The sequence below is a fragment of the Nuphar pumila genome, chromosome 13 (assembly GCF_984573655.1).
Source record: "Nuphar pumila chromosome 13, dmNupPumi1.hap1.1, whole genome shotgun sequence".
NCBI lineage: Eukaryota > Viridiplantae > Streptophyta > Magnoliopsida > Nymphaeales > Nymphaeaceae > Nuphar > Nuphar pumila.
Window position 1 is genome coordinate 14,173,988 of NC_143261.1, and position 72,089 is coordinate 14,246,076.

A 72,089-nucleotide genomic window follows, 5' to 3' on the forward strand; every position below is an offset into this window, starting at 1 on the left:
GACATTGGTACTCCTCTTTTGTGCCCACCTACCTTGCTCTGTGACAACATGTCTGCTCTTCACACCTCGGTCAAGCCTGTCTTTCACTCCTGCATGAAGCATGTCAAACTCGACTATCACTTCATTCGAGAAAAAGTTGCCCTTGGAGATCACCAAGTTTATTCCTACTAACCATCAACTTGCGGATCTCTTCACTAAAGCTTTATCTAAGGCTCGGTTTCAAGTTCTGCGAGACAAACTTGGCATGCGATCTAAACCCCTGCCATGTTTGAGGGGGAATGAAAAGAGTAATTCTGAAGACTTACCATGCTCGTCTATCTCTCAAATGAGCACCACGATAGACTTGGATAACGGCAACAACGCAAGGTACGAATTTTCAGCTACTCAAGTCACGATAATAAAAATAGAATCGTAAAGGATAGAAATTATCCTAACAGAAATGGGAGATTGGTTAATGACGATAATCTCCACCATTTGTATAAATTGGAAAACATAAAGGAAACACACCACGAGATAATCTCCACCATTTGTATAAATTGGAAAACATAAAGGAAACACACCACGAGTGATTGTGTGTGTGATCGTGGATGTAGGATTGATCAATCTGAACCACGTTAAAAAATCTTGTTTTGTTTTTAATCTTCACATAAATAATGCTCTCTACCGGGGGTAGCTAAGCTTACCTTCAACGCTCTAAATATTTATTGTAACTTGTCTTTAGGGCTGTCAATGCAATTTGTTTTAGGCAGTAAGCTGTCACAAGGACACGCTGTTTGGATTCCTGTGTCTAAGGACACACCATAAGACATTTTTAATGCATTGTATATTTGTCCATTTAAAAATAATAAAGTATATTTGGCCTACCACTACACCACAGAATTCTTGGGATAAAAAAATTTACCAAAAAACATGCGTAAATATTTTATGTTGAAAAAGTTAAACGAACTTATAGAACGTTGAACAAGCCTAGGTTCGAGACCAAGATAACCCGTTTAAATAAAGTGAGACAAAATTGAGCTTTATTTTATTAAATACATAAGCTCAAGCCAAGCTTGAGGTTTTTGTCCAACACTAGGTGAAGCTTTACTTCTTGGAATCAGAATGAATGAAATTTTATGGGGGGGACTTATAAGTAGAGCATTTAGAGGCAATATGATGAATAAATGCTGTGACATGATTTACAGCAATCACCTTGACTAAAAAACAGATGAGAAAAAGAATATCCATTGGAACGCAAGACGATGAATTCTGATTTGAGAAACATCAATTATGCTTATCATCAATACAGGAGTTTGGTTTGATCAGTCCAAACAGGATACAATGAAACAGATTTACAATTGAAAGATCTCAATCAGAGAATATTGGCTCATCATGAAGTACCTTTAGTCTTCCTATCTTCTGATTACCAGCTTGAGTGCTAACCAACCTTCTGTTATCACTTCGTATCATACATTTGAAACAGCACGTACACAGACTTGTGCAAAACTGATCTGGGCATGACTCACGGCGTCCAAATGGAACACTTTGATCACAAAAATCAGCTGAATCTTCACTTTTCCGCATTCCAATCGGGTCCAACTATTAGACCAGAATCAACTATGGTAACCTTCTTCCGGGGCTTCCCACTGTAGGCACCTGCTCCACCCTCTATAGCATAGACTGTGTCCATGCCATCAATAACTTTTCCAAATACAACATGCTCACCATCAAGCCTAACAGAAGTTGGAACATATTTTTTGGAAGGCAAAGATGAACATTCATTACAAAAGGTGACGAACAGTCAGAGTACAAGAAAGAAGCAAATCAAAACAACAAGACAAAAATAAGAAAAAGGCAAATCTCCCAACGCTCCCAGTACAGACAAGATCAACATCACGCAGTAAGCAATGACTTCTACATGCACAGCATAAAGAGAGTTAAAGAAGTTGCGTACCAGTAAGTTTTCACTGTGGTTATGAAAAACTGTGAACCATTTGAATCAGGCCCTGAATTCACCATTGACACAATGCCTGAACAGAAAAAAGTTGTCAAAATTTGCTCAAGGGTACTTTGCAATACAGCTATAGTGAAGAAGAAAAATGGCATAATTCACTTGCAGTTTAAACTTTGCTAATCACGTTAAAAAGGTTATCCATTACTAGATACTGAGAAAAATGAAAGATGGCAACACAACAATATAATTTTACCATTGGTTAAAAAAGCTGACCCATGAAATGATGACAATTAATTGTTCAACAAGGAATGTCGCATTCTTTCTCCTGACCAGGGCAACTATTTCATGGCAACAATGGGACAACCTCATGCAGGTAAAACTAGAGCTTAGATCAGGTCAAACCCCTTCATGTGCTTGACCTGGCTAGACAAACACAGTCATACTGCTCCAGATAAAACAAAAAATAATTGCATATCCCATTGTAGTTGGGTATATTTGGTATAAACCGATTTAGACAGGTTTCTTATCGAAATAAAAAAATGGTCCATATTGCACTAAAATTTACAACAAAAAAGAGCAAACTTCTCTATTGAAACAATTTGATCCAAGACATTTTTTTAGGAAACTATTGATGGTACCAAACATGTGCATGTGTATGCAGTTGCACATGAGTGTGCATGCATGTGTGCATGCGTCCTTTTCTTTTTCTGTGTTCTAGAGAACAGGTGATCAGTGTGAACTTGAGGCAAAAAGTGAACGCAGTCAATTTCCAATCTGAAAAAGGAAGCTTTTAGCAATAACAAAGGTAAAAAACTTTTTTCTCAAGTCATTTTCTTGATCTTCCAATATATATGTATTTTTCTTCACTCCACACTCGCACCCATCCACCCGCAAGCTAGGGCACAGTCCCAGGTAGGATTCAAACATTGGACCTGTTGGTCAGTGATGGCACTGCCCCCCAACAGCTATCACACGATTCAAAATTTAAACTTCATACAGGTTAGTTCATTACATTTTTCTGCCCGTTCCACTTCACCATTTTCGGTTTTCAAAGCTATTTTTACCTGGTCAATTTGTTTGCCACAGTAACATGTGAAATCCAGAGAGGATATTTTTGCAATTCTTCTTCTTCTAGCTGGCACTTTGAGGCCCAGAGGGCCTCATCTCAAGGCGAGGTGCGCTTTTAACAACACTATTGTTGATCAGTCATCTTTATGATATTCGGCAAAAGAATGATGAGGATGCCTAAGACTTCATAAACAAGTGGAGATCAGTATATCATCACATGAGGGGCCCAATTTGAGAATCCCATACCATCACCTTTATTATGAACAACTTCAACCAACCACTGAAGGGACTCTTAGCCACTCAGAAGTATGAAATGTTTATAGAACTCGCCGATGCAACCAGTTGGATGGAGTCCAACCACAAATGAGGGATGTATGATGGTTTGTTGGTCCAAGTCGAGAACCAAGAGGATCCTAGGACCAAAAAGTTTGATTCCAAGAATCAAATCAGTATTGTCAATCCTGAGAAGTGCAAGGGACAGTCCAAGTCCTCCCAAAACCAGAACCAACAAAAGCCTCAGGGACAATACAGATCACAAGGGGATCATAAGCAGGCACTTTCTAGTTTCAATTGGAACCCCAACTGGATGCGAGATCGTAAGTTCACTCGGTTTTGGTAGTCCTTGACAGAGGTCATGGAATCATTATTGCAGGCTCGACAGATTACCAGAAGTTCTTAACCCTTTTACAATTAACGGAAAAGACCCTACCAAGTTAAAAGATAAAACAATGAAGTGACAATGACAAGCAAACTTTAAGGAAAACTAGTTAGCAGTTCAGCAAAATATATTTCTTACATGCATTTGGGCTTTGTTATAACCAGCTACCATTGAAAAATCATAAAAATAAAGAACAAAATCTAGATTTTTTTTCCTTTTCACAGATATGCATCTCCAGTTGGCTTAGCACAAGGACAGAAAATATTCCTTTCTGATATAAGGCACTAAAAGAAACTCCCTTGTACCCAAATAAAAGGAATTTATTTTGATAAAGACATCCAGAAACCATGAAAAAATAACATAACTATAAAAAATTATAAATATGTATTTATCATCAATTACATTATAGATTTGCATCCAGACAAAAACCAATGTGATGGTCAAGAGTTGCAAACCTGGACTGGAATGTTTTATCTTGAAATTTTCATCAGGAAAAGTGCCTCCATAGATAGATTCATTGCCTCGCCCATCTCCATAAATAGTATCCCCACCTTGTAACATAAACCCAGGAATTATACGATGAAATGGTGTTCCCTTATAATGTAGATTTTTCCCACTTGTTCCTTTTCCCTTTTCACCTAGAAGAGAAGCAATACCATAGAAAAATTACGTAGGTCACAAATTTCCAAAAAACATAATGAGAACAGGCTAAACAACATTGGATAATATGTGAAATTTTTTAGATAATTCCTGTTGGAGTTCTTTTTGAAACAGAAAATTAGTAAAAAAAAAAAGATATGATCAAATACATTTTGTTAACCTGAAAAAACAAAGTAAAATTGAAGCAAACAGAAACCAAAATACCTGTGCAAAGAGCCCTGAAATTTTCTGCAAAATAAAATATTTATGTTAGGAAGCAATATATAATTAAAATGTCAATGAGGCAAAATGGGGAAACTAAACAGTGAATAGATAAGACATACATCAACTTGTATAAGATTTTTCCTGCATGAAAATAGAAGGTTTCAAGCGACAGGAGGATAAAATGATGTAAATGGTAATATTTGAATCTATCAATAAGAAATGTGGAATACCAAACCAAGAGTAGTAGTGGAAAATGAACCAAAAGAATTTATATGTTTCTTTGTATAAGATGAACAAATACTCCCTCCCTCCATGTAAACAAAAAAGACAATTTTATTATATCTTCAAAACAATGAAAGGAACCTATGCAAAGAAAAGACACTTCTATTATATCCTCAAAACAATGAAAAGAACCTATTACACTAAGTACAAAATTAATTGTTAAATATAGCATGGAAATTTTTTCCTAGTTTTCCATTTCCAAGAAAATATATACTTCAAAAATTGCTACATATAGATGAAATCAATTTCTATTTTTCGTGAGATTATTGTAAAAATTTAAGCGACTATCTACCAATTCTTTTCTTATCAAATCACTTGTAAGAAAATCACAATGAAACATGAAAATACCAGATTTTACCAAAAATCTCAATGTTTTACACACATTTACCAAGCCTTACAAGGCATTGCTTGGCCAATCCTATTTAAAGATTGCATTCACGAATCATACATGGGTACATGCCTGCATACATACATACATATATATATTCATTCAAAATATGTGTTTTTTATAAAAAAAACTCTGGAAACTTGTATAACTGTCCTTGAGCAATGAGGTTTCCCATTAGGTATAACTGAATGATTCTTCTTGATAATCATCTAAGAAAACATTTTGAGACACTACGAGTTATGATGTTAAAATGATGAGCATGCATACCTAGAACAAAACTATATGTCTCAATCACGAGTTAGAACCAATCAGTGGCAACTTCCACCACATTGAGAAGGCTGGGCATAAAAAATAACCAAGAAATTCCAATGATCATAAGCTAATGAAGTCCTAGATGAAAATGGTTAAGGATTGAACTGTTTCAACTTTCAATCTATGAGAAAAAAGTTAATGTTTGATCAGAGGAAGTGCTTGATTAAAGAAAAAAAATGCATGTATGATTAGAGTAAGGACCCAAAGAACATACCAACAGTTATGGGTACCACCTGGCCGTACAAGCCTATGACAATTCTACCTACAAAGGATGAAAAAGAAAAGTCAGGCAAGATTTAGGGCATCCAATCTAGGGAAAAAGGAAACCAAACAAGACAGAATCATGATAAAAATACTGGTGAAAACCACAGGTATTGAAAAAAAAAGGATGATTGAAGTAGAACTCCATGATGTAGTTAAGACAACTAGCAAAAAAAGAAAAAGAAAAAGATATAAGCTAAAAAATAGAATGTAAAAGTATTAGAATCAAGACTGATCAACTGAAGTTTCAGTAGGGGTGGCAAAACCTGACCCGACCCGCCAACCCGCCTCTTAGGCGGGTTCGGGTTGGGCTTAAGCCAACCCGTTTAATAAATGGGTCGACCCGCCTAACCCGTTTATTAAACGGGTCGGGTTCGGGTTGGGGGTATGCCAACCCACCAACCCGGCTGACCCGTTTAATAAACGGGTTAGGCGGTCGGGTCGACCCGCCAACCCACCAACCAGTCTGCCAACCCGTCAACCTGCCAACCTGACCTGAGAACCCGTTTACCCGACCCAACCCATTTATTAAATGGGTTTGCGGGTCGTGTCGGGTTACCTGTTTATTAAACGGGCTGGGTTCGTGTTTGCCACAGCCGACCCGTTTAATAAACGGGTCGGGTTCGGGTTGAGGTATGCTGACCCGCCAACCCGTCGGGTCGACCCGCCAACCCGACACGATTGCCACCCCTAAGTTTCAGTAATGGTAATTGTTCTGCAATAATCATGCAACAGTTCATAAGATTTACCTCCCTTTAAATGATTGATCAATCCTGAACCAATAAATAGTATCTTCTATCAATATTAGACAACGAAACTCACTTCTTCAAGATAATTTTGATATGAAATCAACCTTGAAAGGTAAAAATAGAATATATGATCAGACAAATTTTACTGCCACCATTGTGTATCCTATTTGATAGCATCTCCCACGTCTTGTGATTCTGTTTCTTACATATATACATATAATCATGTACATGATAACTATTAACAACAATGTTCACTATCTTTCAAGTATGTACATGTATATATAGCATCTTGAGGATCAAGGACTTCTATATTCTGATGCAGCCTCAAGTTTCTCTTTTGTTCAATGCATCATTTACTTTTGCTGCTTTTTCTTATGTACATAAGTGGACTAAAATCTAGTTGAGATGAATGAATTTCCAGCCCTACTTATACTTGATGAATGAAATGAAAAACATCGGCAAAACAGCCAATCAAAGATCACAGTGAAGCCTATCTAGATAAAACTTCACCACTCCAAACCAAAACCAGAAGGGTTCAAGCATCTCTATGTAGTGTTTCCAGTTTGAACTGAATGTATGACACATACTATTACCTTAAAAAAAAATTGAGTTTTCCTTCTCCAACTTTCTCACATGGATCTCACCAACCATACTTCAAGGTTTACTTGATTGATTTTCTTAGTGTTAATGTATATTCTAATTATGCCAAATTCCAAGTCTTTGTGCACCTCAATGAAATACTATCACTAATCATAAAGGAATTTAGGATATTCTTTCTAGTTTCTACAATTGTTCCTGGAAAATTTTAAGAAAGCTGCAATCACCCTAAGCCAGCCTCGAGATATCAATCCTAAATCTCCTAGGATTCTCATTTCGAGATGGTGGGTTTTCCATGTATCGTGGTTTGCATTGCTGGGAAAGAAACTCTAGGATTTTAATGCTAGATGCAAGGAGCATATAGTCCATCTTAGGTTTTGGCATTCCTTGCATAATTGCCTCCCAACAAATGTCAGGTGTTAAGTTGTATCATATATATATATATATCATTGCAACAGGTAATACCCACTAGGGGTATTTCGGTCTTTTCACTGTATAGACTGCGCCCACTAGGGGCACTACTGTATCTGTATATTTTTTGTTTTATTTTTTTTTTCTGTTTTGTAAATTCCTGTGCTCCCAACAGTATATTGGCTCTCCTTTGTGTATATATAGGGATGTTTCCCCTTAGATGGATATTGCTTTCTCAAGCACACAATCTCTCAATAATATTCATTATTTTTACTTGTGCTTCAAGCCCATAAGTGGCTTATGTGTATGAATTTTGTATTAACCCATAAGTGGTGCTCTTGTAAGCCCATAAGAGGCATCCATTTGTATTTTTTGCTCTTTCATTACATGGTATCAGAGCCTTGGTGCTCCTTGATTGCTCTTTGTATTTGAAGATAGCATGGTGGACTGTGAAGATCGTAGGATCATCAGTTCGTTGCTTCGGGAAGCATGCCATCAACAATCTCTCTCTCTCTCTCTCTCTCTCTCTCTCTCTCTCTCTCTCTCTCTCTCTCTCTCTCTCTCTCTCTCTCATGATCGACAAAGAAGTTGTAACCATTATTCCCATCAAATTCGATGGGACCAACTATAACATGTGAGCCACCGTGGTGAAAAAAATAATAGGAAAAGAATTGTAGCATTTGGTTGATGGTCTTGCTCCGAAAGTTCAACCTACTCTTACCAAAGTTGTGGTGGGAGAAGATGTAACATCAAAAGAGGAGACCTTTAAAGGAAATGAGAGATAAAGCTCTCTTGGATTACATAAATAGCTATAAAGCATGGGAATTAGGCCATGCTAAAGTGCTCTCACCCTTCATGGGAAGCATGTGTGTAAAGCCATGTGAGAACATCTTAGAATTTGAAAGAGCAGATGAGGCTTGGACTTTTATCAAGCAAATGTATACCCAAAGATATGCCACTCACAAATGAGAAATACGTAACAAGATCCATAAATGCACACAAAGTGACAAAAGTGTGAGCGAGTACTATGGATTCTTAAAAAGACTTTGGGATCAAATGGCTAAATTAGAACCTATTTGGGACACATCCAATGATGCTCATCTAAGAAAGAAAGAAACCTTAGAAGAGCAATTTTTTCAATTTATGCAAGGTTTAAGACCCGAATTTGAACATGTGAGGGTCACCATTACTCATTGTGAAAAGATGAGCCTCAACATTACTCATCGTGAAAAGATGAGCCTCAACCTCTTCATCGAGTTTTGGTTGATGTATGGAAGAGACTAGGTTGAAGACCATGACCGAGTCCAAAGAATCCAAAGATAATGTGTTGGCGGTCCAAACACCTGATGCCAACACTAACACTTACAAGTCTCCTCACTTCACAAGACCTAACTTTTGAAGGCAACGTAATAATAAAGAAAGAAAGATCATATGCCATAATTGTGGAAAACCGGGACACATTAAGCCTTATTGCCTCGAATTTAAATGAAAGGATGAACGAAGAGCGGCAAGCGTAGATGCATTGTATGAGGATAAGAATAGAACCAATGGAAATTCCAAATCCATTTGAACCATGTCATTGTCCCAATTAGTGGAGGCCCTACAACCGCTTCTCAAAGGTTCATATTCTTTCGTCACGGGAGCCGCGATATCCTCTTCTGTTCTAAGTAAAATTTCTTAGCTCTTGGACTCCGATACTTCTTTCCATATTACCCCCATGATCATTTACTTTCTGAATGTAGAAATAATTCAAGTAAATCTAATATTTTCACTATCGATGGCTCTTCTCTTGATATAAAAGAGTTTGGTGACTTTAAAAATTCTTAAGTCTTTTTTATACCAAAAAATAGATTTGTCCCCAAACTCAATTTAAATCTTCTTTCCGTTTCTTAAATTGCCGATCATGGTTGTAGAATCTCCTTTTCATCGAACCAATGTTTGGTGCACAATCTTCAGTCAACATGTGATGCAGGGCAGGATGGACCCAGACCCATATTGCATGACCCGTGACCCGGATCCAGATGCGGCTTTTAAAAGCCTCATCTAGGGTTGCGTGCAAGGGACACAAAAATTTTGAAGAGGAGCAGCAGCTTTTGACGTTTCCTGTTTTGTTTTCTTCCAGCCGACCCTTTCCTTTTTGCTTTTCTCTTTCAGTATTTCAGTTAATTGCTTGAGTCCTTTTTTTAGTTTTATATTCTATATTGTCCCCTAAAGTTTCCAGTGAATAAAAACATGCCCCATCGTTTCGGTGGGCCTTTCACTTTTTCTTTCATTTTCTGAGCATTGCACGAACACGAGAGTCGTGTTTTCGACATTCATCATCAAGGAACGAGCAAGCCGACACCTTCACTGCATCAAAGTGATATCAGAGCCTGCGCCACATCCTTCATCAGCGATATGGTTTCAGAGGTGAGGGGCGATCCGGCGACGACAAATGAGCAGGAGGATGCCGACAACGCAGACCCAATGTTGCTGATGATGGAGATGATGACCAAACTGCAAGAGAACATGTTGTGCGTCAGCCGGGATGTGGCCAGCATGTCAAGGCGCCTAGATGGGTCGAGAATCAGCTTGCGGCCATCGAGTCGACCAAGGAGGCATGTGTGGTGGTTGTGCTGAATACGGGGGCGGGATTGGGTGACGGCATCGATCGTCGCAACCGACGCCGGTCGGTTGGGTTCTGTTGATCGCACCCCTGCCCGAGCGTGGGACCTTCTTGTCATCCCAATTCGGTAGCTGGTGGCACCCAGGCGAACTCGGCACCCCTGGCAGGTACCCCACTGCACCCGGGTGCGCCCCAACCCAGGCTTCGATTTCCTGTGGGTCTGCCGCAGGTCGGGTCTAGTCCACAGGACCCCAGCAGCACGCAAAACCCTGCTGCAGGCCCCGGCACAACGACCCGACCCGGGAAGGAGCTTGTCCTTCCCCCTGGTCCCGCGCGCAGAGGCCTTACGACAACAAACAGCGGGTGGAAGCTGGTGGACCCGTGTGGATGGGTCCGAACCCGAGAGGGTCCGGACCGAAACATTTTTCAGCGGGACCCAGGCCCAGGTCTCGGGGACCACCCTTTGGGTCCCTGGGAGGGTGTCCGGGTTCCGAACCCCCTTACCCGACCAACCCAATTGGGTTTGGTTCACGGTTCGTCACGAATCAGACCCAACCCATTATTTTTTAACCCCAAAATGGATCCAATACCGACCCAAACTTGTATCGGACCCGAACGGAGCTTCAATTTGATTTTGAGCCGAGTCAAAACCAGACCCATAATCATATGGATCGTGGATCGAGTTCAAACCAAGCCCTTTATCCCCACAACTCAATCCACCCTATCCAAATCTGGGTCCGACGAATAGTTTAGGGATAGACCCGACCCACAAACAATCGGGTGAATCAACCCAATACTATACCAATCAGACCCAATACCTGAACCTGAACCAACCCTTTAACCCAATTCTGATCCAGAATCCAATACCGTATCCGACCCAATACCACTATCCTAACCCAACCGATAACCCAAACTCATACTATCCAGTTCCTACCCACCTAGAGTTCGAGACCCGACCAACCCTTCCACCTATCGCAGGACCACCTGTCATACCGGTGCCACAACACCGGCCGCAAATAGCGCCCCCTCACGGGCAAGCTAGATAGAGACAGATTCCTATGCAGATTTAGCAGGGACCGACGCGACCAAAGCGCCGACCACAGGTCGTCGAAGTTCGTCAGCATCAATTACCAGGAGAGCAGTATCGTGGTGAAGGAGATAGATCGTGATGGATGATGATGCCTTCTGAAACGAGTATCCTGCAGGCATGGTGGAGGCTCGTCAGCATAGAACACTAGAGCGCCCCTCCACGTACGGGTTGAAGCTGGAACTTCCAGAGTTCGCAAGTCGGTTCGATGCGGAGCAGTTCTTAGACTGGTCTTATATCGTCCAGTTCTTCTTCGACTACCACGATGTCGCTGAGCACCGTCGTGTCTCCCTAGCCTCTACTCGATTAAGAAGCCTAGCGCAGACATGGTGGGTTGAGCTGCAGAGGTCGAGGGAGCGGCAGGGACTAGAGCGTGTACAAACTTGGGAGTGGATGCAACAGTTAATGCAGTCTAAGTTCATGCCTTCAGATCACACTGAGAGAGCCTACAAAAAATACCTTACCTTACGTCAAGGCACCAGTACTGTGGCGGAGTACACTGCTGAGTTCCATCGTCTATCCCTGCGAGTGCAGATCGAGGAGACCGCCCACCAGCAGTCATTAGATCAGGCAAGTAGTTATGCCATGGATATGGAGGAGAAATTGAAAAAGAGGCAAGAACATAGGACACCCTGTAATGATTAGTGCAGTCAACTTAAGTCGAGTTTCCCAATCCCCTAGGAAAGAAGACTTTAAGTCCACCCCTAGAGTCGACCCTAGCAAACCCGATCAGTTTGGACCCGCATACCACACCCGATCCAAAGGTAAGCCCAGTGAGTCCACCGTTCGTTGTTTTAGGTGTCAAGAGTTAGGTCATATTGCATCGAAGTGTCCCACCATGAGTAAGAACACCCATCTAGCAGAGGGCATTGTTGAGTCTGCGTCCGATAGTGAGAGCGAGGGTGAGTCGCCTGTTGAAGGAGATGATGAGATGAAAGTCATAGAGTTCGATGGCAGCATCGAAAAATTGTTAACCATCCGTCATGTTTGGACCACATCCCGAGAGTCGGCACCGACAAAATGGTTGCAGAATAATATTTTTAGAACTCGGTGCAACTATAAGGGGCGCGTGTGTGATGTTATCATTGATATCGGAGCGTGCGAGAATATGGTGCCCGAGAGTATTGTGTCCACTTTGAACTTAAAAAAGGGAAAATTGTCTCAACCCTATAAAATGGCATGGTTCAAGAAAGGGAACGAGGTACCCATCACCCTGCGTTGCCTAGTCCGATTCTCCATGGGGGAGCATTACCACGATGAAGTGTGGTGTGATGTAGCCCCTATGAGTGTGTGTCACATCCTATTAGGACGTCCCTGACAGTTTGACCGTAAAACCATCCATAATGGTCGTAGGAACACGTACACATTTCTCTTTAAGGGTCATAAGATAGTTCTCCTTCCTACCAAGGAGACCGGGTTTCCCCGGCTAGCAGGCCTATCTGACCGATCCTCCCTCCTTGAGCTGCCCGAAACTTGGCACCTTTCTCCTACATTTAATGTGTCTGATCTATACGCTTACTGTGGAGACAACAAGTCGTCAGAGCCGACTTCTTTCCCACCAGGGGAGAATGATGCAGGGCAGGATGGACCCAGACCCATACTACATGACCCATGACCCGAATCCAAATGAGGCTTTTAAAAGCCTCATCTAGGGTTGCGTGCAGGGGACACAAAAATTTTGAAGAGCAACAACTTTTGACGTTTCCTGTTTTGTTTTCTTCCAACCGACCCTTTCCTTTTTGCTTCTCTTTCGGTATTCCAGTTAATTGCTTGAGTCCTTTTTTTTAGTTTTATATTCTATATTGTCCCTTGAAGTTTCCAGTGAATAAAAACACGCCCCATCGTTTCGGTGGGCCTTTCACTTTTTCTTTCATTTTCTGAGCATTGCACAAACACGAGAGTCGTGTTTTCGACAGTCATCGTCAAGGAACGAGCAAGCTAACACTTCCACTGCATCAACATGTCATACATATAATATATATATATATATATATATATATATATATATATTAATAAAATAATAATATAATATATAAATAATTTTTTTATTTCTTTCATTTTTCTTTCTTTTCTTTTATTCTTCTTTTTTATATTCTAGTTCACTTTGAACTAGTTGGTCAAGATCTAGTTAGATCTTGACCATATTTATAGTCGTTGGACCTAGTCCAACTGCTACAAATAGAGTCGTTGGACTAGTCCAACAACTCTTAGGAAGAGCTCTTCCCATCTCACTCTCCACTTGTATAAATAGGAGTGATCCCCTCTCATGTAATGCAATGTTTTTTAAGCATCTCTTGTTAAGAAATAAATATTTATAATTTTAGTGTGTTATTTCATTTTTACCCTTTTATGGGTTGTGCTTGAAGTGTCTCCAATAGACACCCTTTTTTAAGGCTTCTCGTGCATTTGTGGAAGACCAACATTTCATTGCATGGCATCAGAGCCTTGAAGGACCTTCGATCTTCAAGATTCATGCCTCATTTTTCGTGCTCCACTTGCAAAGAGTGTTTTATCCAGAGTTACCGAAAACGCGCATGGACTAGGAGAAGCGCGCTTCTCCGAGACACGCTTCGAAAGCAAGAAATGCGGTGCTTCTGAAATGCATGGGGAAGCGCATGTAAAATGTAGGAAGTGTGTCCCCCCTTTAAAAGGGAATGCGTCCCCCCTTTAAAGGGAAACACATGCTTTTTAAAATGTCTAGTTTGCCCTTTTTAAAAAAGAATTTAACACATGAAAACCAAGAAATTTAAAGAAAATATTTTCTGAATAAGGGCAAAATAGATATTTTAAAAAAATCATGAAAACACAAAAAAAAACGAAAGGGCTTAGGGTTTTTGTTTTTCACCCGACTCCTCTCTCTCTCTCTCTCTCTCTCTCTCTCTCTCTCTCGTTTTCGGCCACCGGCGACCTCCTCCTCCATTGACGTCCGACGATCGGTGACCTCCTCCACCGACATCTGACAATGTCTCTGTTCATGTACGCTCTCTTCTCTCTCTATTTTGATTCTCTCTCCTCTCATCCACTGACGTCCGAGTCGTGGACCGATCGTTGGACAGGGTAAGTTTAACGAGAGCCACTCTTGCCGGCAGGGAGCCCCCTTGCTGCCTGACGACACAGATGGTGGGGTGGGCAATGTTAAGCCCTAAACCCATTTGGGGTTCGAACTTGCAACGTCCCAACACAATGTGACGTGCACTAACTGCTCCTGCCAGACAAGCAGAGCCCCCATTGGTTTGGATACTGATTACACATTTAGTTTTGGGTTAGACCGAGTGTTCATATTATGGAGAAGCCATTGGGTCAGGTATATGTGTCGGTCATGTGCAAATAGGTTCACATGGATGGCGGTAGATATAGGGACGTGGCAATTTTTATGGAGTTCTCCATTGAGAGTATTATCGAAGGGGATATGGAATAGGTGTAAAAAATGAATATCCTTGCAATGTAGGACCAGATTGAAGGGGAAACTATCCCTTGGCAGATTACAAGAACATCAATGTTCTTGAGCATTTTACAAATAAAACAAGTTGCTATAAGATTAATGCACACACCATTTGTCAAGTAGGTGAATGTCCATGTGTTGTTTTATTTGCTTTACTTTGATTGGTTTGATACCAATCCAACTACTAAACATGACATGTTGCTTGTGTCTACACAATCAACTTATTTTTTTATTTTTTTATCTGAGTGCAGTTATTTTGTTTTTTTTTAACTAATTTAATTTTATGAGAGAGGGCCTAAGTATCATTTTTTCCTTATTGAAAAGATGCATATTTTGTAAAACCAAAAAATAAGAGAGCATAAATAGAAGGCTTCTTAGCCACTATAAGTCTAATGGACTTATTTGCAAGATTATGGCTTCTGTTAAATTCCAGAAAGAAAAACTATGTTTCTTCCTTTCTAACAAGATTTATGATGATATTATATAAGATACTTAAACTAAAATTTCTCTGCATTCATATTGAAAGATGGCTCAATTATGGACCTGTTTGCTGTTTTCCTTGGATTATATCTAATCCCTTGAATCTATGGTGTTGTTTTTCATTTTTCCAAATTCTGACTCTTGTATAGATTTCCAATGCTAATGAAAAACTAGAAAGTTGTTATCTTTGACTAAAAATATCAGCAATCACGGATGGGAATAATTAGGCAAAAGCCTAGGGAATTTGGATCATGTTGGTTGTGTTAATGTCTTCGTTACCCCATTCCTTTAGTCTAAAATATCCTAGTAAGTGGGTGGAGGTTTGTCAACAAAATATACATGCATAAATTATAAGGAGTTCTGTCTTTTTTCTTAATGAGCTATTTTTGGATGTTGGCATGCATTTTGGTGTTAGGAAGATATGCGGAGGAGCTGTTGTACACAATTAATTGGATTAACACATTGTGTTTTCTATGAAGTGAAAGAAAAAAGTCAAGTTCATCATGCATGTGGTCTCATTGTTACGAAGCCCACGAATGCTTCGAGTTTAATTTTTTATTTTTGGTGTTTAAGATATCTACCGATTGTTTATTTTTGGTGTTTAAAATATAGAATCATAGATATTTCATGGTTTCACCTCCTTAAATGATGTTTATTTTTTTGTTTTAGTAATTGGTAAATTATGAGAGTAATGATTTGTGTTCTTCACTCTCCATTCTTGGGTGTTAATAATAGCTTTTTTAAAATGTTTTAGATTGATTCTTATACTTTTATGATGCAGGTATATTTGCATGTTCTTTGCTTCACTAATGACCATTACAAACTACGATCATGACAATTATAATGACGATGATGATTATTTTTGCAATTTAGAGCATGAATCGTCTAGTAGTGTTGGGAATGACAATGTAATAAAGGGCAAAGGGTCTTCTAATTGTTCATTTCAGTTTGAGGCCAGAAAAGAAAATTGTTTGATGAGGAAGATGAAGAAGAATATGACTTAGATGACTACTATTCTGAAGATGACCCAAATGACGAACCACTTAGCATGCATAAAACAACAATGCTATGGCGCCATGTATTGAAACAAAAGAAGAGTGGGCAAGGAAAGCAAAGTGAAACTCAGGTTTTTAGGTGTAGACCTGCAAAAATATTTATCATGGGTCATGTACTCGAGTTTTTGCACATATCATGGGAGCTCCAAAGGGACAAAGTGTTGGGATTGTCTTTTGTACTACAGTTGCAAAAAATGCAGAATTGACAAGAAAAATTAAGAGGCAAGTTCGACGAGTAGAGGTTTCATCAAGTGCATTTGAATTGAGGAGATCAAGAATTGATAAACCGAAGCCTATTAGTATGACTAAATCTTCTAGTGGAAGCCGAAACAGAGTTGATATTCGCAATACCTTTAAAAGATAGAAAGAGACGATGTAGATCATAAAATTATTAGGTTTTTTTGTGCAAATGACATACCTTTCAATGTGTTTCGATCATCGTATTGGGAAGAGATGATATCTGTAGTTAGTAAAATGTCTGGATATAAACCCCCATCATATGAAAAAGCACGAACAACGTTGTTTGACAGTGAAAAAGAGTGTGTTTACAGGGAGTTAAATGAATTTTGAGAAAAGTTTGAGGAGTTTGGAGTTTTCATTGTCTCAAATGGTTGGACAAATATAAAGAACAAACACTTGATAAATATACTTGCATCAAATTGTTTTGGCTCGATGTTCTTGTATGCAAGCGATTTTTTTAATGTACAACAGTCAACTGCAAATACTATTGAGTTTTTGAATACGAGATTTAAACTTGTGAGGCCTTCTAATGTAGTGCAAGTGATTACAGACAATGCATTAAATTGCAAGTTAGCAGGTGAAGAATTCAAACAAACGTATAAGTATATTTTTTGGTCACCTTGTGTTGTGCACACACTTAATTTGATCTTTAAGGATTTGGCACATGAGTTTCATTGGTTGGGAGAAACATATTTACAGAGTAAAGAAATTGTGAAGTATATCACAAATCATTCAAAAGCACTAGCAATTTTTAAAAGCAATGAGAAATTATAGCTAATAAAGATTGCAAAACAAAGTTTGCTTCACATTATACTACTTTGAAGCGCTTGCTTGATGTAAGGGAGAACTTGAGGCTCACAGTCATTTGAGATAGATGGAGCGAGTGGAAGCAATCATGCACTGATGAGACTGAAAAAAAAAGTTGTTACAACAGAAACAACTGTTCTTGATGAAGAATAGTGAGATTATGTTCGTTTAGCATTATTGATTACAAAACCCATCTGCAAGATAGATTAAATTTTGTGATCAGGAAGGCCCTATAATTGGTGAAGTGTATGAAGGTATGGATAACATGTTGGGAGAAATCAAAGACAATCTAAAAGAATAACCAGATTTGTATGAAAAGATTCATAAGATTGTCTCAAATAGATGGGATAGAATAAATGTGCCTCTTTATAGTCTAGCCCACATGCTTACTCTAAAATATTATGAGTCAGAGTATCTTAAGATCTCAGCACTAGGAGGGGTCAAACGAGTTTCTCCTAGTAAAAATTTTATTCTATCTATTTAATAAAGTTTAATGATTTAATTATTTTATTATTTCATTTGCATTTTCTTGTTATAGTTAAACATTTTTTTTCTGCAAAAAATGACAATGATCTCTTAGACAGTGCAATGCTCACGCTTGAAGTCATATCGGCTGGAAATGAAGAGCTCTCTACACTCTATAGGTCACAACTTATGGCTTTTGTATCAAGAAGTGAAAGATTTAGCCGGAATGCAGCAAGAATAGATGCATTTAATCCTACAATGACGGTCCTTAATTGATGACGTTTTTATGGCGGTGATACACCCGAGTTGAGAGCATTGCAATTAAGGTTTTATCTCAACCTATTAGCACATCTTCTGCATAAAGAGTATGGAGCACCCATAGTTATATTCACAATGTTAAAAGAAATAGGCTCAATGAAGATCGTGTTGATACCTTTGTGTATATTCGTTTCAATCTTCTATTGATTGACAGGTATAATTAAAGTGTTGTACTTTTGTTTTGCTATATTATAAAATATTTATCTATCATTGATTATTTGTTAGCAACTTAGCATTCATATTTTGTATTCTTGTTATAAAAAGGTGCAACAATCGCTACAAAGAAAGACCTAGTCGAAAATGGGATATTAATCTGGAACTTCCTATTGTAGAAGAAAATACGTTGAGATTAGAGGACATGCGTTAGAGATTTGGATGATAGTGCACAACAATCAAGCACTATTTCCAAGTCCAAACCCGAAAATGCACAACTAAGAGCTCAATTGCCTCTGATAATCATACGTACAAATGAGGTTGAAGATGATACAAATCAATCCAACAGATCTAGTAAAACTAGTGCAGATATAGTACAAGAGCGACCAACAGTTCCCCAAGGTCGGATTGATCGTTTCTTTAGTAGGAGACCTAGGCAAGGTATGCGTTATATGCATCTTGTGTTTTTTATTTTACTTTATTCTATATATGTATTTTTTATATTTTAGATTAAGGTTTTTGAACATTTTAAATTTTTTAACATATTCATTATAGAAAATGAAGAAAGAAACAAAAGGCATGGTCGTGGAGGGCAAGAAGGATGTGATGATGCAAAAAGTTCTCGATCTATTGCTGACCCAAAGGGGAAGAGAAAGATAACAGATTATTGATTATTGATTGTTGTCAATGAAATAAACTCTTGAATTCATATAGTTGAAGTAGTCCAACTTTGAAACTTTTATGCTACTTTTTTTGTCATGGTCTTTTAATATTTTGTCGCTTTGATGTGTACTTTTGTTTTGAAGCTTGTGTGATGAAGTAAAGTAATGAATTATGTTAATTTTAAGTTTACAGTTTAGAACTTTATAGCTTACAGTTTACAGTTTAGAACTTTATAGCTTAAAATTTTAACTATATCTTTATGTATTATGTAATCTTTGAGTTTATTGATTTCTCATTTTCTATGTTGCAGAGATTACAAAAATCACAACATCAAATAACAAGTCATTTGATTCTTTTGTTGCAAAAGGTATGCTTTTTAATCAAATTTATCAGTTTTCTTAATGCATTATTTAGTGTTTGCATGCATTTGTTAAATAGTTGCAACAAAAATATGAATTATGATTTTTTCTTGATGTATTATTTTTTAAATGCTTGAAAGTTGCAATATGATGCACTTGTTAGATAATTGCAACATGTATTATTTATTGTCATAGATACTCATGTTTTATTTTGTCAATTGTAACATAAATCTTATTTTTTGATAAATTAAAAATATATCATTATATTTTCGCTTCCCACTCGAATCCTATGTCGCTTCTTAGGTCGTTTCCTGTTCGCTTTCGAGACACTTCTTGGTTCGCTTCTAAGTCGTCCCACGCTTCCCGCTTTCTAAAATTTTAGAAGTGCCTCGCTTCCCGCTTTCACTTCCTGTATCGCTTTTCACTCTCGCTTTCTTGACTGGCAACTCTGGTTTTATCCTCTTGTTCGTGACTCAAAGGATCATTTTAAAGAAGGAAAGGACTTTGGAGGAAGCTTGGCTATGGAATTTTGTGTTTGTGCTCTTTCTTCTCCTCCCTTATCTTTTTCTTTCTCTTCTTTCATCTATTCTTTCTTTTTCACACCCTTATAAAAGACGGATGACAATGATAAGATCACCATTATACCAATGAAATTAAATGACACCAACTATGTAATGTGGGCTTCAATAACGAAGCACCACATTTGGGGAAAAGGGTTGTGGGGGTATAGTTGGTGGTTCCGATTCGGAACTAAAACTAATTCTCACAAAAGTTGAAAATAACAAAGAAGTACCTTTCACGGAAGAAGAGAAGAACAAAGCGTTGACAACCTATGAGAAAAAGTGGAAAGAATGGAGAATAGGGCACGCCAAAATTATGTCATGGCTAATTAATAGCGTTGACATAAAAAAATGCTCTAGTCTTGCTAAATTTGAGCATGCTGATAAAGCTTGAAAATACCTTAAAAATATGTATTCCCTGAAAGATATTGCGCATGTGTGCAATTTACAAGACAAAGTCCGAACGATGACTCAAAAGGATAAAACTTTTAGATACAATGAGTTATCCGAACTTTTGGAAGAATTAGCTCTTCTTGAGCCAAAATCTTCTTGAGCCAAAATGGTACTGTTTCGAAGATATCGAGCTTTACCAAAAGCAACTCGATATGAAACATTTTTATCAATTTATAAACGGTTAAAGACTGGAATTTAAGTCGACCAAATCGACTCTTCTACATCGTAGAAAAGTTCCCTCCATCATTGAAACTATAGAGGAAAACAGGCTTAGGAAGAATACTCCAAAAATTGAAGATGACTCCATTCTAGCTATGTCTAGACCGAGTAACTATGTGCGCACTTACAGGCCTCCTCACTTTGGTAGACAAGGTGATGATTTTGACAAAAGAAAAGTCATTTGCATCGGTCGGATCAGAATCAAAAGATCAAGATACACCAGTTTCTATGGCTCAATTGATGAAACTTGTTCAACCTCTTCTCAAGGGAGCATCCTCCTCAATTGAAGTAGTTGTTTCATCGTTCTCTGATCCGAATAACTTTCCTTGGCTCATTGATTTTGTTGCTTCTTTTCATATGACCCCAAATGTCAATAGCTTATCAGAATGTCTTAAAAGTAACTCAAGTATATCAAAAGTTTTCACAGCTAATGGGACCTCTCTAGAAATAGAAGGAATAGAAAATTTTGAAAAACTTCTTAAAACAAAGAAATTTTTTATCCTAGAAGTTAGATATATTCTGAAGCTAAATTTAAATATCTTATATGTTTCTCAAATATCTGATAATGGGTAATATCTCATTCTTTTCTCATGATTGTTCAAGTACAGGATCGTCAGTCAGGAAAGTTGATTGAGAAAGGCCATAGATAATGAGGACTCTATTACATGGATTTTTTTGGGATGGCCTAAGAATGCTTCTTATTATAATGTTCATAAACTAGAGTTGGACTTATGGTACAAAAGACTCGGTCATCCTCATATGTCTAAAATCCAACATTTTCCAAGTTTAGGAAAATTTTATAATTATGAAAGTTTTACTTATAAAGACTATATCCTTGACAAAATGAAAAGATTATCATTTTATGATAAAACTTTTGTTTCCACTAGACCACTTGAATAATACATTCGAATGTTTGGGGACCTGCACCAGTCATTTCAAAAGGTGGATATGCATATTATGTTATTTTTGTTGATGACTATTCTAGGCATACTTGGATTTCCTTAAATACAAATTTGAGTTTTTTTCACATTTTCATACATTTCATAAAATGGTTAAAAATAAATTTCAAAATGATATTTCCATTTTTTTCACTGATTAAAGGGGAGAATTTATGTCTAAAGAATTCAAAGACTATCTCAACTTACATGGCATTATACACCAAAGATCTTGTCCACACACACCATAACAAAATGGCATGGTCAAACGTAAACATCGACATATCATGGAAACCACTAGAACCTTGCTTATAACAAATAAAGTTCCAAAAGATTTTTGGGTGAAAGTTGCCCTAACTGCTACCTATCTTATTAATCGAATGTCATCTTCTTCTTTGAAAAACATAACTCCAATTGAAAAACTTATCAACTTATCTCCTGATTACTCTAGATTAAGAGTCTTTGGATGCAAGTGTTTTGTTTTCACCAACAAGAATGACAAACTCTCTCCCCGTGTGATTCTCTGTGCCTTCTTAGGATATGCCAATAATAAAAAAGGCTATAGGTGTTTTGATTTCCAAAATAGAAAATTATATGTATCAAGAAATGTATCTTTCCTAGAGAAAGTTTTTTTGAATTCAAAAAACCCAAGGAAGTCACTGAATATTCCTTTTTAATAGATTTGACTTTAAAATCCAATGAATGGGATCTTGAATGTGACTTTGACAATGATCAAAGTCCTATTGTTGTTGAACATAATGATAATCCTGAAGAGCAAACACATAGGGACGTTAGTCTAAAATATTCAAGGCGTAGAGGGTTAAATCTTTCATGTGCATTAGAAAAATATTCTGAAGTACCAACCAGAAGGTCGTCCAGAATTTCTAGACCTCTTAAAAATTTTGTGTCATACGAATCCTTTTCACCCGCATACAGGGCAGTTAATGTATTAATACAATCATATGTATAACCATCATCTTATTCTCAAGCCAAAAACCATATAGAATGGGTAGAAGCCATGTGTTGAGAAGCAGTCACCGTACATATGCATATGCATTAAGGGTAGTTTGGTAATTACTTAATAGGACGGGTGCATTATTGTAAATAAGTTGTTTCTATCTAATCTCTCTATTTTAAGTGAGATTAGACCTAATGAGAGTTAATGATTCCTTCTTCCTCTCTTTGCCTCTCTCTCTCTTTCTTCTCTGATTTACTTCAAACCCTAGCCGACTTCAACATGGTATCAGGGATTGTGGTCATGATAGTATATGTAGATGACATTATAGTCACAGGAAGCAGTGAAAAAGACATCTCTGAGACAAAGTCCCATCTTCGGAAACACTTTGTGACTAAGGATCTTGGACCACTCAGATATTTCTTAGGCACAGAGATTGCAAGGAGTAAAGAAGGATTGGTTCTGTCACAGCGAAAATATGTCTTGGACCTGCTGAAGGAGACAGGGATGTTAGGTGTCAAACCTGCAAGGATTCCTATGGATCCCAAGTTTCATCTGGTTGATGAAAAATCAACGTATGTGGACAGTAGCCGTTATCGCTCCTTGGTTGGCAAGCTATTATACGTGACTGTGACTAGACCTGATATATCTTTAGCCGTGAGCAAGATAAGTCAGTTTATGCACAAACCTACAAAGGCTCACTGGGAGGCTGCAATGATGATTCTCAAATATCTAAAGTTCTCCCCTGGTAAAGGACTATGGTTTAAACAAAACCCTTCTTTAGATGTTATTGCCTATTCAGATGCAGATTATGCTCGGTCAGTTGTCGATGGAAAGTCAACAATTGGATTCTGTGTTTGTTGGAGTGAATCTGGTTACTTGGAGAAGAAACAAACTGTTGTTGCCAGGTCGAGCGCTGAGTCAGAGTATCGAGCTATGGCTCAAAATGTTGCAGAGATGATGTGGATTAAATCTGTGTTGACTGATCTCAAAGTGAAAGTCTTATTACCTATGGAGATGATATCTGATAATAGAGCTGCCACTTATATTGCTAATAACCCAATGTTTCATGAACGAACAAAGCATATTGAGGTGGATTGTCACTATGTATGTGACTTGGTCCAGACTTGGGTACATTTGCACCAAGCACATACCTTCAGAGAACCAAATTGTTGATGTCTTCACTAAACCCCTGGCGAGTTCAAATTTTTCAAAATATTGTGACAAGTTGAGCATTATTGATATATATGCTCGGAGTGTTGAGAAGCAGTCATCGTACATATACATATGCATTAAGGGTAGTTTGGTAACTACTTAATAGGTCGGGTGCATTATTGTAGTAAATAAGTTGTTTATGTTTAATCTCTCTATTTAAAGTGAGATTAGACCTAATGAGAGTTAACGATTCTCTCTCTCTCTCTCTTCTCTTCTCTCTTATTTACTTCAAACCCTAGCCAACTTCAACACCATGAAAACAAAATTGGACGCATTAGAAAAGGCTAACACTTGGACCATTCAAGATATTCCTCAAGGAAAGAAACTTATAGGCTGCCAATGAGTCTATAAAGTCAAAACCAAGAGTGATGAAACTCTTGAAAGGTATAAAGCCCGATTAGTGGCCAAAAGGTATACCCAAGAAAATGACATCAATTATGAAGAAACTTTTCCCCAGTTGCTCGTATGACTACTGTAAAAATATTAATAGCCTTGGCCTCCATTAGAAAATGGTTCATATTTCAAATGGATGTCAAAAATGCTTTTCTTAAAGAAAATCTAATTGAAAAAGTATACATGGAAGCCCCACCTGGTATTAGTATCCCTAAGGGTAAAGCTTTTTGTTTAGAAAAAACTCTTTATAGTCTTAAATAGGCACCAAAAGCCTGGTATGATAGATTTAATCATGTTATGATTGATATTGGTTTTCGATCTTGTTTGACTGACAATGCTTTGTTTATTAAGAATTCTAATGCAGGATTATTATTATTCTTCTCTATGTGGATGACATGATCATTAACCGAGGCGACAAACAGGGAGTTGAAAACATTAAAAAGCTTCTTAAAACTCATTTTGAAATGACTGATTTAGGTTTATTGAGATATTTCTTAAGAATTGAAGTACCTTATTCCCCTCAGGGGTATTTGATATCTTAATCTAAATTTGCTTTTGATATTGTTTTAAGTCTGGACTTACAGATGATAAGAAAATAGATACTCAAGTTGTCAACGTTTTGATGATGGAGAACCTCTTTATGATCCTACTCCTTACAGACAGCTTATCGGAGCACTTTCTTATTTTTTTATTACTAGACCAAACATAGCACACGTTGTACACACAGTTGGTCAGTTTCAGCATGCTCCTACCTCTGTTCACATGGGAGTCGTTTTACGTATTATTAGATACATAAAGTCTTCTCTTTCACGAGGCATCTTTTTGTCTGCTTCATCTTCATTAGATTTAATTACCTATATTGATGCTAAGTGGAGAGGTGATCCCAATAATCGACACTCAACCACTGTTTTTTGTGTTTTCTTAAGTGAATCATTAATTTTGTGGCGGTGCAAAAAGCAGCAGAAGGTCTCTCTCGTCCACTGAATCTGAGTACCAAGCCATGACAACCACAACAATGGAAGTAGTTTGGCTCAGACGTCTGCTTGCTGACATAAGAGCTAAAGCAACACAAGCTTCACAAATGTATTGTAATAACAAGAGTGTGATCTATATTGCAAGCAATCGAACATTTCATGAACGCACCAAACATATTGAGATGGACTATCACTATGTCAGAGAGGAATATCTAAATGGGACCATTGATCTGCCATATGTTACATCAGAATATCAATTAGCGGACTTCTTCACCAAACCTCTCGTTGCTCCCAAATTTCACTTCCTCTTAAACAAACTTTCGCTCATTGTACCGTAAGTTTGAGGGAGAGTGTTAAAATGTAACATGTAATACATATATAATATATATATTAATAAAATAATAATATAATATATAAATATATATTTTTATTTCTTTCATTTTTTCTTTCTTTTATTTTATTTTTCTTTTTTATTTTCTAGTTCACTTTGAACTAGTTGGTCAAGATCTAGTTAGATCTTGACCATATTTATAGTCATTGGACCTAGTCCAATGGCTACAAATAGTGACTCTTAGGAGGGGTGATCCCCTCTCATGTAATGCAATGCTTTTTAAGCATATCTTGTGAAGAAATAAATATTTATTATTTTAGTGTGTTCCATTTTTACCCTTTTATGGGTTGCGCTTGAAGTGTCTCCAATAGACACCCTTTTTTAAGGTTTCTCGTGCTTTTGTAGAAGACCACCATTTCATTACAATCTCTACTACATGGATCGATTGATAATTCCTAAAAATAGTTTTAGTTATAATGTACATGATTTGGATATTATGTTGTAGCATCAAAGGCTAGGTCATCCTAGCATATCTAAATTGTCCAACATACTTCATTTAAAAAAAATATTTGTAATGAAATTTTTTATTGCATTGATTATATTCTCGGTAAAATAAAGGTCATTCCCTTTCAAGAGAGAACTTTTTTTGCTACTAAACCACTTGAATTAATATATTTGAATGTATGGGGTCCGACATCAATTTTATCTAAGGGTGGTTATGCTTATTATGTAATCTTTGTTGATGATTATTCTCATTACACTTAGATTTACATTTTTAGGCACAAACATAAAGTACTTGAAAATTTTAAATCCTTTCATTACTTAGTCAAAAATCTATTTGAGTCTAATATAACTATTTTTTACTCTAATTCAAAGAAAGAGTTTATGTCAAATGATTTCAAAAAATATTTGAAACTAAATGAGATTATCCACCAAAGATCTTATGAATATACCGCTCAACAAAATGACTTGGCTGAAAGAAAACATAGGCATATCATAGAAACTACTAAAACCCTGCTCATTTCAAAAAATGTCCCAAAGAAATTTCGGGCTGAAGCTGCCTTTACCGTTGTTTATCTCATAAATTGTATTCCCTCTGTAAAGCTTCAAACCATTACCTCTCTTGAAAAACTTTATAAAACCTCCCCTAATTTTTCTAGACTAAGAACTTTTGGATGTAAATGCTTTGTTCTTACTAATAAAAATGATAAATTGTCTCCTAGTGCAATTCCTTATGTTTTTCTCGGATACAGAGAAACCTAAAAAGGATTTAAATGTTATGATTTTCATAATAATAAACTATATATCTCTTGAAATGTGACCCTTTAGGAAAAAGAAAGTTTTTTTATCAAAATGTGCCTAAGAAATCTAGTAATGACTCCTTGATTGAATTACTTCCTAAAGATAAGGAAGATTCTTTAAGTATTGATAATCTAAATGAAGAACCTCAATTATAGATAGAGACAAGCATCTTATCCTTCAATACAGTAAAAGGGGCAAAGACAGTCGACCCAATGCTTTAGACAAATATTCTAGCCTTAAGTCACAAGAATTTAGTACCTTAGGAGATCCACTAAGGAATCTATACACATAAATTTGTATCCTATGAGTCTTTTTTACCTAAATATAGAGTTTGCCTGGCAAAAATCTTTTCTTATTTTGAACTCAATTCTTATAAGTAAGCCAAAACCCATCTTGAATGGATTGAATCCATGAACATAGAAGTTGATGCTTTAGAAAAATCTAACACATGAAAACTAGTAGAGTTACCTAAAGGGAAAAAGTCCATAGGTTGTAGATGGGTATATAAAGTTAAAACCAAGAGTGACAGATCCCGTGAATGATATAAGGCTAGGTTAGTTGCCAAAGGTTATTCTCAAGAATATGAAATAGACTATGATGAAGCATTTGCACTAGTAGCTAGGATGACCTCTATTAGAACTCTTATAGTTGTTGCTGCCATTAGGAATTGGCTCATCTATCAGATGGATGTCGGGGAATTAAAAGAAGTATATATAGATCCTCCACCAGTATATGAAATTACAACAAGAAATGTTTTTCATTTACGTAAAACTTGGTATGGTTTGATGCACCTAAGGCCTGATATGATAGATTTAGCCCTATTATGATTAAACTTGGTCTTAAGTCTTGTTATACTGACAGTACATGTTTGCTAAGGACTTTGATGTAGGTGTTGTTATTCTTTTGTACGTTGATGATATAATCATTACTGGAGAAGATAAATAGGGAGTTAATTATATCAAAAATATTTTGAAACAAAGTTTTGAAATGACAGATCTAGGGTTCCTTAAATATTTCTTAAGGATTGAGGTAGCATATTTTGCTTGTAGTTATTTTCTAACTCAATTCAAGTTTACCATCGAGATTATTGATTAGTCTGGCATTACAGATAAAAAGATGGTGGATAACTCTTGAAGTTATCAATGCTGTTGCGGAAGAAATGAAGGCACCGAACCCTAGGTAGAAAGAGATAGAGGGGAAGAGAGAGAGAGATGAGAGAGAGAGAGAGATGGCTGCAAGTAATAGAACATCTAATTCAATTAGGGCTAATCTCTATATTAAATAGAGATAGTCCAAGGAACAAAATTACACGCAGGTCCCTCATTAAAGAATATCTTTCAAATAACCTCTAGTTTAGAAAAACTTATTTACTAAAAACATTTTACTAAAAACATCTTAGTCTTAACACTCCCCCTCAAGCTGGAGCATAGATATCAATCATGCTCAGCTTGTCACAACACTTTGAGAAATTTGGTCTCGCCAGGGCTTTGGTAAAAACATCAGCTACTTGATCTTCGGAAGATACATGATCGGTGCAGATATACCCAGCCTGAACCAAGTCGCGAACATAGTGACAGTCAACTTCAATATGTTTAGTCCTTTCATGAAACACTGGATTGTTGGCAATATATGTAGCAGCCCTATTGTCACACATCATCAATATAGGTAGGGATACTTTCTCCTGAAGCTCGGTCAAGACTGACTTTACCCACATAATCTCAGCTGCAGTCTGGGCCATTGCTCGGTATTCAGATTCAGCACTCGACCTGGCTACAACGGTTTGTTTCTTACTCCTCCAGGTAACAAGATTTCCTCCCACAAACACACAAAATCCAGATGTTGACTTCCTATCTTCAACAGATCCTGCATAATCCGCGTCAGTGTAAGCAACAACGTCCAAAGATGGATTTCGTTTAAACAACAGACCTTTACCAGGAGATGCCTTTAAGTACCGAATAACCATCATAGCTGCATCCCAGTGAACTTTTGTAGGTTTGTCCATAAATTGACTGATTTTACTCACAGCTAATGAAATGTCAGGTCTAGTAACAGTCACATATAGTAACTTACCCACCAAGGATCTAAAGCTGGCACTGTCTACATACTCAGACAGTTTTGGGATCCATTGGAATATTAGCTGGCTTGGCTCCTAGCATTCCAGTCTCTTTTAATAAGTCCAACACATACTTTCTTTGAGATATACCCTTTTGCAACCAACCGTGCTTTGTACCGTTCAATTGACCCATCCGAGTTATATTTAATGGTATATACCCATTTGCAGCCAACAATATCTGCATCAGTTGGAGGATCCACCAGATCCCAAGTGCCCCTGGAACATAGGGCATCCATCTCATCCTTCATAGCCTGCATCCATTTGGGGTCGAATAGAGCTTGACTGTGATGAAGCGGAACAGAGGAGGCAGACAAAGCCGAGATAAACTTCTTCATAGAAGCCCCAAGATTAACTTCAGAAACAAACTGAGAAATGGGATGAAGGGTGCACTGTCTTTTCCCTTTTCGCAGAGCAATAGGAAGATCCTCATCAATAGCAGAAACTTCAATATGCTCAGTGATACTTGCCTCAGGAGAAGAAGATAATGGGGGCATGGAGGTAGGTGGTAACCTGTGAGTATACACTATAGGAGGGTTTCTGTATCGAGACTCCCCAGAGGATGGAGCCACAGGCTTTGGAGTGAACGACTCTAAAGGAAAAGGGGGAATTGGCAGAGGAAAAACATCACCCTGACTCTCTTGTAACCTTGGAGTAGTACTCGAAAAATAAGGAATAGACTCAAAGAAGGTAACGTCCGCACTGACATACTCTTTATGAGATATAGGGTCATAGCAACGATATCCTTTTTGGTTTTTAGAAAACACATTTAATAGACTGCGCAGCAAGTTTATCTCGATCAGGACCCAGCTTATGCACAAAACACACACATCCAAAAACTTTAGGGGGGATAGGAAAGAGAGGAGCCTCTGGATGGAGAATTTGAATTGGGATCTGGTCTTCTACAGAACTGGACGGCATGCGATTTATAAGAAACTCGGCTGTCAAAACCGCATCGCCCCAGTATGTAGCAGGCATATTGGATTGAATCATAAGGCACCGAGCAACATTAAGGATTTGTCTATGTTTCCTCTCAGCCACCCCATTTTGCTGGGAGGTATGGGGACATGTAAATTGAGGTTGAATCCCATTACCAGAGTAGAATTGAAGTAAGTCTTTGGATTTGAACTCAAGAGCATTATCGGTGTGAACAATTTTAACACATATGTCAAATTGAGTTTTTATCTCTGCAATTAAAGATTTAAGAATGACAGGACCTTGAGACCGATCTTTTAACAGGAACACCCACGATAGTCTCAAGAAGTCATCAACAATAACTAGATAATAACGACATTGAGACCTATTCGGAATCCTACTCGGACCCCACACATCTACATGAAGAAAATTAAACAATCCTTGACTTGATGGACTCTGACCGGAGGGAAAAGAGCTTCGACAATGTTTTCCCAATTGACATGTTTCACACTGAAAAGAAACTGAGGGAGGTATATGAGGAATGACACGACGAAGTTTTGTCACTGGAAGGTGACCCAAACGATGATGCCACAATAGAGGACTTGAGGATGATGTAACAGCAGAGTGGGCCGAAACCTCCGGTTGGTGAAGGTAATACAGACCACCTTCCTCATAGCCACCACCAATCCTTCTCCCCGTCAGCAAGTCCTGAAAGGTGCATCCCATAGGATCAAAAATCACTCTACAATTCAACTCTTTTGTCATTCGACTGACTGATAATAAATTCTGTGGAAACGAAGGAGCATGAAGAACATGTGACAATTGAAGAGTAGGGGTAATAGACATGTTTCCCTGCCCTACAATTGGGGAAGAGCTACCATCAGCAAGACGTACCCCTTTCTGACCTGTCACAGGTTTTAAACTCAAAAAATTGCTCGAGTTTCCGCACAAGTGACCAGAGGCTCCAGAATCAATGACCCACCTACCACCTTGAGCAGATAGGCCATCACCTGCCAAGCACACAACCTCCGCAACAGAAGACTTTGAATTGGATGATAGTAAAGCAAGGAGCTCGTCATATTCAGCCCTGCTAAGAGTTACACAATCATTGGAGGAATCTGCATCTGATTTAATCACTTGAGCCATAATATAAACTAATGGGCTTGATTCACAAAATGCAGGAGCAACCACACGCGCATACCCACAATCAACAACAAGCCTGACTGTATCAAGTTTTGACTTCACCAATGAAATCTGAGAAACACGACCTTCGACTGTTCAGATCCAAACTCCAAATATAATTTTAAAGAAACTTGACCAAAACCTTTCACCTCAACCAAGGATGACTATACGCTGTAAATCAAGATCACACATCCAACACGACTTAGAGTGTGTTATCATCACACATTCGCCACTACGACAACCAGTAGCAGCACCCAACACACGACTTAGAGTGTGATACCACAGTGCCCAACATAGAATCCCACTTCAAAAGACACGGTTCCCACAAACAGAATATTTTTCAGTACATCAGGGAATCACGCCTCATGACAGCAAAAAAAAATCAATTTCACGACTTCTGCACAACACTTGTACTTATCAACATAGATAAAGGTATTCACGACAGCTGTGTATTTATCAACAAGCCAAAAGGAATTCACGACGGCAACTGCAGGGAGTCAAGCCTGCAATTTCTGCTACAGTAGTGGACAGCAGCCCACACACATGAATATTGAACAGCTGCACACACATATGAGTCAATCACGCATCAGCCAGAACCGACGACCAGCATCTATCCTCCACAGAGACTCCCTCGACAACAACACAACTGATAATTTTCATCACAGTAGATAAAACCAACTTGCTGTTTCCACTGATCACGACAGAAAAAAAAATAAAGATAGATGTTGTAGTCACGCCAGCAGTGCAATCACGACAGTAAATAGATTAACGACAGCCTGAAGAATCGCAGCAATCACGACAACCCTGCTGTAAATCACGACTGCTAACAAACAGAAAGTTCATTTCTTCAAAGGACAACCAACCATACGAAGGTAATCAAATCACGACAGGGGCACGATAGCCATACGAAGGTAAACAATGTTATCAGCTGCTAAATCCAAAAAAAGAATCAACAGATCTCGATCAAGAGAAGGGGGTTACTGCTGCCAGACTTGAAGATCACTCCCACGTTGGTCATTAGATCTGATAACAGATCTGGGCCAGATCTGTCATCAGATCTGAAAAAAAATAAATCCACACCTGGTTCGAGATCGTTGCAGTAGATCACGCTCCTGATGTAGGTCACCCTCCTAGGATCGTAGGCTTTGATACCATGTTGCGGAAGAAATGAAGGCACCGAACCCTAGGTAGAAAGAGATAGAGGGGAAGAGAGAGAAAGAGAGAGACGGCTGCAAGTAATAGAACATCTAATTCAATTAGGGCTAATCTCTATATTAAATAGAGATAGTCCAAGGAGCAAAATTACACCCAGGTCCCTCATTAAAGAATATCTTTCAAATAACCTCTAGTTTAGAAAAACTTATTTACTAAAAACATTTTACTAAAAACATCTTAGTCTCAACAAATGCAAAGATGAAAATCGATTATGGGACACCCTTGGAAGACCCCACTCCTTATCAGGAGATGATTGGGCCCTTACCTATTTAACGATCACCCGACTTGACATTTCTCACGCAGTGCATACAATAAGTCAGTTTCAACATTCTCCTACAATTGTGCATATGAGTGTTGTTATATGCATTATTAAATATTTATAAAATTTTGTCTCTAAATTTTTTTTTCCTCTTCTCCACTTGAATTAATTGCATATATTGATTTTGACTGGAGAGGAGACCCTAATGATAGACGCTCAACTACCGGTTTTTGTATGTTTATAGGTGATTCACTAGTGTCCTGAAAATGCAAAAAACAACAGAATATCTCTCTATCATCAACGAAAGCTGAGTATCACTCCATGGCCACCACGACATCTGAAATCGTGTGGTTGAGAAGATTAATGGAGGTTGTGTTGTAACAACAAAAGCACCATCTACAGAGCTGGCAATCATACATTTCATGAACGTACCAAGCACATCAAGATGGATTACCACGATGTTCGTGAAGAATATCTTAAGAAGATTATTATTCTACCCTATGTAGCATCAGAATTTTAGCTAACTCACTTCTTCACAAAAGCGCTTCCACCTTCCCAGTTTCACTTCTTACTTGACAAACTTTTGGTGATCACAATGTAAGTTTGAGGGGGAGTGTTAAGTTGTATCATATATATGTATATGATCATATATGTATATACATATTCTCCCTGACGCAAAGATCGGCCCCAAAAATGGTCTCACGACTCCTAGGGTGCACGGGAAGCTCTTCAGTATGTTCTATACGCATGAAGATTTCGGCTCTCAAAAGCTCTTTAAAACCCAAAAAACATAAAAGCATGGTTTTTCCCATTTTTAAGTTTGCACCGAATCGTACGATACATGCCATACACCTACGATACACACCTGTCTCGAGATACGGTATCATATCAATCTCTTGCATTGATACGATATGTATCGTAATGTATCGTATGATATGGTATGATACAAATTATATACATATAAATAAATCTATATGTATGATACATATGTTCATATCATTTTAATAGGTAATACCCAATAGGGGTATTTTAGTCTTTTCACTATATATGATGTGCCCACTAGGGGCACTAGTGTCTTTGTACATTTTTTGATTCCTTTATTTTTTCTGTTTTCTAAATTCCTGATTTTATAATAGGAAATATTGTCATGGTACAAATATAGCTGTTGGGATGCTCCCAACAGCTATATTGGCTCTCCTTTGTGTATATATAGGGATGCTTCCCCTTAGATGGGTATTGCTTTCTCGAGCACCTAATCTCTTAATAATATTCATTATTTTTACTTGTGATTCAAGCCCATAAGTGGCTTATGTGTATGAGTTTTGTATTGACCTATAAGTGGTCATTATGTTCTTGTGTTCTTGTAAGCCCATAAGAGGCTATTTGTATTTTTTGCTCTTTAATTACACGAGATTGGACATTTTCTGGATTAGGTCACCTAGAATTGGTCCTCACTCCTCAAATAAGGTCATGACCCCTTTATCCATCTTTGATGCTAAGATTTGGGTAATTTCTCATCACCATTCTTGTCTTTGAAAATTAGTAAACATCATCATCCCTTTTATAAAAATGACTTGCTATACAAATGCAACGATAACATGCACAGCATGAATGCAAGCATACACGCACATGTACACACAGAGAAAAGAGACAAATAACTTCTAAATATCCTAATGTCCTATTTTACCTTCCTAAATTTGTAGCAATTACAAGAAGCTGGCACTAAATTCACAACTTACTCACACTGTAAGTATGATTCTACTAATATTTATCTTTTTTTTTCAATAATGAACACGGAGGGATAAGGTCCCCATACTAATATTTATCTTACCAAAAAAAAAGAAGCAGTATTAATCCTGACCATAATCATCCCAATCTCTAAAATAAGGTCTTTTGCAAAAGAAGATAAAAGGAGATATTTGCCAAGAATCACTTGATTTTATATTAAAAGGAACAAGTGCCTACAAATCACTTAGTTTTATCATCATAAGAAATCCAAATTCACAGCGATGGGCTGTGTCAAAGATGCAGGCATATTAATCAAGTATAGAATTTAAATGAAATAATGGATAATTTCATATCAGAAAATTAAATTCCATCATTGAATTCCAAAAAAAGGGCTTGTGGACGCTTATAAATTTCATGAAAATTAATTTCAATAAGAAAAAAGTGATTCCATTACCAGCATGTTGCCCATCAATATCAACATCCAAGAAAACCCTACGAGTAATCTCAAGCACCTCTTCAGTCTTCTCTTCCTCCTAAAATCAGATGTACAACAGATAAGTAGCACTTGACCTATAAACTCAAAATATGTAACATCCACACTATGCAAGATATAAAAATCCTAAGGAACAGTTCAAGCAACACGTGAACTCCAAAACATATGAACATGAGAATAACTATAAGAACCAAATTATCTTCTAAATTGTAATGATCTGAAACCCCAGTGATTTGTCACTCGATTTGTTGATGTATCTAATATTTAAATACCAAAAAATATGAATTATAGAAAGTAAATTCATCATTTTTTTGTCACTGAGGTATTCTATCAAGCATGACAATCAACTATTTAGTGTGATGTATAAACTTCACTGTCATAAAGAGAGCTTAACCGTGAGACTGTGGCATTGATAAAGTAGAGTTTCAATGTAAAAGCAACATCAGAACCTAAAATAGCAAATATTTGTAATTGGAACGGATAGCATGCTCTATTGTAAAGAAAATTAACATGAGGAATGGGTTCATGCACAAATAAAACAAATAAACTCCATTCCTATCATCATAAGTTCTGATGTTAACCATGTATAACTAAAACTTAAAAAAATTGACCTGGTAGGAAGGTCAACTGGGTTGACTCAGATGAGTCATCAGATCAACCCACTGTCATACCAGATATTTAAACCATAAATTGCAGCATGCCACATATAGATAAGGTTGTATGCATACAGCCAAAGAGTCGAATGCAAAAGATAACAGATGATGAGGATATGAACAGGGAAGTGGCAAGGTTGACGAGAGTCTCCATGAACATGCATCAATTGAAGGAAGTTATGCCTATGTTTTCCTAAAGCAGATAAGATCCAAGCAGATTGTGTAATGTGGCCATGATTCTACCTTTTTTAATTAGCCACTTATAGTATATTTGAAACATCATTTCAGGTAGCGTAACAGACATAAATGGAATGGATAGGCCCGATCACAGACTGAACATTTTCTTTAAAGGACACCTTACTGCCAGAAAAGTAAAATTGCATCCCATCATCTCAATCATCAGAAAGTGCTATTGCACAGCCTCAATCAAGAAGGCTGTACATCCATTGCAGCAATGGCTCCTGGGAATCTTTTTGTTCCAAGATAATTAGACCCCAAATCCAGACTATATTTGTAATGACAAGAAAATGTGACGCTTACGGTGGCTATAGAAGTTCTTGCACCATAGAATTGCATGAGGAAAATAAAAGTGGGACACAAGGTAAAATACGCTGCAATCTGAAAAAATCCGCACAGTATGATCAGAATGTTCATTTCCCAGCTAGACAGGCTGCTTGACAATGCCATCACTACATTGAAATCATGAATAAGAGGCATATCATGACCAAGGTTTACTCTATACAACAGATCTCAGGACCTGGCATAAACTAAAGATTGACCGATCTAAGATTCCAATCTCTTACCCTTGCAAGCATCCCAATTAGTGTTAAAGAAAACATAGAACTGCCTTCTATTGTGGATCTTATTCAATTGTTTAACATATCCACATCTTTTAACCATTCCCAAAGTAAAGACGAAATAAAGCATAACCAACTTCACTTTATGATCAAATTCAACCATAAGTTCATATTGCCAAACTTTATCCCAAAGAATCCAGACTACCCAACAAAATTAACACAAAATACAGTACACCCAGATGGAGAAAAAAAACTCCAAGAATGCTGCAATGAAGAAAACCAAGAACGCCGACAAACTCATTTCATAAATACTTCAGCTATAACAGACGAAGGAAATCAAGAACACCAACAAACCCATTTCATAAAAACTCCAGCTATAGCAGACGAAAGCATTAAAAATCAGAAAAGGAAACCAATGCAAGATCTAATTAAAAGGTAAGAGAAGTGAACCAAACACATAAGGAGAAAGAAAAAGGGGTTACCTTCCGCGGGATTGACAATACAAGAACCAAAATGATGGCGACTACCAAGAGAAACAACAACCCCTTTCTCCTCATTGTAGCATCAAATTGGCACGACCCACTTGGTCATCACGCTTCTTCCTGAATGCTTCTCGTCACAGGAGGAGGGTTCCCAACATTTATGGAGGTCTCACTCTTTTGGATTACTTGTGCCTCTTATGCTCACGTCGGCGAATAAGACCCAAGAAGATTCTCGATCCGAGTCGCTCTGAGAGAGTTTCGTCACGACCGAATTGATAGAGCCAGTAAAGTTTCGCGTAATTTCCGTGTCTTAAAAAAACCGGAAAACCATCGAATAATTTCCGAGTTTTCCACAGCCCAGCACTATCGACGGATCGGGCCTTACCCAAGCCTAACTGGATCTCACCCGATTCTCAGTCCCTACTCCCTAGCGGTGCACATTTTTTTAAAGGCAAGCTGGGGTTACGCAGACCCCTACCAGTTCTATACCATTGGATTTTGAACCTGCAACGTCCCAACATAAGGTGACGTGCACTAGCTGTCCTACCAGACAAGTGAAGCCTCCGTTGGTCTACCGGTGCAAAGTTGCAAACATAAAACGGGTCCTAGAGGTGGGGGTCTGATTTTTAAGCAGCAGGTCCAAAACTGGGTCCATATCCATACTAGAGGCTAGAGCTAAGTAGACTATACATAAACAGGCTGGACTAAGTTTGGATGTAGGCATTATTGAGTCCCACATAATTGGGTCTGGCCTAATTGATAGGCCTACTTTGGGGTATAATGGCTACTAGGCCTGTCAATTGGTCAAGTTTGTATCAGGTTATCCTGACCGACCCAAACCCAATTTTTTGGGTAAGGGCATAAAAAGTGTGAACCCGAATAATATTCGGAAAATGATTGTACCGTACAACAAAAATAATGCATTTTTTTTTAAAAAAACCTTCAATTTTTGAAAAATCGCCCCATGTCCAAAATTGCAAATTTTCGGTTGTAAAAAGATCATTTTAACATTCACCTATGCGAACTTTCCTCTCAAATATTTAAATATGCAATTTTTCTCCCACACATTTTTTAATGTCCTCTCCTACATTTGTGATTGTCTGCCTACATGTGCCTCTTATCTTATTTTTAGTAAAAAAGAGTTGAGAAAAAAAAACACTTCAAAAGTGCAATGTGCCTTTAGCAGTACTTCAAAAGTGTGAATGGGCTTTTAGCAACACTTCAAAAACATCGCTAAAGCCTTTAGTGATGCTTCAAAAGAACATATTTAGAGGGAAAATCATAAAAATACAGTGCCGCATTTGCATATTTAGAAGGAGAATTACATACTTGTGATAAATTTGTATATTCTTATATTTTGGGAGAAAATTTGCAAATGAGTGGGAGAAAATTCAGGTATTTGAAAGAAAAATCGCAAATACAAATGAAAATTCACATATGCAGATATTTGAGAGGAAAGTCCGCACATATGGAGGAAATTCACTATAAGACGGTTAAAATGATCTTTTTAAAGGTGGACATTTGTGATTTTGGACATTGGGCATATTTTTTGAATTTTTTAGGGTTTTTCGAGAAACACATCATTTTTGTAGTACATATACAGTCATTTTTTAATAGTATTTGGGTTGACCCGAACTTAACCCAAGTAATATGTGGGCCAGGTTTGGGTATGATTTTTGCTAGGTACCTGGCCCGATATGAGTGTTTTATATGTACTTTGAGTAAAAGTAAAGTTTTGAAATTATTCAGATTCGGGTTTGGGATTTTTATTTTGTGACTCGACAAAACCAAAACCAAACCTGAACCTGACAATTTGTTATTTGGGCGAGTTTGGGTATACACTGATGGGTCCGGTACCCAACCCCTTGACAGCCCTAGTGGCTACTAAGCATCCTCTATTACAAACCACTCAGCATGAGCAACGAGAAAAAACAACCAAACGGTCTATGTCAGATTAGGATTCTGATAAGAAAAACTGTCACTCAATCCAGATCCGGTAAGCTATTGAAGCTAATCAGATATGCCTTTTAGGACTTTGAATATTAGTCAGGCTCGGATTTGAATTAAAATTATAAAATGTTGGTTGCCGATATTTACTAAAAAAAAAAAGAATGAGTTGTCACTATGGTTCAAAGTTTTGTGGCTTAATGAACCAATAGCAGAATAGGGAGACCTGAATTTGCAAAGTCAAAACACTATAGGCTTTCACTTGGCTGACTTCATCAAGTTTTGCAAGATTGACCTAAGTCGCAGGAATGACTATCCATCTTGGAAAAGTATCCCAATAAACCCGGCCCTCTTTGTTCCCTGACCTGGATTTTGAGATATATACTACCTAGATCCAACAATATGGTTTGGACATGATTTGGACCCAAGACCGAACTCCAAAGGCTTTGCATCCTTAATTTTGGATATGTTCTAGGCAAAGAGTTTTGAGTTGCAGTTGGTGTAGGTTGCCGTAACTGGGCTTGGTTCGAGGTTGCAGGTTGGGACCAAACCACTGCAAGACCCAGTCTTTTGAGCCATGTTTCCTGGAATAGATGGACCCAAGTAGTCTTTAGTCAGTGTTAGGTCGGACTAAGTGAAGTGTGGGTTGTCCAAGTGAAGTGTGGGTTGACTCTAATACCAGTCTTTTGAGTCATGTTGCCTGAAATGTTCTGCAAACATTTCACAGTTCTTCCAATTCAACATCATACAAGGAACCAACTTTTGCACTTATCACTTCCCAACATACATTGAGCACTCAAGATTGGTGTTTTCAGACGATCCAATGCCCTGAAATTGGTAGCCTAGGAACATTAAGCATGCTATGCTTTTCGATTGATATCATCCATGCGTGGCCTATCTGTGTTCAGTGAGCTACTACTGATGGAACTATATTTTTTTATAGGCAAGCTGTAGAACTATATATATATATATAGGGAAACTGTAATATGTAAACTAGCAAAATATCTAAACTAGTATAAACCGAGATGTTCAAAGATTTTTTTGCAAATCTAACCCTGCAGATGCATTCGGCCTGGTCCATTTGCTTGTAATCTACTATTGGATTAAGAAATCTGATTTTCTATGCCTAAATATTTACAAAAAATCTAAGCCGTTGATTTTTGAGCCTTAAAAGATCATTCTTATACATCGTAATCGGATGATCTAAGAGTGTTTCTATAAGACCAAGCATCTAGATCGCATCCGTACGGTAAAATTTTATAAAAATATAAAAAAAAATATGAAAATCTCGGTGCATACCAGTTTTTTGTAATATATATAAGAATGGGGATTTCTAGAAATCATAGTTTTAAGTGTTTTATACTAGATCCAAACCATTAGTTGTGTTTTTCAATGTTTAATCAATAGAAAACATGTTTTTTGATTAATCATCTTTATGCTCAGATGTGTATTTAAAGAGGTACAAAAATCAATGGTTGATATTGTACTAAATTTCCATTTTGTGATCTGGCACATTTGGTTGTTCAGGAACCGATTCAAACACGCACAGAGTTCATATACGAGAAATCGGATGAAGTTCACCATTTGGTCTCTGTGCTGTGAGAATTTTCAGAAGCTGCATTGGTCTGGCTCAGATGCATGTAAGGTGTCATTATGGTATTATACCTAGCCCATGGCCTCCTACAGGTGTGAAAGACTTTGGTATTCAATTGGATTCAGTTAGTAGTGCGGGTAGCTATGCAATAGCCTATGCTCATTCAGAAGAGGAATGGTGCGTTTGTGGTGGCGGGTGCTCAGAGGGATATTTAAGATTTAATCTTCTGAGTTACAGGTGTTGGAAGAAGCTGTTGAACTACTGGAAAATGATGCTGGCAGTATCTCAATCACTTCCAACAATACCAGATGGAGAGCTTGGCTGCCTGATATGGTTGAAGGACGCAGAAGGGTGCATCATCGATATCCCAGTTTGCAGTTTTTATTCTCTGTGTTCTGTTACGGACGGTAACCGGTGTGTAGAGGTGTCTCCTTAATTCTGTTCCCCTTCAAGGGGATCGTGCGTCAACGCCCACCTGACTGGCATGTCTGACAATCTCATGTAATGGGAGGGGCCCCCCAGTTCTGTTATGGAAAAAAAAATTACAGAGCATAATGCAGTTTCCTATGTAATTTGGGGCATGTATATACCACTAGAAATTGGAACCATATTCAGCAAAATTCGAGTAAAAAGATCTAGTATTTAACAGACTGAATTTTCCTTTTGTTTTCCTGAACAAAAATGTGATTGAAATCAATATTTCAATTGCATGGGATTAGTCTTTCAATTTCATCAACCAAACAGGGCTATTTGTTTTTTTTTTATTGAAAAGGTAATTCCTGATAATGCCAAGATATTTTCATCAACAGTTGCTTCCCAGCATCTTCACTTAAAATTTTCGGTTATGAGGACCTCTATGCAATGCATGCAGATTGTCAGATTCTAATGGCTGTTGGTTACATAATTATCAACCATGGCAATGCCAGGCTCCCTTTATGTCGGTTCAATCGTGGTAGGGACTTCATATGGTATTCTACAAAGAGCTAAGTAGCTTCTAAATGAGGGTTTGCAATTCTTCTAGATCATGATAGGATAACACAAAAAAAATGAAATATCAATCTGTAGCATTCTTTCTTTGAAGAAAATATTTTCAAACAATGAATCTCTCTCTCCAAAATTATGGAAGACATTGCTACCTTGTGAAAATTTTCTTTAACGTGTTGTACTGTGTTCAAAATGGGAAAATCACAATACATGTTGATTACGATTCCGTTGTCATCTCCCCTTAAGAAGTTGAATGCATAATGCTGCAGTAAACAACCCAAACGAAGACATTGCCATGATGGTTGAATTCTCAAGTTTCCGGTAATATCCACCCTGAAAATTTTAATGATGGATGAAGAAAGTTGGATTAAAAGAGAAGGTTGGGTAAGCAAAGAAACGTTGTTGTGCACCTGGATCAAGGCAAACAAGATCCCAGCATTTGCAGGTACCAAAGACAGGCTCATCATACCAGCACGCAACTCATTGGTACATACCTGCAATTACATCTCAGTAAGAAGATCTTTTTCATAGATACTGGAACCAAAAAAAGAAAGGTGCAGATGAAAAATAGGACAGATTTACATGCTCCTCAGTCTTGCAAGTGAAGGTACAATTAGGACAAAAGATCCATGGATAATGCAGAAAAGAGTCACTAGGACAGCAATTTCCAGCAAACACGATTGTGAAATTCTACTCAGAACGTCAAACATGGAGCCTTATATTTAACATGATTGTGAAAATTTGTGCAAAACATGCTAAACATGCTAAACAAGGAACTTCATAATCAGTGAATTGTTCCAATAAATCTTACCTGGTAGTCATAAGCTATTACAGAAAAAGAAAAGCTAACCACCACGAAAGCAACAGTCAAGCAGTCCTCTATTCGGACAGAAAGTGCACCGCTGAACACCCATGGAACCACCGTGCTGCCAAACATTCTTGCACCAAGCAGACATGGGTATATCAATTCTATAGACACCTCTCTCCCATCTGCCTGCACTAAGATGAAAGGATGAGCAGCTTGTTTATCTCATTACTGAAACAAGACATGCATACATCTGATTTGCTGCTTCCATAACATGAAGTAAGAAGGGAAAATATCATAACAAAATCAAGGAACTGGCATTCATAGCACCATCAACCTGAAAAGATAATCAGCTGCAAAGGCATTTCACTCAATAGGTTTGCTGTGAAGATCCTATTCTGATGGCAGAAAAGTAATATTTAATAAGCAGTCGTGATTCATCAAAAATGTAGTTTTTTGTTTTCTGTTTTATTTTCTTCCTTTTGTTCATTTTCTTCTTTTTTTTGGCTTATCTTGACAGACAAGTCCAGATTGAACCAGACGTTTTTAATAATCAGAATTCACTTGGGAACTATGTCACAGGGATTCGGCCAGACAGGTGCCGCACCCGCGTTGACGCGATGCAACGCGTGTGCGCGTGCGGCACCCAGTGCGGTCAACCCGACCCTGGTTGCGGTCAACGCAACCAGGGTCATTTTTTGGATTTTAAAAAAAAAATCTGGGCTGCGGAATCAAAAACCCAAACTTTTTCGCGAAAAATGATCAAAAGATGGAAAAAAGAAAACTCACAAAATTCTGAGAGGACCAACAGGAAGATGAAGATGGAGGAGATGAGGGTGATGAGTCCTCCGGAGAGCGTCCTGCTGTAGAAGTCCTCGTTGATCTTCGGGTAGGCGTCGAGATTCCGGAGCTTGTTCATCATCTCCATGGCCCTCCTGGCCACCGGAAAATAGGCAAGCTGGGAATTCCGGCGAGGGAATCTAGGGTTTCCGCTCTCTCCCCACAACCCTCTTCCTCTCCCTCTTTATTTTGCCGACAGAGCTACCGTGAAATACTCTCTTTCTCCTATTTTTTTGTCCTTTTTTACATACGGAACTTCCTTTTTTGGGGGTTTATTTATTATTTGCCTTCTATATGAGGGTTGGCATTTTTCCGAACGGTACGATCCCGTGACGATGTATGACATCCAAAGGTCAAGTCCAAGGACTAATGAGTCATGACCACGGTTGTCATTGGTTGGTGGATCGGATATCCGATTCAGACACAGGAAGGTGTGAGCTCCCAGGTAGCACGCAATGAGGTTCGGATTCGGGTTCGAATTACATCGGGTAGAGGAGACCTTCAAGGCAGCTCAAACTCGTCCCACATAATTGAAAATAAAAAGTATTAAAATGTATTATTTCAATTAAAAAGTTATATACATAGCTCACAGGGGCTATCCTTTTCTGACTAAGGGCTACCATAGTTGTCATTTGACATGGGATGACCATGGTACATACAGGTGGGCAACCGGCCCAGCAGCCTGATGGGCTAAGCCTACCCGGCTCAGGCCCGGTTTGGGTCATGATTTTAGAAACCCCATCTATTATATACGTGAGATGGGCTAGGGCCAGCCCGCGGGCTATCGGGGTCATTTTGGTCCATTTTTTGGATTTAAAAAAAAATTCTGGGCTGCGGTACCCCGGACCCCCTTCTCTCTCTCTCTCTCTCTCTCTCTCTCTCTCTCTCTCTCTCTCTATATATATATATATATATATATATATATATATATATATATATAGCGCCGAACCCCGCACCCAAGGTTTTTGAAAGTGCCACACCCCCGCACCCATGTGACATAGCTTGGGAATTGAAATATCCATTGGCAGTTCAGCCAAGAAATATTGTTTATTTATTTCCACTAAATTGTGTGTGTATGCATGTGCCTCATTTGTGTGTGTGTGTGAGTCCAATTTCTATAGAATATTGGATATTCCATCACCTATAGTGTGGCAACCTATAGTAGTTGGTTTTTGGTATTGCTGATAATAAGTAGATATGATACGCATGTTTCTGTGGTCTCTGATTGTAACCAACATGCTTCCCATTATCTGTTTTAGATGTCCAAGGAAGTTGCCAGAGCATGGCACTTACTGATCAAAATTGCACTTATACGACCCTATAAAATAAAGAAATTAGCATCCTTAAAACATGTGATTTGTAGAAAATTGGGCAAATTAGATAGTTTTAACTTGAGTTCCACAGGTCTGACTGAATTGCCTTTCTACTGGTAAGATAAATAAGCAGTTGGCATAAGAAGCTCACACACACATCAAAGTGCACACACAGTATACATGCACAGATGCATGCATACATATTCACTGTGATGATGGAAATTGGTATACATAATTTCAGAGACTAGATGACAAAGAAACCCATGCAACTAGTTAACATTAGAACTTTGAGAAGAACATAATCAAGAAGTCAATAAAAGGAAAACTGCATGTCTTGCAATACACTTGTGCAAAAAACTTTGACACTTAGGCCTTGTCGATGTTATTTTTCTGGATTATTTTTCCTTCTTTCTTGATTTCTTTTCTATCCCTTTTATCCTCAATTTCCCTTTCTAATCTTTTTACTTTTCTCTACTTCTTTCCTTTCTTTTCCTTTCCTTCATTCCTCATATCTATACCAAGTCTAGACTCTAGACATCAGATATGTGCACTAGCTGCTCCTACCAGACAAGCGGAGCCCCGTTGGTAACTAAAACCATTTTTATTGAGTGAAACTCTTGAAAAGTTAAATTTTGTTAAAATATTACGAATTTTTGGGAACAAATATTTACAATTTTGCAAGAAACTCAATGTTTTCAATATAACTTTATGATAGCTCTTTTTTAGAAAACACTACAAGAAATTCAACATTTTACCCATGCATACACACCCAAATTTGCATGTACATACTGTTTAAAGATATATTGCAAAAGTTACTACTTGCGAAATTGCTACAATCTAAAAACATATTGAAAACTATCGGAAAATAAATACCACTAGAGTTGGTGTCCAGAGAAGCCAAAAGATTGCCATGGAGAAATATACACTTGAATGGGCCCAGGCCAATAGCAATATCCTTTTATCTGCCATGCAAGCATCCAGCATTTTCTTCATAAGAGAAGGATAAAAAAGAAACAAAATGTAAGATGTACAAAAGCATGTGCCCATGCATATGGAAAAATATATATACATGTTCAAGCACATACATTCACATGTGGGTAAGCACATACAGTACTGTCTTAGATGCTTTCACATTTACACCAAAAGTATAGAAGCTTCCTGGATAGAACATTAAGGAGCATATTCCACCTTGTTTACAATAGGGCTGCACACGACCTGAGTTCGAACCGAGTTTCGGCTGGCTCAGCTCGGCTCATTAAGCAAAATCTGTCTGCTCGAGCTCGAGCCAAACTTGGGCAAACTGTGTCCGTGTGATTGGCTCGAACCAAGCTTAGCTCATTTATTTTCTCATACGAGTTTGAGCCGAGCATAAACGGGGTGAGCCCAAGCTAGTTCAGCTTGTTGTAGAGCCGTAGTTTACAATAAAGATCTTTTTGGTAATTCAGGGACATTTTAAACCTAAAGTAGGAAAAATTTTAAGACATTGAAAGTGTAAAAAGCCAAGTTCCGTGAGAAATAAAACTGGACTTTTAACTTTATGAAACTACTTCAACAATATTAATTTCATTGTTTCATTATTCCAATAAATTGTATATGGACACAACGATTTGCAGTTACCATTGAGAATTTGAGATCAAGTGAAGTCAATGTAAACTTGTAATTATTTAATCCTGATCTTGGTCTATGTTCACCCCACCCACTGCTGATATAAATGATGCACATGATTGCCAAAGCAGAAGCAGCAAATGCAGAGAAAACTACAAAATTCTCAGAACTCCATGAAATTAATGAATTTGCCATAACCTGGCTTCCAACTAGTGAAGCAGATTCCACAAAAGTCATCAACCAAAGAGTGTCACTCAACAATTCCTCCTTGAAAGACATCTGGAAAAAGGAAAAAGTATGTACAACAAAAATTAACAATATAAAAAGCATAATTTTCTAATACTAACATTGAATTTGCTGTCGCATTGACACAAACCTTTTTATGTTCAGCCACCATCCACGTCTCAAAACTGCATGAGGATAAAGATGAGGATAATGACAAGAAGATGCTTGATATCCAAACACTTGGATATTTGTTCACACACTTTATGATACCACTAGCAAGTTGGAGAAGGCAAGAAAACATGCATGCGTTTTTTTGACCTCTGCAATATAGGTGAATTCATCAGACTTCTCCCATGAGATTAGCTCAGGTTTTCAGCAAAAAAAAAAAACTCAGAAACTTAAGAATAATAGTCACCATTATTGGACTAGAGAAGAAAACTAGCTTTGGACATGGTCAAAAAATAATTCCATATAAGGAGCTAAAAGGGTATTTGGTTAGTTAGAACAACAGGGAAAGGAAGAACAAGGTAATCTGCTTGACCATGATGAATATCCAAAAGATTCCAACAATCAAATATGGGGCACTGAAATGTTATGTGATGAAATTTCATGCTTTAGAAAATCATAATTTAGTGAATCAAACAAACATGCAAGGCCTTGTCAATGACCTAATAGCAATATGATGATTTTAAAATACAATGCATCAAAGCAAAAAAGGAATATGATTTTAGACCTTTTAAAGGCCTCGAGACATGCACCAAAAATAGCTACAAAAGGCATACACCTCAAGGTGTGGAATGCACCACTTATTAAAAAATTATGATAGCTTGGCATTGGCATTAATCTTTCTAACAGATGGATGTGTCTGCATGTATACATCTGTGGATTCTAGTCGAGCTAACTTGCTTCATAAATTCTTCAAATACCATTATGCTGCTGGTAGTATGTAAAGGTGTAAGTTACAATGTTTCCCCTATATGATAGTAATCTCTTTTCTTGTATGCTTACCAATTTCATGGTACCAGAAGAACAAAAGTGAATTACATTTCTTCCACCCATTTTTATAATCTGTTTAACTACTTACCCATCAAAAGAGAGGCCGAGAAAAGAAGATGGTAGCCACGGAAAAGGTAAAAAACCTGAAACCAAGCAGAAAGCAATCAAGAAACTCCTCTGGAACTGAAAAAACTGAGGTGAGTTGGGCGAGGCACCGATATTTCGAGAGGAGATCAAGAAGAAGAAGGGGAAGACAAGGATTGATGCAGAGGAGGCAGCGAAGAGGAGCACGTAGAGCCAGGGGCTAGGCTCCCACACATCGGGTGGGATGACGACCCCCATTTGGTCGAGATGGTGATCGGTGAAGATTGAAGACTATGGTGGGGACGAAGGGGAGGAGATGGCCACCATGGTTGGAGGAACAACTCTTGGCGGCCAAATCCTTGACGAGAATTCGGACGATTCTGGGTTTATCGCAGATGAGTCCAATGAGTTAGTTTGCTTTCAGATTTCAACGGACGTTTTGCTCACGACGTTACATAAGGCTCAGAGCTTCTAACACCAACTAGGGGTGGGCACCGGGCCGGCCGGGGCCATTTAGAGCTCGGCCAGCCGGGCTTTAAGTGGGACCGGGCCCGGAGATGGCCCTGCCCGTTTACTAACGGGCTGAGTTTTTTGTGCGGTTATTAACGAGCTCGGGTTTGAAGAGCAACCCACCAAGCGGATCCTCGACTCAAATTCATTTCTAAATTATAATAATTAACAAGTTTTCAACTTATCATGCCCCCAATTAATTATCTTTATATATTTCATAAAATTAACCTAACTAATTAAGTAAATAATAATAGTTATCAAGTTACTATGCAATAGTTTTTTTTTTAATTTATATTATAAAAAAATAATAAATAACTTAGGCCCATTGGGCCCGCCCAATCCCAGCTGTCCAGTATCTAGCTGGCCTAGGCATAAAACCTTGGCCCAAACCCGGCCCATAACAGGTGCGGTTGGCTTGGCCCATTAGCCACCTGATCCATTGGCCACACGTAACACCAATTATCTCTTGCATGCTTTGAACCTATGAGTTCTAGGTAGGATGTCTGTGCACGGAAGAAGCAGGGATCCATCCGGACCCGCCCCATTTGGGCAGGAGATAGACAACATGAAACGTGAAATGAACCGGAGATGACGGTGAAAAAAAAACCCATGCTGGGTTAAGGCGGGGATGGACTTGCACTTCCCCTGCCTCGCCTGTTCTCAACCTTCATTTTATTATAAAATGACTAAAATACCTTTAGTTATTTAATAAAATTATATATGTAACTCTTATACATATTCCTCCGGCAGGTTATATGTGCACCCCCGGAACATGCACTGTCCGGAGCGACTGAGCGCCGCGTGGTGCTCAGTCGGGTGTTAGGGGGGCGTCATACACCGCCGTACATCAGTCTGCCGGATATACGGTGCCCTCGTACACCCGACTGAGTGTCACGCGGCGCTCAGTTGGGACCCCGGAACATGCACTATAGTTACAGTGCATCTTCGAGGGTGCACACGCAACACCCTCTCCATATTCCTAATACTAACTTTCTAACCCTAAAGCCTAAAACAACCCTTTCGGCATTTTCAGTTCTCCTTTCTCTCCTACTTGCCATGGGCAACCCTTTCAACCTTCTCTCAAGGCTTCTTGTGCTGCTTTGAATGGCGTGACAACTCGACTGTCTTGGCTATTACCTGCTCGATTGTATCAACATTTTGTGAAACTGGATCAACTAATTACGTGTTTGCATCTATTGGTAATTGCTTAGTTGTTTGTTCATTCTGATGTTGGTTTATGCAATCAGGCCCGTGACTTCCATCCAGAGGAAGGTTAGACAAAAGGTAAGTGTTGACCTTCAGTCTGTAAATAGTTGTATGATTATGTATACTGTTGAGATATATTCTTGGGGTTTTCTTGTTCATGGGGGTGTAGGGATGGCAGTGGACCAGGGGAAAGTGGGCCCTACCCCGCCCCGCCTCGCCCCGTTTGGACCAGGGATGAAGGGTATGAAACGGGGATGGAGGCGGGGACGAAGGTTAAAATCCATCCCCGTCCGGGGGTGGAAGCGAGGATGGACGTGCACTTTTCCCCGCCACGATCCCCGCCTCATCCCCGCCCCGACCACTTTTCCCCGCAATATCCCCGCCCCGCCTCATCCCTATTTAAACCGGGGATGGAGGACATGAAATGGGGACGAAGGCGGGGGTGGAGGATAAAATCCATCCCCGCCAGGGAGGCGGGGCGGGGGTGGAGACCTTGTCCCCCGCCCCGCCCCGCCCCGCCCCACTGCCATCCCTATTGGGGTGGTTAGTCGGTTCAATGGATTTGCAGGATATGGGAGATGAGTGTCGTATGGAGCGCTACATAATCGTCGGCTGGATGTGTAGCCTTATGCAGATATTTGGGATTGCCTCTTTTCACACGTCGGTTGAAGCCATCATTTTGTGAACATCTGCTCAAGAAATTTTGAAGTATACTGGAGAGTTGGAGCAACATGACACTTTTAATGGCGGGTAGGTTTGTCCTCATCAAGTCTGTGCTTGCGTCGTTTCCTTGGATGTCATGCTTTAGATTGCCTTGCTCTGTCATTTTAAAAATGAAAAGGATCATGAATCAGTTTCTCAAAATGATTGTACTGTACAATTAATTTGACATTTTTTTTAAATGGCCCACAATTTTTACTATTCTTCTCATGTTTAAAATTGCAAATATTCAGTTTTAAAAAGTTATGTTTACCCTTAGCACATATAAATTTTCTAAATATATGTGAATTTTCTCTTAAATATGTGATTGTTTTTTGCAGAACAATTTCTATTATCATATTTGCATTTTTCTGATTTAACATTAAAAAGTTGACTTTTTATAGTCGTCAAAAATTTGAGACATGCTTGTAACTTTTCTATTTTGAGAGAGAACTGAAACCCCTTTTAGGATTCTTGTTTTTTAGTTCTAAAATTAGAATAAAAGCATGCTCTGCATACTGAAATTGGTACGGTTGTGCCTTTTTTGTTTGTTCTATATTATTTTCTAGCTATCTGCACTAAAAATAGAGAAAAAAAGATAAATCAAGATATTAGTTTTGCAATGCCACCAAGATCACCTTGATTTGATCAATGGTTGGGGAGAAACGTTCTCTAAAAGATAAATTATTCAGTTGTTCTAGTTTGTCACGCTTGCTTCTATTTCAGATTTATAACTAAAAATCATGCACCCTACAAGGGTTTTTGGCTCTGGCTTAAAATAAAAAATTATAGGCTTGTGTCTTAGCTTTTCAACAACTATAAAAACAAAGAGTTTTTTTACGTTGGATCGAATAGATATAAATAAGAGAATAGCGACTCTTCCGCAGAAAGTATATATATGATTTTTCTCCTAAATATATTCGATTTGTCTCTTACATATGCAATTTTCTCTTATATATGCAATTTTCTTTTATTTATATATGTGAAGTTTTTCCTAAACATGTAATTTTTTCCTAAATATATATAGAGTTGCTCTTATACATGTGATTTTCTCTTAAATATATGTGGAGTTCATATTATATGTGTTATTTTTCTCCTAAATACATATAATTTTCTAAGTTTAACAACGCACATATATTTATAAGAACTTCTGAGGTATATGTGAACTTAGTCAGATACAAGATTTGAGTTTAACTGGATGTTCATACTTATTTTTATGCAAACTTTCTCATTTTATGCACATATTTTATGTGGAGTTTCTCATTTTATATAGACTTCCTCATCCTCACGTATATTTTATGCAAACTTTCTCATCCTCACGTATATTTTATACAAACTTCTTCATCCTCGCATAAATTTATGCAAACTTATTTTATGCAAACTTCTTAATCCTTTATTATATTGAACAATTTATCTTTCATAGGAGGTTTATCTCCAGTCGTTCCTCAAATTAATGTGATTTTGTTGGCGTTAGAAAGCTAACATCTTGATATATCTTTTATTTATTTATTTTTATTTTCATATTTTTTATGCAGGTGGCTAAAAAATATTATAGAATAAATAAAAAAGGTATAACCGCACATGTTCATCTCTTGTTTTAGAAATGTTATCGAGTTGTATCTCATCTCCTTATCATTGTTTTCAGTGAATTAGGTGTCATTAAAAAGGCATTTCTGTTTTGTTTTTTTTTGTATTTTTTCTAGAATCCTTTACTATATAGGTCAAAACGTCGTCTGAAAATAGGTTATTCAGTTATTCTAGTTTACAGAGTATGCTTCTATTCTGATTTTGAAACTTAAAAAATGAAAACTCTAGAGAAATTTTTGGTTCTGACTCAAAATATAAAAGTTATAATCATGTGTATTAGCTTTAAAATGACTATAAAAACACAAGTATTTGATGCCAAATCGGAGAGATACAAATCTAAGAAGAAACACGGTTATGTAAAAAATAATTACATATTTAAGAGAAAGTTCATATATAAAGTTCACAAGTGCAAAGAGTAAAAATATTTTTTTAAATCTAGATATTTACAATTTTAAACATGAGAATAATATTAAAAAATTATAAAACATTTCAGAAAAAGTGTCAAATTAGTCGTACAGATCATTTTTCAAATAATTTTATGTGGCATGACTCCTGCAAATCGGCACATTCACATGTTAGATTGGGACAATGTCTGCATAACTAAGGAAGAGGGTGTCTTAGGCATCAAATCCTTGTGAGACCATAACGATGCTTGTCTCTCCAAGCTTGGTTGGAAGCTATTGCAGAATGTTTCAAATCCCTGGGTTCAACTATCTTCTTCAATCTTTGGTTTGCTTTTTACATTTGGCCCACAAAGGTTCATATGGATGGAAAGGTCTTTGTTATGGTCTCTCTTTGATTAAGAAAAAATTTAGTTGGAAGATTGGGAACGTGCTACAGACCTCCTTCTCGTGGATTTCACCTAAGCCATTAATCAAATATATTGGATGCCCTATCAAAAAATCGGTGTTCAGATTTTTGTTTCCTATTAGGGTTACTGCTATTCTGGATGGCAATTCTGACTATGAATATGACATCCCAGAATCGGTGAAGTTGTTCTTAGCGGCTTCAAATACTCGGTTGCAAGAAGTGATGCTCTGACCAGCTGATACGGAGAGAGGGCCTTCTGCTTTCACAACTAAATCAGTGTGGGAGGTGATTCGTGCTCATCATCCGAAGGTGGACCAGTGAAGGTTCATTCGCTACCCCGGAGCCGCCCTTACCCTGTTGTTCGCTTCCTATGGTCGCCTGCCAAGACCGGCTGCAAGAAATCAGGTTCTCCTTGGTATCTGGCTTCCTAGGAATCTCTTCTTCAGTCACAAACTTTCGTCATTGTGCCCCCCCCCCCCCCCCCCCCCAAAGCTTGAGAGATCTAGCCCTACAGTAACGATCAGAGGACCATCCATCAAAAAAGGCAAGGCAATCGGATAGTTATGAATGATGGCAGAATTTGGAGCACGCTAATAGAGCTCACAAGTAAAGGCCGCTACCAAACATGTGGTCTCTTCTGAGTCCTCAACGTTTACAAAAGAAATGAGCACATATCATCCATGACTCGCAAAAAGCAAAGAGTAACACAATGATAGAACACAACTTTGATAGGAAGGCATGAAATTGGTGACCCTATAACAATCTAGAGGCTGCAAGATGCAAACCTGAAGCTAAAACTTCAAAAAAAGCAGCTTCTCTTACACTAACAGAGAAAACATTACACAGTAATGGCATAGTTTTCTATTAAATTAAGGTCTTTACTTGGCAGCATCTAAATCCACTTGCCAAAAAGTAACAAACCCTCTGAGGCTTCAGACAATAACCGAGATTACTGAATCTGGTTGTCTGGAGAAACAAAGTCTGTATAATCATAATCACATGTATGATAACAATCACTTGTTCCCAGCAGTAACATTCCAAACGTTATTTATATATAACACAAACTGGACCATATACACAATGGCACAATGTCAACACATGCACATATCATATGGATATCAATATGGTTATCCCCCACAAATAATCCTGGGCCTTGAGTATTGAGATACTTGACAGCGTCCTCAAAGTTGAGAAGATTAGCCTGAAGAAGAGGGATCTACCGTTGCATGCTCTGAAAAAACACCACCCAAACGAATAAAGATGTAAGAAAATCTCACTATTGAACAAAACATTGTTACAACTAAACGGGAAAAAAAGAAGGAACTGGAAAGAAAAATTATGTTGGGAATAATATCAAACCACTTGACCTCATAAAATACCCGTCTTTAAGAGTTAAATCATGCTTGGCACCCTTAAGGGAGTTACCTCACAGGTTGAACCTCCACATTGCATACTCCTCACAATCACTTGTCCCACATTTCTCATGGTTTGCTAACTCAATACCTTAGTTGTACTCCTATGGACTAAGAAGGTGTGAGACCCAAAGTATGGCATTGTCCAAATACTGTCACATAGGTGCGGGTGCGGATGCGGCACTTTAAAAAAACTTGGGTGAGGGGAGGGTATATATATATATATATATATATATATATATATATATATATATATATATATATATATATATATATATTAACAGTTTTAGGTTAATACTAATGAAATAAAAACAATTATCATATCATCAATACTTCATGCATAAATTCATGCAATAAATCAAATTAACAATCTACAATTGTTATTCCTCGGTAATAAAAAATAACACCACACTAGTGCGGAGGTGCGGATACATACATGTATCATAGTCACCTGTATCGTTAAAGGTAATTTCTGGGCGAGGGTATTTTTCTGAGAGATTTTCAAAAGATAAATTGCAAGAATATCTCATGAGTTTAAAATTTTTTAAAAATATAAATAACAACAAAAAAACTAAGAAAATAATAAGTTTTGCATTATTTTTCTTTTAAAAATATAAAGAAACATGTTTTAAAGGTTTTAAAATATAAAAGAAACAAAAAAAGGAGGAAATGCAAACTTAAAATTAAAAAAATATCTAAAAAAATATCACGATAAATCTGTTGATATTTTGAAAATATTGCAATATTTTCAAAATATCAGTGATATCGGTGACAGTGGTATGTATGTATGTATGTGTATGTATACGTGTATGTGTGTGCATTTATGTATCTATACATATATTATAGATAAAACTGGACTTGCTGAGGGTTAACCAAATCTATCTTTGGACAAAAATGGACCTCAGTGTGGTTGACTTCACCAGACATAAAAGAAGTTGTATCCAAGTGTCGCATGGGTGCGGGTACTGTGCCCTGTAAGAAGAGTCCGTGCTACATAGTCCAAATAATAAACATGCTAAAAAGTCAGCTCTCCATGTCAAGAGAATAAAACCACGGAGTTTGGTTTTGCATACCTCTTTAAGTTATTAGATTCATGCAATCATGCCCATCATAGCGTAAATATTTCTATCAATTAAATAAAATCTTGAGTTTATGCATCTTATGTGAAAAATGGATCTAAGCAGTTTTCAAATTTTTGTCCATCTCATTATAAATTTCTAAATATATGGTAACTCAAACTTAAACACCCCCCACCCCACATATATTTCTTGACAAGTAATTGTGAAGAAAGAATCAGCATACACTTGATGCTACAACAATGATTACAAGGGCCTAATTGTCAAGTCATCTATACATGCATTTGGTGTATTACCCCAACCCAAGGGAATTCAGAGAGAAGGTACAGTGTTTTCTTTTCTTCTTTTTTCTGTTATAAGGTATTTCTTTGCTTTTCTCTTGGCAAATACTTGCTCTAGTGAAATATTTTAAGATTTCTCATACATTTTATAAATCGGAAGTCTTACATTGAATTTCAAAAGATAAAGGACCCCTTTTGCTGTTGTCTCATGCCCTCAATTACCATGAAAGCTTTTGCAAAGGATTAACATGATAAGAGTGTAACCCAAACTCTTAACAGAAATGAGGCCAAATCCTAATGCTAACAAGCATACTGATACCAAAGAATCCAAATTTCTTTTGGACCAACACTATGGGAAGAAGAAAATGCAGGACAGAGATTGACTACCCTAAAGTAAGACACATGAATAACCACCACCTCAGAAATATATCAATATTCAAAGTCATGTTTAGGAAAAGTCCAGCAACATGGTAATTAGTTGCAAATCACAGTAACTTTAATGTTTTGAACATATAGAGGACAAATAACTCAATACATGCATCAAAATAGGCTATAGTAACACAATGTACTTTTAGATGCAACATTTAGGGAAAAAAAAAGATTGCTTCAGGATGTGCCTTACCAGGTGGACCTCTAGGAGTGCTCCCTTCTATGAACTTTGAAACACCAGAATTACTGCCTCCATCACCGCATGCATGAACATCTTCCAACTTTCTGCAAAGAGAAGAACTTTCTATATATTATATAAAAATCAAGAATGTAAACTCAGTGCAAAGAGAAAAGCTAAAATTGGGTAAGAGAAAGACAGAAACCACATGGATAACGTCTCTTATTATTTGACAAAGATGGAAGAGATAACTACCCTTTTGCTCACTAGAAGGCCCAAGTCTTTGAAACTCTTCCTAATTAAGGAAAAAATTTGAAAAAAAAGGACAACCTTGCTGGTGTTGCCAATGGATTCAGTCGGACCAGGATCCAAGAGAAATAAGATAATAACTTGAGATAAAGTAATATACTCAATTCATTCAAAATTAAATATCAGTTAATCCTTTTTGAAAATGATAATAACTCCTTGATTCATCTAATATCGGCACAGAAACCATATAAATCGATCTTTTCCAAAACCTCCATGTTTCTGGACTGCATTCAAATTACTGTAAACCAAGTACTTTCTTTGTGCCATGATTTTAAGCGGATAACTTTACATATAACTTCCTTCAAATTTATTGAGTTGCAGAGTAGATAGACAGACAGACATGTGCGGGTACGCCGGGTAGATAGAATTTGCTGGAATCAAAAGAGAGGGTGATAATCACAAATATGCCTCACACAGACGACCATTAGAAATTAAAATTGAGAATATTTAGGATGTCCCTTTACAATACCTAAAATTTTTGTTTCATAGTGCAAGTACTTTCTCATATGGAAGGAAAGATGGAATTTGCATTTCTTAAATTTCTTCATTTATCAGTTTTTATCCCTTCCAAGTGCTATTGTTATCCTAATAGTCAACATATAGAAATATATCCATCAGACCAAAGTGAACTAAATATGTCTGGCAAGCATGGGCCTTGGACCCATTAATTCTTGTTTAAGACATCCCAACTCTGGACACTTAACCATGAACTTCAACTCAAACATCTGTTTTGTTTCAAATAGAACATCACTCAATTTTATATAAGGATGCAATTGAAAGGCCTGGTTCTCAAATCCGAGGGAGATCCTTGGAACTGAGATCCGAGGATCTGAGAACAGATCCTTTCCTATCTGTTCTCAAATCCAAGGATCCGGCCAGGTCATTCTCAGATCCATTCTCAAATCTGAGATCTGGCCCTATTTTCCTTTATCAGAGGGTCACCTGTTGGAATAGCATTGTATCTGAGCATGGTACACATGCCACATCAGCAGCTGTCCATGCCATGCCAGATCCTCAGCTCTGAGGTGGTGTGGGGCACGCTGCACGGGCTCCATGTCAAGATCCAAGGAGATTCAAATGGCTGATTTAGTATCGGGGATCTGAGATCCTTGAAATAAAGGAAGCAAGGGAGAGATACAAGGATATCTTGTCCATTTCTCTCTTTTTTTTGTTCAAATCTGATCCAAGGGATTTAAACACATCATTATTCTCTTAAGCTTCTGTAAGGTTCCATTGTAATGAAACTAACAAGGAAAGATGACGTGCGAGAACCTCACAAATCCTATTCATCCGTAATATGCAGAGCCTAAAGAGGGAACATTCAGGAGCTCACCCTTGATCTTCTAAAGTCGCTTGATGACGTGTAGATGGGTTTGAATCTGTTGTCAGTGCAGGACCTGCAGGTGCTGCCGCTTCAGGACCACCACTGCATCCACCATGTTCCTGATCACCCTGCAACAGTAAGAAATGTGGAAACACTGACACTCGTTATATTCCCATTAACAAAAAAGCTAAAAGTGAACGTGCAACATTCTCCTCTGAAAAAAAAAAACATGCAACATTCTTCCAAGAAACATCAGGATTCAGGACTCACCCCTGATACTGCAGCTTTCCACTCGGGAATGTTTTCAGAAAGAAGTGCAATATACTGCTCCATAGCCACCTCCGGATTCATGCTCCCCAGCCTTTGCCAAGAATGCCTTGCACACGTAACCAGTGTCCGCCATCACTCATAGATAGCAGCTCTCTACCCTGTTAGTATGACTAGCAATCAAACTATACCCTGAAATTTAGCGCAAAATAGGCCCCCTAGATACCCCCTGGTTGTCCAACATCATAACTCCATTCACATACAACCAGAAACTTTCTTTTTGGATCAAATGAACATAAATTTGTGAACGTCAAACGAACGACTATCCTTCGCAAACTAGGCCACCACCTAACACACTCATCACCCAGCTCTATGTGTGTGATACCCACTCCAAAGGCTTAACCCAAACTAGCGAAAAAACGGTATGGTTCAATCTTCAATAACGTCAGAGTCACACACAACGCAAGAGCAAGAAGAATGTCAGGAATAACAATCACCATGGACTCCAAAAAGAGTAGAAAAGAAACAACAAAATTATGCGGATTAGCGGTAATGCACTTCGCAAAATTCATCCTTACCTTTTGCTTCTTGTGGTTAGCTATAGAAAACTCTACCTAATCGCATTTCTGATAATTCTATTGTATAACTTAGAAAACTAAAAACGCCAGCAAGAAAAACATCACCGGAGAGCAAAAAGCAAGAGATTAGTACCACTTTGCACGAGCAGCCGGCTTCAATGCTGAAGGCGGCGACTGGTAGCAGGGTCCTTCGGTCGCAGCCTTGTGCAGCCCATACAGCTGCATCTGAACATCGTTGCCCAACTTCGAAAAGATTTCTCCGCCATTGGGAGAAGCAAAGAAGCCCTCTGCAACACTGAAGAGCTTCGCCACCTCGCTTCTCTCAATCCCTTCCCAATCCTCCTCATCACTAACCCCACCACCTCCCTTCTCATCCGCTTCAGACTGTCGCCCTCGACCCTTCTCGATGCTTTCTTCGTGTTCTTCGACCTCCCTCGCTGGTTCGGGATCAAATTCGCAGTCAACGATAGCCTGCTTCTCCGTAGCTTCCTCCTTGCACGCTTCCGACACTGCAACCTCCCCCAATTCGCAAGTTTTCGATCCTATGTTCGAATTTACAGAATTCTCATCACCTTCCTCCGTTTCCATCAACTCTTGAACTTCTCCCTCCTTCCGTCGCTCTTCCACCGCCGAATATTCCGCAGCAATCCCTTCCGAAGGCGAAGAAGGCAACTCAGAGCCGTGATCCCGTACAACTTCCGTCCTCTCCTCCTCCGTCTGCCGGCAAACACCGCCGTCATCGGCCAACTCCCGCCCGAATCCCTCATCCTTCGCCTCTTTCGCGCTCTCCTCCACCGAAACTCTCTCCGATCCTCGAACAACAGCCGTTCCACATCCGAATTCCATCATCCTCTCCGGCACCTCGCGAACCTCCACCGTCTCCGTCGTCTCCCTCACCCTCTCGTACCGAGCTTCGCCTAACCTCAACCCCTTCTTCTCCTCCCTCGCCAATCCACACTCGAACCCTTTTACCTCAACGCTCTCACCTCCTCCGCGCCCGACCGGAATCCCTCTCCGGTCGCCGGAGAACCCAACCGAGGCGGATTCATCGTCGGCGGTTGTCGTGGGCTTCCGTGGATCCTTCTCCGAATCAGAAGCCGCGGAGACGAGCTTCGCGAGAAGCAAGGCGAAGACGAGAGATAAGAAAGCGGTTAGGAAGATCTCCTGCAATACCTCCATGGCTTCCGCTTCCCTTCTCTTTATCTCTCTTTCTATCTATACGAGAAGGGAGAGTCGTGAGAATGGAAGGAAGGATGAGGTCAGGTGAGAATTGCAGAGGAGCAAAGCATATTCTTTTGCATCTGCGAGAGGAAAGAACATGAGAGAGAAAAAGACAGACACCGTGCCTTTTGATTGGGGTGTCAACGGGCCAGGTTTATCCGGACCCGACTCGAACCAAACCCTATAGGGTCCGGGTATGGTGATAAATAAGAAGACCCGAACCGGATCCGGATTCGAATGTCCGATTAATATATGGACCCGGGTATAGTTAATGAAATTTTATACCCGACCGAGTTTCGTTTAAGACTCACAAATTTTAATGTAAAAATGATACAAATTATGGTTTCACCTGGTTTGCTTCATGTAGTTCTTATCGGGTCTGGGTATGATTTTTTTTATAGAGAACCCGATTAGACCCAAGCCCGGACCCGATACCATACTTGAAAATCTGGTTCAAGTCTGGTTCTACCTGGGTCCAAACCAAACCAAACCCGTCGGTACCCCTACTTTTGATTGGACGGCATTTGATGGGGAAACGTATCGGTCGTGACTCGTGACAGAGAAGACGGTTCTGTTGGGTACCAAGTTGTATAGCGTCGCGGTCGGACTACATTTTTGCAGTTTGGGCTCAATAAAACTCGGGCTGAGCCCAGCCCAATTACGTCCGGTCGGGCCCATGTGCAGAACACACATAGCTTGACAAGCCCGACCTATTAACTGGGTCGGGCTTAATGGGCAGGGACCAACCGGAGCCTGAATATAACTGACTCGGGCCGAGCAGGTCATATGACTTCAAATCACGATTGATTTTATACTCAACCAAACAGAGTCATGGAGTTGAGGCGTTAGTGACCTAAGATTGTAGCTGTCAAATCAGCATCCTTTTTGTCCAGCCCGGTTCCCCATGTTACCAATGAAGGCAGGAAAAGAGAAAAAAAAGAGTGAAGACTTGGATGCCAAAGCTTATCCCAACATAGCCACATGCATTCAAATGTGAACTTTAGGTGTGTGACTAAACCATGGTTACTGCCAAGTATTGCTACCCTCTTTGCTAACATGTGATTTTCATATGAAAGTTGTGGCCCTACCATAACCGTTAGTTTCCCTAGCTGTGAGAAAATGGCCTATTTTCACATGAACAAAGAAAATGGGCTATTTCCCCATAAAACGGGGTGAAATAAACAGGGCTCAAAGATTGGTCTCTCTCTCTCTCTCTCTCTCTCTCTCTCTCTCTCTCTCTATCTATATATATATATATATATATATATATATATATATATATATATATATATATAAACAACAGGTGGGGTTTGGATTCAAGCAGACCCTAGACTAGTTTGAGATGTTGGTACGAGGTTGGAACCCCGGTTCAATTGGATCTACCATAAGAGAAACCATACTGGTATTATATAAGGATTACATGAACCATACCTGAATCATATCCATTAAAATAAATGTTTTTATCTTTTTTTCCATTAAAAATTTGCGAAACTTAGTTGAAACTCGGGTCAGGCTCGGGTTTAGTATGAAATTTGACAAACCATACTCGGGTCCATATATTAATTGAATCCTTTGGATCCGACCCGGATCCTAATCAGACCTTATTCCTCACCAAACCCTAACCCTATAAGGTTTGGTACGGGTTGGGTCTGGGTCAAACCCGAACCATCGACACCCCTATATATATTGCATGAAGCTTTGAGATTTCAAAATTTGAGGCGTGATGATCTTTTCCCAATTGAGAGATTTTGCTTTGTGACAATGTTGAATGCTTCTTAAGCTCCATAGAGCAAACCAATTAATACCAAAACCCTAACAAATCTCATTCATTTGAATTTTGACATGCTAAGCCAAGATAAAGCAAAGTTCTCACTTTTATTTAAGATGGACATGGCTCCTAAAAATGTAAGATTCTTCACTTGTGTGACATTTTACGCCTTGTTAAAAAATGCATTACTAGAAGGATCAAGATATAAATTTTATTATGGAGTAAAGATTTGGATGTTGGCCTGGTTCTATTAATCAAAATCATTAGGTATGCCATACTCTCTCTCTCATCTTGAGAGAGACAGACAGAGAGATTCTTAAAACATTTTTTAAAGTAGGTCCTGCTTATTATTCTAATTATGAGAATGCATGGTCCTAATCATAACCTTCTCTAAACTCTAGTTGGTGGGATTCATCATGTTTGGTGTCTTTGAAAAGCCAAAGAATTAAAAGAAGTTGGGCATTACTAAAATAAGTTTTTTGGGAATATTCTAAGATCTTATGGTCTGTTTGAATGCCTTGAAATGTCGATGGGCCACCATTCTTTGCCCCTAGTAAAGAGAAAATCCTCGTTAGTCTTTATTTGTAGTTCTTTTCTTGGCGGAAAAGGAGCCCAAAATACACCGGAACCTCACTTTCAGCGGAAAGGGTTTCCGTGTGGAGGGGGTGGCCCGACTCCGTTTTCGTGGAAAGGAAAGAGCGGACCCTCTTCCGTGACATGCAAACAGACCTTAAGTGCCATCCCTAGGTGGGAATCTCTTTCTCTTTCCTTTCCCAGATTATTTGGGCTCATTCATCCGATTCAGAAATCAACTTCATCAATTCTTTGAGGAGCAATATCTAGATTGGATGGTTAGGACCAGGCTCACACCGTAGTTAAAATATCTGAAAATTTAAAATTTCTCATGATTTTGTCTCAAAAAATCCGAAGGTTATGAAATTATTGATAAAATCATAAGAAAATCGAAATATCACAAACATATATTTAGTATATCATAATATTATTGTGATATTAACATGATTGCTAACAATGTTTGCAAATATTTTTTTCATCCATTCACACTTTTTAAATTTATTATGAGATTTTACCATTTGAAGAAAGTCCTACTTGGCCTAGTTTATGGTACCTACTAAAATGGTGGTTCCGGATAAGGACACATCTCCACGTCATTGCCACATCTCCACGTCAGGTGGGGCAGCCAACGGATTGGGTTTGTATCGGGTATTACCCGAACTCAAATTTTTGGGTATGAGCAAGGTACCTGACTCGACCTGAGTATTTTATATACATTTTTAATAAAGTTCAATGTGCGCATGCATGACTAAAGTTCAATGGCTGTCCCTCTCGTTGACATGATATATATAGGGGGGGTGTCAATGGGTCGGGTTTGGTTCGGACCAGGTGGAACCAAACTTGGACTCAATTTTCGGGTATGGTATTGGGTCCAAACTTGGATTTAATCGGGTTCGCTATAAGAGAAACCATACCCAAACCCGATAAAAACTACACGAACCAGACCTGGACCATACTCGGTAAAATAACATTTTTTATTATTTTTACATTGAAAAATTATGCATCTTAATGGAAACTCAGGTCGGGCTAGAGTCTGGTATAAAATTTCACAAACTATACCCGCATCCATGTATTAATTGGACCTTCAGGTCCAGGTAAACCAGACCCATTGACACCCCCTTAATGATAATGTATATCCCAATGTTGCCAGTATCCTATCTGCCTATGCAACTTATCGACAGGAAATCGATACACTGCAAGCCTGAATTATTTTCCCAATGCTTCTCAAGAATATCTCTTTTCACTTATGCATCTCCTCAGTTTGAATATTGCATAAAGATACTGCACTTAATCCAACAAAAAATGAATTTGATTTTTTTTATTTTCTGAGATGAAAATTTTCATGCTTAGCTCATTCTAGAGAATGGGTTCATTTTGAAGTTTTTTCGTTTTTTCTTTTTCTTTTTTTGAAAAAAGCTCATGTAGAAGTTAATCATATGGGAAGCTCGTTAATCATGATCTGGGCACTAATTTTGAAATGGGTTTGGTGGAAAGGATCACTTTTTTTTTCCTTTTTGTTTTTGTTTTGATGGCGAGGAACCCTTGTTATCAGGTGGCTTAATGGGCCTGCCTCCCCATGAGGTAAACTTCACAATGTCCTTTTGAACAACGTTCGTTGCATCACTGGAAGACTCCTCATGCATCTTGCCTTTGCTTTTTAATTTAGGACAGTGTTTTCGGATGTGCCCTCTTTGATTGCATTCATAACACTTTAATTTTTTAGCTGATTTTGGATTTTGATCTTTGTCTGCCCTTTTTAAAAGACTCCCTTTTTTCAGTTCTACACTTTATTTCAGCTCCTTAGAATTCAGGAAAGTCTTTACATTTTGTACAAAGATATCATCTCCTTCATGTAGCAAATATCAATGAAATGCTCATGAGAAGCATGTAATGACCACAAAAGTATAAAAGCCTGGTCTTCATCATCAACTTTTACATCAATATTTTTAAAATTTATAATAATCTTATTAAAGTTGTTCAAATGATCATCACAGGGCATACCTTCTTTCATACAAAAAGTAAACAACCATTGTTTCAAGTATAGGTGGTTTGTGAGAGACTATGTCATATACCTTGACTCGAAGTTTTGCCGCGTTCTCTTCATCAACAACTTCTCTTAACACATCATCCACCAAGCATGGACGAATTGCCAAAAGAGCATGCTCCGTGTACTCTTCTTTCTCTTCATCCCTCTACTTGGCCGGTAAAGTCACATTGCCTTTAACTGCCTTGATCAACCCCCATTGGACCAATAAAGACTGCATTTTTAGCCGTCAAATGTTGAAATCCATTATTTTTTCATTGAACACTTCAATGTTGAACTTCATTTTCATTGCCGACTTTACAACCATCAACAAGGAACAAAGATCAAACCTCAATTGAGCTCTGATACCAGTTTATTATGACAATACTCACTAGGATTTGATCCTCATGACAAGAATAAAAATAAGAGAAAAATGTTAGAAAAATTGTGTGGGCCTATATATGTCGAACCACGCATTATGGATTGTCTTAAGTTCAGGTCTAGTTTATATGATCTAATTCGGTTGAGTCATGTGATATCTCGTATAGTATTGTACACCATGTGGTGAAACCTTTTCTGTCTACAATTCTGCAATGGGCTGAATTGGAGACCGACTTCTAATCACATTTGGTTATGATCCTCAAACCTTATATAATGGTCCTCTCTTCAGACCCCCGTTATCAGAAAGAGAATTTAATCTCTCTCTCATTAGGTTTAGAGAAAGAAAAAGAGTCACGTATAAAGGTTATGGAAGACCATACTCGTCAATGATTTACCGGAGCACTTATGGATTCAGGTACGCTTTCGCATTAAGTTTTATTTCAATTTTGATTTCAACGATTTATCGAGAACATGAAAATCATTTCTTTTAGTTTTCGATGAATTATTAAATCCAACAATTGGTATCAGAGCGATCATGTTCCTGTTGAATCATTGAAAAAATATGATTTTGTATATTTTATACCTTTTTTTTTCAGCGATGATCCATTGTAATTGTCGGATCATCGTCGAGTGGCATGGGTGTTGTCCCCATTTGGTTTGCCGGGCAGAAAGGGTCATCGAGCCCTTCATTAGGCTACTGATTAGACGATAGCTTTGTCCTTTCTTGATCGATGGACCAGCGTCAGGTGGAGCAGGGGCTTGCCCCTATTTAGACCACCAGACAAGAAAACGTTTTGTCCGATCGTCGGATAGCTAAGGCTCATGCCCATTCAAGATTTCACCTTTCGAATAGGGATTTTCCCCTTCTTGGTTGTCGGGTGGGCTGTTACTGGATCAAAACGCTAGATGACAGATGGGCGGATGATCGTTCAAAATCAAGTTCATCGGCATCCGGGGTCGATTTCAGCCATCACCGGATGCACACAGTTTGTCAGCTTCCCACCCACCGTCCTTGCTGTCGGGTGCATTTGTTCACCGAAATCATCAGCACCCAGGCCAGATTTGGCCATTACCAGTCTCGTTGGAGTCGATAGCACTCTGACCAAATTCGGCCATCGTTGGACGGTGGAAGGGTGAACACCAGTTAAGATCTGAATGTGTCGGCATCTAGGGTCAATTTGGACCATCGTTGGATGCTTTCGGCTCGCTGGCGACTTAAGACTATTTTCTTTGGGTGCAGTCAAGATTTTTTTTTACCCTCCACCATTAGTAGCTGGTTTTTCGGTTTGGTCCTCTGTTGATGGATGTATTCGACATTATGTTTGGTCGTCTGCTGGTGGGCATTGGCGTTCGACTATGGACTTCGGGTGATTTAGTCGGGTGAACCGACTGGTTCCGTATTCAGACATTTTAGTGATTCGGTAGAATCATACTTTGGTACCGGTTTGATTGCCTGTACAGGGGTGGTTCGGTTGTTGATCTGGTGCCATTTTGGCTATATGCCAGGACCGTTGTTTGAAAGGACTAATTGTCCATGTTAGATTACTGTATTGATAGTACCACTTACAAGTTAACATTTTTGTCCAAAGACTAAATGTTAATATTGTGCTCGCTATCTTGTAATGGGGTTCACCACTGTTTAAATATGTTATTTTGTGTTAATGCATATGAAAAATATATGTTAATCGTGTGCTTGTTTGTTCTTGATTTAATTAATACCTCTGCTTCTACGATATCTGCAAATATTAATTTCATCCTTGTTTTGGGCGGTTTCAATTTAAAAAAAAAACTGGAAAGAGAATGTTATGTTTGTTCTTGGATTTATGGATTTGGATCTTGTACTAAGAGAAGATCACCCCCCCCCTCCGCTCTTACAGATATGAGTTTTACTGAGGATAAAAAGAATTTTAAGCGGTAGGATCGATCTAATCACATGAGTCTCATGATCATGAAATGTGCAATTCCTGAATCCTTCAGGGGCACCATATCCGAAGAGGTAAATGCCAAACATTTTCTTGAAGAAATTGAAATGTGTTTTGCAAAAAATGAAAAGGCTAAGACAAGTATTTTTTTTTTTTGAGCCTCATCTCAATGAGGTATAAAGGCAAAAAAAAACATTAGTGAGTACATTATAGAGATGTCACATCTTGCTTCAAAACTCAAGGTACTAAAATTAAAGTTGTCTGAAGACTTACTCGTGGACTTGGTTTTGATATCCCTTTTTGCACAATACAGTCAGTTCAAGGTTAGTTATAATTGCCAGAAGAAAAAACAGACTCTTAATAAGCTTATTTCACACTGTGTGCAAGAAGAGGATATGATTAAACAAGAGAAGACTGAGAGTACTCATTTTGCAGTAAACTCTAAGGACAAGTTTAAGAAAAAAAATGACTAAGAAAGTTGTAGTTGACCCTCAATCACAGAAAAAACAGAAAAGACATCAGGACTCAAAGTTTAGTTGTTTCTTTTGCAAAGGGGAGGGTCACATGAAGAAGGATTATATTAAGTATCATGCCTAGCATGAGAAGAAAGGTACGCTCCTTACTTTGGTCTGTTCTGAAGTTAATTTGACTTCTGTATCCAAACACACTTGGTGGATGAATTCTGGTGCTACCACTCATATAAGTGTGTCTATACAGGGTTGCCTAAGTTATCGACCGTCAATTGATACTGAAAGATTCATCTATATGGGCGATGACAAAATAGTTGAAGTTAAGGCAATAGGAACATTTAGGTAACTATTGAAGACTAAAAATTATTTAGTTTTGAAAGTAACATTTGTTGTGACATCTTTTAGGTGGAATTTGGTTTCTATTTTTATTTTGGACAAATACGATTATTCATGTTTATTTGAAAATAATAAATTTAAATTATTTCTCAATTCAAATCTTATTGAAACTGATTCTTTATCTCCGGTTGATAACCTTTATTTGCTTGATATTGTTGCCTCATTTAATAAAACCTTGCAATTAAGTTCTCGTGGTAGAAAATGAAAATTAACAAATGAAAATTCTGCTCTATTGTGACATAATCATTTAGGTTACATTTTTAAACAAAGAATTGAAATGCTTGTGTCAAGTAAGATTTTTGATTCCCTTGATTTCACTAACCTTTAGGTTTGTGTTAAGTGTTTAAAAGGAAAAATAACAAACATAAGAAAATTAGGTGTTGAGAGGAAAACAAACGTCTTAGAACTAATTCATACATATATTTGTGGGCCCTTTCCAACGACTTCTTAGAATGGTGTGATCATCGCAAAATTTTTCCTCTCATAATATTCTCTCTCTTCCTTCTCTTTTCCTTCCCAACCTTTTATTTTCCTCCTTTTTTAAAGGGAGAAAAGATAAAAGAACGGAAAAGAAAGAGAGAAGAGAAAAGAAAGAAGAGAAGAGATAGAGAAACTCTTTTGCGGGTCTCACTTGACCTTAATTTTAAAGAATTTTGAAATAACTCGCCTCCGTTTTTGAAATATTTGCGGGAAAACTGGGAGAAGGGATCCGCTCGTCGGTACGAGGTTCGACCGTTCCTGGCGCCTTTACCAGGGGTAATCGAACCAAGGCTCGAATTAATGCCTTTTGCTTTGCAGTGATTTTATCTAAGTATTTATCCTAAGTCTAAAATGCACAACGAATCATGTTTGTGCAAATGCAAAGATGTATGCTCTTTTTGAAAAAAATGTTTTGAAGAAATCCCAAGTGAATCCGATAAAGTGAAGAAATGTCTTCTAACTTAGAACTTAAGATTAAAGTTCTAAGTTTTTAGAATGATCAGGAGCTTTGGGAAAATGAATTTGGATCTTTGAGAGAAATGATCTTGAAACTGAAAGAAAGAATTTTCAAAGTCATAAATGGACTTTGAATCAGAATAGAAATGAAACTGGAATTGAATCAGAAGGAAAGATAGAATTGGGAAATTTGAACAAAATTGAGAAATGGAATTGATTTAAAGTTGGGTTTTCAAGATGAAATCCGAATCCAATATCTAGATTCTGAATAGGGTTCAAAGTTGAATTTTGGATTTAGGATTTGAAAATAGAAACTTGATTTGAAATCTGGAATGAAAATTGAATTGGTTTTAAGAATTGGAATTAAAGTGGAATTTGGATTTGGAATTTTGAATGGAATTGGATTCAAGATTTGGAATCCAAGGTGGTATTTGGATCCGAAATCTGAGATCCAAGATAGGGTTGGACATTTGGATCCCAAGATGGAATTGGATCTGAAGTCTGAGATCCAATGTAGGATTGGGTTCTGGATCCTAGAATGGATTTGGATCTAAAGTCTGAGATCCAATGTAGAATTAGTTTCTGGATCCTAAGAATTGGAATTTGGATCTGAATCTGAGATTCAATGGAATGAGGATCTGTATCCTAAATGGAATTTGGATCTGTAATTGGAGATCCAAAGTGGAATGGAGTCTTATACTTGGAAATCTGGATCCAAGTTGAGACTAGGATTTGTTTTTGAATTTGAGTTTTGAGAAGTCCAAAAATAGGACTTTTAAAGATGGATCTGGGTTTTGAAAACCCATATTTAACTTTAGGAAGGTTTGGATTTTGAGATTTCAAAGTCAATCTCAACTTTGGTTTAAAACTTGAAGAAAACTTGACTTTGAATCAGAGGATGAATCAGAAATTTCAAAGTTAAATTGAACTTTGAAATTGGATTTTGAATTGAGTTGGAATTTTGGAATTTCAAAATTGATTTGAGAATTTGAATTTGTAAATGAACTTCAAAGTCAATTTGGACTTTGAATTTAGAGCTTGAATTTGGAATGAATCAAGAATATAAAGATTGAATTTTGAAATTTCAAAGTCAAATTGGACTTTGAACTTGAAATTTAAATCTTTAAACTATAGATTTAAGAAAGATATTTGAGATCACTTGGATTTTGGAAAAGAATTTTGAAAAATATGATGTAATTCTATCCTATATGATGAATGAATTTGAATAAGTTTGAAATTGGGATTTGAAAAGCTATTTCATTCTTTTAAATGAATTAAAATAAGATTGAAAATATAATACATCCTTGACTATGGTCATTGAATATATTATATGATAATCTATATTTAAATTCAAAAGAAGAATAAAATACATTTTAGTGCTTTTATAGAATTTAAAATGAAATTAACCCTCAATATACCCTGACTATGGCCATTGGTATATATTTTGAGTTAATTTTAAGTTAAATTCTGATAAAAGAAGAAAATGTTTATGGAAAATATGATGAATTTTGAAAATGGATCCAGTGTGGATCCAGTGTTATTTTGTAAAAGATAAAAATGCTAAGTTTTGTCCACACCCTGACTATGGCCATTGATGTGGATCATCAACTTAGTATCAATTACCTCTTACGAAATGGTGCACGTGCCATTCATGTTTCACCATTGTGAGAATTTGAGAAATAAAGGAAAAATGCATGAGAGCAGGCAATTTATAATGTGTATACATGCTCGTACATTCTAATCTAATACCAAAATATAGAAATTTCATGAATGTCTAGCTATTACAAACTTGAAATTAATTTAAGATTATAAGAAAATAGCAATTTCTATATATTTCCTGCAAAACCGAATTAACATAGAACAACATTGCAAAATAGGGAGACAAATGAAAGATATCATGGTATGCACATGGTTAAATGGAGAAATGCAGGTATTGTAAATGAAGGAATGCATGAAATGTGTTATATGTGAAGTATATACATGTTGTTGTGACTATCTACAAGGGCATATTCAAAGTATAGGATTGAAATAAGTAAAAGAAAGGAATACACACCACGACACATAAGGGAAAATGATATGTTTATATATCATATGCTACAAGGTGTTGTATGTTGAGAGATATTGCAATGCTATTATGATATATACAACAGGAACCTTACCATAAGGGGTGTGACTAACGCTGGTGCAAGGGTTGGGATGCACTACATAACTTGACAGAAAAAAAGATTGGAATTTATATGATATGGCTATTTGCAAGTGAACAGTAAAAAAAAAAATGGGAATATAATAATGAATCAGCAGTTATCATGAGATCTAAATGTGTAGCAGGTTATCTGGGTGGCTATAGTGAGGTATGAGGTGAGGTATAAGAGAGATAGCTATAGGAGATGCACACAGATGGTAAATACACATGCTGCAAAATGAAGGAGCCAGTGTCATACGTGCAGAAATGGGGACACCTAGCTGCAAACTGGCACTTATCAGAGATGTGGCATCCATTGAATATTGGAAACTAGTATTGATCTTAAGAGAAACTTACCTGTCTTAGCAGACGAGAGATTGAGAAATCCTGATTAAAAGATGATAGGAAGATCACCTTATTCCAGCATTTGGTTCTATATCAAGAACCTGAAGATATTCTCAATGCTTCATAAATCTCCTGTAAACTGTTGAAGGATCCACCATCGTTGGCTTAAACAGTTTCCATACAGCCGATCATGACGATCAAGGTGCACTATGAACCAAATCAAAAGAGCTAAAGCATTTTCCCTTATGCCCAAAATTTCAAGATCGGAGAGCTCCTGTATATCTCACTGTAATTGCAACAAGGGTGGTCGATCCCTCTCTACTAGCGTGGCTTTGCTGTAGGGCTCGTTGGCCTCCTTCAGTTGTTCAGGGGAAAGCCAGGGGAATAAGACGAAGAGGAAGAAGAGTAAAGGAAGAGAAGGAGATCGGGAACCAGAAGAGGCGTGAAAAAAAATCTAGAAATCAGAAGGATGGAGGGGTGAAGACGATCGTACGCAAGAGAGAGGCTGTGGAAGGGTGGAAACAGATGGAAGAGAGGGTCTCCTGAGTCCCTTCTTAAGGAGGAAGAAGAAGCTTCAGGAGGGGGTTTGTTAGGCATCAACGGTGGATGTAGGGTACGTGATGGAGGGCGATGGAGGATGGGAATGAAGAGAGGTGGTTTTGGTGGAGGCTGAGACGGAGAGAAGGAGAGGAAGGAGGCGGCTGAGGGTTTCGGCCTTCTTCTTCCCCTTTTGCTTACGAAGGGTTTTAAAACCCTAAACAAAGCTTTTGCGAATGACCACCTCTGATTTTTTGGTTTTTACAAAAAAAAGTGCTTCCGAGGTTTTTTTAGCAAAAATTGATTTAAAAGTTTTAAACTTATTTGCTTCTTCTCGAAATTTTTCCAATTTGTTTTGGTTTTTGGTTTATTTTTCATTTTTTTTGTATTTTTAGAATAAAATCCTAAAGTTTGTGAGAAGACAAAGGTTAAAACTAATTTTTTTGGTGTTTTTGCAAAAATATTTATAAAAAGGAATTTTTCTGAGAATTTAAAAGCTATTTTGAGAAAATTTATTCAGAAATGAGTTTTGATCCGGATTTTGAGGAATTATGAATTTAAAGTGCTGGATTCAGATTCGGAGTTGATTTTGAATATATCAATATGAATTTTAATTCAGAGAATCTGAAGAAGTGACTTGATTTTCTCAGAAAACGGGGTTAGGGGCAAAATGGTCATTTTTACAAAACTTTGAAAAATTTGGGGTGTTCACAGATGCCCCTCTTTGCTACTAAGCCGGTTGAGAGCCGAGCTTAGTGGCAAAGACAACACTCCAAATTTTGAAAATGCCCCCGTCAGCAGGTCTGAACTGGGTGTGGAAGAATTATTTTGAAAATATGGTTTTTCAGGCTTTGAAAACCTTATCCTGAATGGTTTTGGGGAGACGAAATCCTCGAAAATGGTATGATTGAGTAGGGAATGAGGAAATCGTGATGGGACTTTAGATGGAAATTCTGAAATGGTGGGAAATGAAAATTTTGATCAGGTCTCATGGGTGAGACAAGATACTCTTTTTGGAATGATTCAGGTTTTAGCCCTCAACCTGGATGGGACGAAAATATATCAAGATGAATGAGAACCTTGATGGGACATTTTGAGAAAAGGCCTTGTGAAATGAAGTCCGAGTATGATCCTTTCTTTGGATGAATGTATGAAGTATGGGTTCCTTGATGGGAAGAACCATGGTGGGACTTGAAGAAAACATCTCGTCAAAAATGAGGAACCTCATTGGAATGTGACTCAGGTTTAACCCAAACCTGTAAGGAAGATACCTCGTGAAGCGAGGTTCTGAGTTAACTCTTAATTTGGATAGAAAATCTACAATATGTGTTTCTCAGAAATGGAGAAAGCACGATGGGACCTTCGAAATTTGGACGAACAAATCCGAGGGTTTTTTTTTTTGTGAAAGGAGGAAATATAGAGTCCCTAAAGCTTTGAAAAGGGGAAGAAAATTGGGCGTCTCATTGCTGAGACTGAAATAGCTTTTGAAATTAAATGATCTTTCGCAAATGGTTCAGGTTTGACCCTTATCCTGAGTGGGTCATCCCTACAGGATTCCTTAATGAGAAAACCGTGATGGGACAGGAAGAGATACTTCAACTGAATGAGGCAACTCTTCTGGAAGATATAAACAACACTAGGTTGCATCAAAATGGATATTGAATGTTTATTTCATTCTTAAAATAGCTAGAAAATTTTGCCAATAAGATAAAATCATAGCAGATTCAGATGCTTCTAAACGTGCATGTATGTGAAAAGATATTCTCTCTTTTACCTAGAGTATTTCCTCTAATGAGGTTAGCTCCTCGGTTTTAAGAGTCAAATTCAAAAATTTAGCACTGATGATTTTCTTCAAGGAAGCTATCCATTTCCCTGATATGAGAATAAAAGAAATATTCTTAATTTCAT

The 72,089-nt window shown here is 38.0% G+C and overlaps 2 protein-coding genes and 1 pseudogene across 2 annotated transcripts; all 3 read right to left on the bottom strand.

Annotated features, from left to right (window-relative positions):
- Positions 1 to 1,242: 1,242 nt before the first annotated feature.
- LOC149817846 (peptidyl-prolyl cis-trans isomerase CYP21-1-like) lies at positions 1,243 to 36,541 on the bottom strand. The gene is made up of 7 exons (XM_089984168.1): positions 36,369 to 36,541; positions 34,398 to 34,476; positions 5,720 to 5,767; positions 4,524 to 4,547; positions 4,115 to 4,297; positions 1,934 to 2,009; positions 1,243 to 1,712 (listed from the first exon to the last, which is right to left on the bottom strand). Exons 1-7 carry the CDS (start codon positions 36,441 to 36,443, stop codon positions 1,550 to 1,552), a joined length of 648 nt encoding a protein of 215 aa, XP_089840294.1. The 5' UTR covers positions 36,444 to 36,541; the 3' UTR covers positions 1,243 to 1,549.
- Positions 36,542 to 41,014: 4,473 nt separating this feature from the next.
- On the bottom strand, positions 41,015 to 47,019 carry LOC149817847 (uncharacterized; annotated as a pseudogene).
- A 5,392-nt stretch (positions 47,020 to 52,411) lies between these two features.
- Positions 52,412 to 58,724, bottom strand: LOC149817848 (uncharacterized). Its single transcript, XM_089984710.1, has 5 exons — positions 57,561 to 58,724; positions 56,853 to 56,958; positions 56,592 to 56,710; positions 54,965 to 55,056; positions 52,412 to 52,804 (listed from the first exon to the last, which is right to left on the bottom strand). The coding sequence occupies exons 1-5, from the start codon at positions 58,604 to 58,606 to the stop codon at positions 52,770 to 52,772; spliced, it is 1,398 nt and encodes a 465-aa protein (XP_089840836.1). The 5' UTR covers positions 58,607 to 58,724; the 3' UTR covers positions 52,412 to 52,769.
- Positions 58,725 to 72,089: the final 13,365 nt, after the last annotated feature.

Bases quoted from the DNA above. Each gene is read 5' to 3' on its own strand.
- LOC149817846 (XM_089984168.1), bottom strand. From the start codon at position 36,443: ATGAGGAGAAAGGGGTTGTTGTTTCTCTTGGTAGTCGCCATCATTTTG. The intron at 4,548-5,719 runs GTATGTTCTTTG...TTTATTTTGCAG, and splicing joins GGTGGTACCCATAACTGTTG to AAAATTTCAGGGCTCTTTGC. The intron at 4,298-4,523 runs GTATTTTGGTTT...CTTCTCTTCTAG, and splicing joins TTTCAGGGCTCTTTGCACAG to GTGAAAAGGGAAAAGGAACA.
- LOC149817848 (XM_089984710.1), bottom strand. From the start codon at position 58,606: ATGGAGGTATTGCAGGAGATCTTCCTAACCGCTTTCTTATCTCTCGTC. The intron at 56,959-57,560 runs GTACTAATCTCT...TACGTGTGCAAG, and splicing joins CCGGCTGCTCGTGCAAAGTG to GCATTCTTGGCAAAGGCTGG. The intron at 52,805-54,964 runs GTAAGGCACATC...GTGTTTTTTCAG, and splicing joins CACTCCTAGAGGTCCACCTG to AGCATGCAACGGTAGATCCC.